General features: G+C 40.2%; 2 protein-coding genes across 3 annotated transcripts; one reads left to right on the top strand and one right to left on the bottom strand.

The window, feature by feature from the left end:
* The first annotated feature begins 35,860 nt into the window (after window positions 1-35,860).
* LOC107794220 (poly(ADP-ribose) glycohydrolase 1-like) lies at window positions 35,861-41,284 on the top strand. Of its 2 annotated transcripts, none has more exons than XM_016616695.2 (11): window positions 35,861-36,171; window positions 37,154-37,342; window positions 37,432-37,535; window positions 37,999-38,200; window positions 38,284-38,388; window positions 38,609-38,727; window positions 38,855-38,998; window positions 39,495-39,639; window positions 39,788-39,985; window positions 40,358-40,420; window positions 41,056-41,284. In XM_016616695.2, the coding sequence occupies exons 1-11, from the start codon at window positions 35,923-35,925 to the stop codon at window positions 41,197-41,199; spliced, it is 1,662 nt and encodes a 553-aa protein (XP_016472181.1). In that variant the 5' UTR covers window positions 35,861-35,922; the 3' UTR covers window positions 41,200-41,284. The 2 variants fall into 2 exon arrangements, with proteins under 2 accessions (XP_016472181.1, XP_016472180.1); XM_016616694.2 differs by having other exon boundaries at window positions 41,029-41,284.
* A 3,454-nt stretch (window positions 41,285-44,738) lies between these two features.
* LOC142174442 (uncharacterized) lies at window positions 44,739-49,816 on the bottom strand. The gene is made up of 5 exons (XM_075240235.1): window positions 48,644-49,816; window positions 48,463-48,514; window positions 47,259-47,524; window positions 46,779-47,108; window positions 44,739-44,969 (listed from the first exon to the last, which is right to left on the bottom strand). The coding sequence occupies exons 1-5, from the start codon at window positions 49,814-49,816 to the stop codon at window positions 44,739-44,741; spliced, it is 2,052 nt and encodes a 683-aa protein (XP_075096336.1).
* Window positions 49,817-72,089: the final 22,273 nt, after the last annotated feature.

Below are 72,089 nucleotides of genomic sequence, written 5' to 3'. Positions count from 1 at the left end.
CGCACCCATTACATGCAACAATTAGAGAAGGATTATGAAAAGACCATTGCTAGTCTGAAAAGAAAAGTGGTCACCCTTGAGGATAAAGCAGCTAAGCAAGCTAAAGCTTTTGAGACCGAAAGTGGACACTGCTATGATTTACTAGCCCCAATGGAAGTAGAAATACAGCAACTGCAGGATCAGCATCTTCAGGATTCTCATGTGTTGGAGGCTCGCAATAATCAAGTAAGGTGATTGCTTATAGAAAAGGGTCAAACAAGAGACAGGATTGAGACCATTGCCCACGGCATCCTTAGGAGATGTCGGATATGTGAAGACATGACCCGCACTACCTTCTTCTCGGCAGTGATGATTTATGTCAAGCGAACCATGTATGAGCTGGAGCAACTTGAAAGAGATTTGGCACCTAAGCCCGCGGCGAGGCCGAACGATGCCCCGCGGGCACCCACTTTTGAAGCACTAATGTATTCATAGATCGAGTCTGTATTTTCCATTTTAGAGTTTGTTGTTTGTCAGTCTGTTTTCTTTTTGCGTCCAAGTATGCTAATATGTTCGGAGTCTGTATTTGAGTTTAGTTGGAGTCTGTTATTTTCCATTTCAAAATGTTTAGTTTGTAATAGAATGTTGTGGTAATGAAAAACTTGAAAATTCCCAAAAATTGTTCCTTTATTTTGGCACTTATTTTCACGAACTACGCCTGGTCTGATTCGTGCGGGGTCACGATACGTAGGCAATCTCCATAGGATTCGATTGTAACCGAGTAAAGAAAAGAAAACAAAGAAAGGGAAAGAAGAAAGGAAAAAGCGTAAAGACAAGAAAAAAAATGAATAAAAATAAGAGAATAGAGAAAAGAAAAGAGAAGAGCGGAAAAACAAGAAAGGAATAGAATAAAGGAAGAAGGAAGGGAAAAATGAAAAAAAGAGGAGAAAAGAAAAGAGAAAAGAAAACAAAAAGAAAAGAGAAAGCTTACAGTTGGAACTAAAAAAATGCCGGGATGACGCATGCGGTCGAGCAAATGCATAATAGAAATGGTTAACTGTATAGGTGCATTCATGCCCAATGTGCGGTTATCCAATCTGTTAAAGACTAATCGCTAACGGAATTGTTGTCTAAATATGTGAGTCCAGACAGGTGGTTAGTTGTTTGGCATTCTGGCAACTCATCCATACAACACCCGGTCTAAAGATAAAGTGAACATGACTGGCCCGGAATCTGATACGAGTATCGCTGACCCATCGAAACAAGTAGAAGAAATGGACGTTCATGCAATGAGGGAGGAAATGTATAAGCTGAAGCAACAGATGGTTGAAATGTACCAAGCCTGGGCGAAGGGGTATCCACCGCCAGTTTATCCCGCTAACCCCGCTTATATCCCACCATTGGCTCAGCCTCAGGAGCCACCCACTGTGAATTCATCTCCAGCATTTCCCCTCTACCAACAATGCCAAGGCACCACTTCTCATACATCACAGGCTCCTCCATCCAAACAAGTCTCATACCCTCATCCACCAATCACTCCCGTTTTTGTGGCACCTCTGTCTGCTACCCTACATCGATCCCCCAGTGAGCCTCTGTTCTAGACGCATGACAACCAGTATTAACCCCCTGAGCCTACCTTCAAAGTTCCAGAACCCTACTGTTATACCCCTCATCTTGATCTCACGGCAGGCACCGAGAAGCCGCCCAAAAACCCTGAGCAGGAGGAGATGATCAGAAAGGTCAAAATCCTGGAGCAATCATTCCGAGACATGAGGGGGTTAGGGGTGTAAGTAAGTGTGGCCTATAAAGATTTATGTATGTTCCCAGATGCTCAGTTACCGGCAGGGTTCAAGATGCCTAAGTTTGATTTGTACGACGGGCATGGCGACCCAGTAGCACATTTAAGGGGATTCTATAGCAAGATGAGAGGAGCAGGAGGGAGAGATGAATTGCTGATGGCATATTTCAGCCAAAGTTTGAGCGGATCGGTGTTGGAATGGTACACTAGACAAGACCATAGCAGGTGGTACACCTGGGACGACTTGGCCCAAGCCTTCGCCTGTCAGTTTCAATACAATCTTGAAATCATCCCAGATCGACTGTCATTGACAAAGATCGAGAAGAAGTCCGGTGAGAGCTTTTGAGAATATGGGTTCCGTTGGAGAGAGCAAGCGGTGAGGGTTGACCCCCCGATGAAAGAGAGTGAAATGGTTGATTATTTCTTGCAGGCTTTGGAGCCCACCTATTTTGGTCATTTGGTGTCAGCAGTGGGCAAGTCCTTTAATGAAGTCGTGAAAATGGGAGGCATGGTTGAGGAGGGACTCAAATCCAATAAGATCATGAGTTATTCAGCAATCAAAGCAACCACCCAAGCCATTCAAAACGGCACTGGGGGTGTGCTTGGGAAGAAGAAGAAAGAAGAGGTTGCAACTGTCGAATCCGGAGCATGGTCCAGGTCTAGAAGCCCTTCACCCTATTACAACTAAACCAGACCCCACTACCCAAATTATCTGTATACCCCATATGGCCCTCCTCAACGCTATTATCCACCACCAGATCCACACTTTTCCGTCCATCATGCCCAAACTTATAACCAGCCTCCGGCTCACGCGCAATGGCGTGCGCCAGCTACCCAAAACACATACGCAGCTCCACAAAATACATATCCACACCCGAGGGCTTATAGGCCAGGATCCGGCTTCCGCCCAAACCAAGCTTTCAGAAATGAGAGAATGCAGAAACAGAAAATATTCACTCCGCTGGGAGAATCCTATACCACTCTTTTCCACAAATTGAGACAGTTAGGCTTGTTGAACCCGGTTGAGGCCAAAATGCCAAATCCCCTTCCTAGAAATCTGGACCATTCAGTGAACTGTGAGTATTGTTCAGGGGCTCCCAGACATGATACTGAGAAATGTTGGAGATTGAAAACTGTTGTGCAAGAGCTTATTGACACAAACAGGATCGAGGTTCAGGCCCCGAAGGCACCCAATATCAACCAGAACCCGTTGCCAGTGCATCATGAGGCCAACATGATTGAACTGATACATAAGGGAGCAGAGTTTAAGAAGCCCTCACAGACAGTCATGATGATCCGTTCTAGTGAAGCCAAAGTCAATGAAAAGTCATCTAGTGTGAAACCAGCGGTTCAGTTGAAAAGAATAGACAACAAGCCAGTTGTGGTGATGGGGAAAGGATCGTCCATTGTTGCGAAGAAACCAAAGCCGATCAAGGTAGTGGTTCGGGGAGTATTAAGCACACCTGCGGCAGTCGTGAAGGGGCCTCACATAGAACCAGTTGTTATAAAGCTAGTAACCCAGTTACCAGTAATTGATAGTAAAGTCGTTCCGTGGAAGTATGAACAGGTAGTTGTGACCTACAAGGGGAAGGAAATCAAAGAGGAAATCTGTGAAACACAAGGTTTAACTCGCTCGGGGTGTTGTTTTTCCCCCGAAGAGTTGAGAAAGGCCAGGGCTCCCAAGGAAAATTCGGTGCCAGTTAAGAAAGCTATTACGGAGGAAGAGGCAGAAGAGTTTTTGAAAAAGATGAAAGTGCAAGATTATTCTATTGTTGAGCAGCTAAGGAAAACGCCAGCCCAAATCTCGTTACTTTCATTGCTTATCCACTCGGATGACCATCGCCGGGCTCTGATGAAGATATTGAACGAAGCTCATGTCCCAGATAAAATTTCAGTGAACCATTTGTAGTAAATCGCGAACAAAATCTTTGAGGTAAACAAAGTGACATTTTTTGATGATGAATTGCCCGTGGAGGATACAGAACATAATAGAGCTCTTTATTTGACCGTGAAATGTGAATATTTGATAGTCACTTGAGTACTGATTGACAATGGGTCCAGTGCCAATATCTGTCCTTTGTCTACATTGAACAAGTTGAAGGTTGATGATGACAGAATTCATAAGAATAGCATCTGCGTTCGGGGGTTTGATGGTGGTGGCATAGACACAGTGGGTGACATCATACTTGAATTGACAATTGGTCCGGTCGAGTTCACCATGGAGTTTCAGGTGTTAGACATGGCGGTGTCTTATAATCTTCTGTTGGGGCGACCATGGATCCATGCTGCCAAAGCGGTGCCTTCTACACTACATCAGATGGTCAAATTCGAGTGGGATAGACAAGAGATCGTAGTACATGGGGAAGACAACATGAGCATTGTAAGTGATGCCATCGTACCCTTCATAGAGACTGATGATGATAAGGGGTCATGGGTTTACCAGGTTTTCAATACAGTCTCGGTAGAAAAGGTTCCTGAAGGGAAAAGCGTCTCGGTCCCCAGAATAACAGTTGCAACTGTCATGGTAGCCTCTGAAATGTTGAAAAACGGGTTTGTACCAGGCAAAGGGTTGGGTGCTGATTTGCAAGGTATTGTTCAGCCAGTTTATTTGCCCAAGAATCTGGATACCTTTGGGCTGGGGTTCAAGCCTACGGCAACGGATGTGAGACGAGCACGCAAGATGAAGAAAAGAGTATGGGTTCTTCCCAAACCAATTCCACGTCTGTCCAGGTCCTTCGTCAGGCCAAGTATCGGGAAGCAATTATTGGCAAAGGTGTCTGGTCCACTGATTGGTGTGGATGGGGACTTGGAGAAAGGGCTTGAAAGGGTATTTGCTGGGGTGAACATGGTTAAGGCCGGGGAAGGGTCGAGCAAAGCAGATATACAGTACATCGGGCCACGTGCTAATGTCAACAACTGGGAAGCCACTCCTCTTCCATCTCGGAGGGAGTCGCGGTAGTGGGTTTTATTTTCCTTTTGTTCACCTGGATTATTCCAGGGTTTGTAATTCAGTTACTATGTTCCGTCCGCTTGGATGAGTTAAAACCCTGTTATCTTTACATTCAATGAAATTCAATTCCTTTTCTTTCTTAATTCCTAATTTTGTTTCCATTTTTTCTTTTCTTTTTTGTACAGTTCTTTTTATGATGATATCAATGACATGACATGCATGAGGAATCTTCGGCCCAGTTTTAAAAGCCAATCTAACTCAGAAATAATAGTACAAGAAATCGAGTGTGATGATGAGGTGGAATATGATGATGACGAGGCCTATGAGGAAGTTAGTAAAGAATTAAGTCACTTTGAAGAAAAACCCAAACCTAACCTAAATGACACAGAAGCAGTTAATCTAGGGGACCAAGACAATGTCCGTGAAACTAAAATAAGTGTTCATTTGGAGCCACAGCTCAAGGAGGAGATAATCAAAGCATTGATTGAGTACAAGTATATTTTTTCATGGTCGTATGATGATATGCCGGGGCTAAGTACTGATTTAGTGGTTCACAAATTGCCCACTGACCCGGCATTCCCCCCTATCGAGCAGAAGCTGAGAAAGTTCAAAATGGACATAAGTGTAAAGATCAAAGAAGAGATCACCAAGTAGTTCGATGCGAAGGTCATTCGGGTTACACGGTATCCCACCTGGTTAGCTAATGGTGTGCCTGTGCCGAAGAAAGATGGCAAGACCAGGGCGTATGTTGATTATCGGGATCTTAACAAGGCAAGTCCAAAAGACAATTTTTCGCTGCCGAACATCCACATATTGATTGATAATTGTGCCATACATGTGATTGGTTCATTTGTGGATTGTTATGCGGGTTATCATCAGATTTTAATGGACGAGGAAGATGCAGAAAAGACGGCATTCATCACGCCATGGGGAATATACTGTTATCGGGTCATGCCATTTGGTTTGAAAAATGTTGGGGCAACTTATATGAGGGAAATGACAACAATATTCCATGATATGATACACAAGGAAATCGAGGTGTATGTGGACGATGTGATTGTGAAGTCCAAACAGTAATCTGACCATATCAGGAATCTGAGAAAGTTCTTCCAAAGGCTTCGCAGGTACAATCTCAAGCTTAATCCTGCAAAATGCGCGTTCGGGGTGCCATCTAGAAAGTTGTTAGGGTTCGTAGTCATCCGCCGGGGTATTGAACTGGATCCATCAAAAGTTAAAGCCATCCATGAATTGCCACCTCCGAGGAACAAGACCGAGGTGATGAGTTTGTTGTGAAGATTGAATTATATCAGCAGGTTCATCGCCCAGCTCACGAGAACTTGTGAGCCTATCTTTAAGCTGTTAAAGAAAGACGTTGCGGTCAAGTGGACAAATGAATGTCAGGAGGCATTTGATAAGATAAAGGGGTATTTGTCAAATCCACCCGTGTTGGTTTCGCCAGACCAGGGCGACCTTTGATTCTATATTTAACGGTATTGGACAATTCGTTCGGTTGTGTCTTGGGTCAACATGATATCACTGGAAGGAAGGAGCAGGCCATCTATTACCTCAGCAAGAAGTTCACACCTTACGAGGTTAAGTATACTCATCTTGAAAGGACGTGTTGCGCCCTAACTTGGGTGGCACAGAAGTTGAAACACTATTTATCATCTTATACTACTTACCTCATATCTCGTTTGGATCCGTTAAAGTATATATTTCAGAAGCCTATGCCAATAGGGAGGCTTGCAAAGTGGCAGATCCTGCTCACAGAGTTTGACATTGTCTATGTGACTCGGACTGCGATGAAAGCACAGGCCTTGGCGGACCATCTGGCCGAGAATCCGGTTGATGAAGATTATGAACCTTTGAAGACTTATTTCCCTGATGAAGAGGTGATGCATGTTGAAGAGTTGGAACAAGTTGAGAAACCAGGATGGAAACTTTTCTTTGATGGGGCTGCAAACATGAAAGGCGTGGGAATAGGAGCGGTACTTATTTCTGAAACAGGGCAACATTACCCTGTTACAGCTCAGCTTCGTTTCTATTATACGAACAACATGGCAAAATATGAGGCATGTATCTTGGGGTTGAGATTAGCTGTAGATATGGGTGTCTAGGAAGTCTTGGTCATGGGTGACTCAGACCTACTAGTACATCAAATTCAAGGAAAATGGGAAACACAGGACTTAAAGCTTATACCATACCAATAATATTTGCATGAGCTTTGTCATCGGTTTCAGTCAATAGAGTTCAAGCACATTCCAAGGATTCATAATGAAGTGGACGATGCGTTGGCTACTCTAGCGTCGATGTTACACCATCCGGATAAGGCTTACGTGGACCCTTTGCAGATTCAGGTTCACGATCAACACGCTTATTATAATGTGGTGGAAGAGGAACTTGACGTTGAGCCATGGTTTCATGACATCAAGGAATATATCAGGATGGGTGTGTATCCGGTACAGGCCACAGGTGATCAGAAACGAACAATTCGACGGCTGGCAAGCGGGTTTTTCCTTAGTGGAGGAGTGTTGTACAAAAGAACTCCAGACCTCGGGTTGTTGAGATGCATTGATGCGAGACAGGCCACATCTATCATGATTGAGGTACATGCCGAAGTTTATGGACCGCATATGACTGGGTACGTTCTAGCAAAGAAGATTCTCAGAGCAGGTTATTACTGGCTCCCTATGGAGTGGGATTGCATCAGTTTTGTGCGTAAATATCATCAGTGCCAAGTGCATGGAGATTTGATTCATTCTCCACCATCCGAATTACATACAATGTCTGCACCATGGCCTTTTGTTGCTTGGGGCATGGATGTCATTGGGCCAATTGAGCCAGCAGCATCAAACGGACACAGGTTTATTCTGGTGGCCATTGATTATTTCACCAAGTGGGTTGAAGCGAAAACTTTCAAATCCGTGACCAAGAAAGTAGTGGTTGATTTTGTGCACTCAAATATCATCTGTCGGTTTGGGATTCCAAAGGTAGTCATCACGGACAATGGCGCTAATCTCAATAGTCATCTGATGAAGAAGACATGTGAGCAGTTCAAGATTACTCATCGTCATTCTACTCCATACCGCCCTAAGGCAAATGGTACGGTTGAGGCAGCCAATAAGAATATAAAGAAAATACTCCGGAAAATGGTGGAAGGGTCTAGACAGTGGCATGAGAAGTTGCCTTTTGCATTGTTAGGGTACCGCACCACCGTTCGTACCTCGGTGGGGGCGACTCCTTATTCATTAGTGTATGGCACCGAGGCAGTAATACCTGCAGAGGTGGAAATCCCGTTTCTGCGAATCATCGCGGAGGCTAAGATCGATGATGATGAATGGGTGAAAAGCCGCCTTGAGCAGTTGAGTTTGATTGACGAGAAGAGATTGGCATCAGTGTGTCATGGTCAACTGTACCAGCAAAGAATGGCAAGAGCGTACAACAAGAAAGTGCGTCCGAGGAAGTTTGAAGTCGGACAGTTAGTGCTGAGACGTATTTTGCCTCATTGGGCTGAAGCAAAAGGAAAGTTCGCCCCAAACTGGCAGGGGCCATTTGTTGTAACCAGAGTGTTGTCTAATGGTGCACTATATTTGACAGACATAGAAAGAAAATGTGTAGAAATGGCCATCAATTCCGATGCGGTCAAGAGATACTATGTATGATTCTTTATTCTGAATGTACTTGTTTGTATTTGGCACCTTTTAAAGATTGAAATGACGAAGGCGTTTTGTTCTGCTATCCAAACACTTTTTCCCTTGTTATCCCCTTTCAGCCTTAATTATTTTCGTTCATACCCCTCTTTCGAAATCAACGGCACAATCAAGAAATGCAGGTGTCGGACATAAAAAAAAGAAAAGAAAAGAAAAAGAAGAAAAGAAAAGAAAAGAAAAGGAAAATGAAAAGAAAGAAAAGAAAAGAAAGTAAAAGAAAAGAAAAAAAAGAATCACGATGAAAGTAATCACGATAACGTGAACTACGTTTGACTTGATCTCGAAAGGGTACGTAGACAGCCTCTCTGAGGTTCAGTCATACCAAAATAAAATCCAAAAGTCCCCAAGCAAGAAACTGGGCAAAAGGCATGGTTGTTGTAAGAAATCTGATTTCGAAAGTTGTAATTTTAACCCATTTTGAAATTATTTTGAGCCTTTCATACCCTTTCTTTCTAACCCCGTCTAAAGCCCACATTACGGTCCAAAGAAAGACCTTCTGATCAATCTTTGAGAAATGCCAAGTCAAGCAGGTAAAGGTAATTCATGTCTAGGGCAACACTCTGGTTCAAGCAAGAAAAACAGAAAGATAAAAATGAGAGAGTCTTATTGGTGAAAACCTGCACAGGCACCGTAAGGCGACGGGATTTGAGAGAAAGAATAAAATGAGAGAGTCTTATTGGTGAAAACTCTCGCAGGCACTTTGAGGCGAAAGTGAGTTGAGAAATGGTTAATGGAGAAAGGTCTGTTGGTGAAAAACTGTTTCGAGGCATTGCAGGTTAAACAAGATTAAGGTTTGGGTGAAGTAATCAAGTGATGGAAATTCTGAGGCAATAAAGTATGGCAACTGACTGGTTAGTTGGACCGATTGGGCCGGTTAGTTCGAAATGCATGTCATGATCATTGGTGCCAGTTGTTCCGGTCAGATAAGTTTCTCTTATTTTTCCTTTTAACAGTCATTCGGTTTTGGATTCTTCTTATCCTTAATTCATAAAATCATTGCGTTTCATTTTCTTTTGGGGGTTTTGTCTATCTAAAATGTTCCAATGTCAGTTTTTGTTCAAAGCAAAAGGGAAAGGATTTCAAAGCTCACTACCAGCTTCCGAAAATGGTAAAGCATAATGTGGTCAGAGCATGTCAACAACAACATGATGTAAAGTGGAATAGGGGAGGTCGCCGGGAGTTTCATCGGTGGAATAATTGGAAAATATTGTGGGAAATGTAAAGGTTCAGACAAAAGGGTCTAAGGTATGAAACAACAGCACGGGTACACGACAGTCGGGTTGTCAGAGGTTAGGGAATTTGAAAGTCAGTCAGAAAGTCAAGCGGTTCAGGGTCAGTTCGAGGAATTCGGTCAACACAGAGCAAGGAAGTGGAAGGATTTTTTAGCAAGAATGCCATCAACTAACCACCATTTTAAACTAACGAAATTTGCTTTGATTGAAATAGGGGCAGAAAAGTTGTTTGTTCAAGAGGAATTCTCCATGAGGTAAAAGCAAGAAGCAATCAGGTTTGACTGCAAGTGAGGTATGGTTAAAACACAAGATAATGAGGAGTAACATAGGAAAATGTAGGGTAGTCTCAAAGTTTGCATGTTTAGGACAAAATTTTAAGTTTTGAAGTGGGGAGCCAGCCCCTATAACAAGGGAATACATTTCAGTTTTTAAATTTTGAGTTTTGAAGTGGGGTGCCCGCCCCTATAACAAGGGAATACATTTCAGCTTTTAAATTTTGAGTTTTGAAGTGGGGAGTCCGCCCCTATAACAAGGGAATACATTTCGGTTTTTAAATTTTAAGTTTTGAAGTGAGGAGTCCGCCCCTATAACAAGGGAATACATTTCAGTTTTTAAATTTTAAGTTTTGAAGTGGGGAGACCGCCCCTATAACAAGGGAATACATTTCAGCCTTTAAATTTTAAGTTTTGAAGTGGGGAGCCCGCCCCTATAACAAGGGAATACATTTCAGTCTTTAAACTTTTAAAGTTACACTTCAGTTTTTGACTCTTATTAGTATGTGGTAACAAGCCCTAGTTTTCCAAACTGGGGCAGAAAGTTTTCTTTGTTTGTCTATTTTTGTGAAGTTGGGAGCCCGCCCAGATAACAGAGGAATACATTCAAGTTCAAGTTTATTCAAGTTCAGCAAGTTGAAGAGAAGGAACAACATCTTAGTTAGCAATCTGGAGTAAGAACAATGAATTTCATCAGAGGAACGCAAGACAACAAGGAAGTACAAGAACAAGTTTGAAGATTTTAGATAGGATCTTGTAATTCATAGTTCATAGCTTAGTCTAGCTTCTTTTCTTTCACCATGGGGTAATAAGGAAGGTCAGCGAGCAGTAGCAGCAACAATCGCAGTAAAATCACAGCTCCTGGTAGTCCCAGCTACCAGACACTCCCGAACTACATTGACCTGATTCCTGTTTAGCCCAGGATATGTAGGCAACCTCTGAAGCAGGGTGAGGTCAAACTTTTTAAAAAATGCTTCACACGGAGTATTCACACAGGCAAAAATCACTCGTATTTGTTCACTTATCTTTGCCCGAAAACTTTTCACGTTTCCGAGCAAAGAGGGGTAGCTGTGAGCACGTGATATTTGTCCTATATATGAATTATTCCCACAAAATTCAAACAAAAATAACTTTTCCTTACTTTTACAATTTTTGTGAATTTTGGTGTTATTTTATGTTAATTGTTTGAATTTTTACTTGTGCCTGATAATTCATATAAAAATACAAAAATATGCATTTGCATTTAGGATTTAATTTCATACTTTAGTATTAATTAGGGGTTAAATTGTTTTGGAATAAAATAAGAAGAAAATAACAAAAATAGTTCACTTTTGCATTTTTATTGCTTTAATTGTGAAATCGTTACGAAATAATTTTTAAAACAATTTTAGGCACTAATTAGTTGTAGTTTAATTTTTATTTTTATTTTTTGCATCTTTATAAAATTCAGAAAAAATAATACAAAATTATAAAATGGAAGAAAAGAAAACAAAGGGAAATAACTAAAAAAGGGGGTGCTTTGTTATATACCCGAAATTGGGACAATTTTATGATCTTAGCCTAGCCCAATCCCCGAATCTCACCCAAACTGACCCAAGCCCAATCCCCTACCCGGTCCGACCTTTCTCTTTGGTCAAACGGCGTCGTTCCCCTTCCCCTTGTGATCTGAGCCGTCCGTTCATCATAATCCAACGGTCCACAAGCCTCATGTGTATAATTATAAAATGGTCGGGTAAATTAATTAAATCAAAAGACCAACCTGTTTTCCTCATACCCCCTGTTACCTCGCTGGAACCCCACCGCCGGCGAACACCACTTATGCCATCGACCACCAGATTAACACCACAAACCCACCTTGCTCTCCTCTTCCCATTCCCACCCTTAGTTTCCTTCGAATCTCACCGGAAACCTTCAAATATCTCGTGGAAGATTTTCCGGCCATGACGCCGGTTACGCCAAATGCCCCAAATTAACACCCCAATATCCTCTCTTCCTCCTCTACCCAACCCCCATGGTCTGTTGTCTCGAATGTAGCCGGACAGGCTCGAATATTAGTTTTACTTCTCCGGCCAAAACCCTAAAACGACCAAAGCACATGCAATTGACATCAAAAGATCCCTGGGCCTTCCTCGTGATGATTTGAGTGTCATTAGAGCCAAGCGTCATCAGAATTGGCCGAGGTATGGGAAATGTCAACTGGCCGAAGTTTTCTTTTCATCAGTGAGTTGTATTTCTTTTGTTTCATCTTTTCTTGTGGTAACATCTTAGTTTTACTTTGCTAGCAATAATTAGTAATATGAAAATCAATAAACTCTTTTAATTCTGTTTTCAGTCGTCCCATATCTGCTTTTGGTTTAGCTTTAATTTGTTGATTAGTTTAAGTTCGCCAATTAGTTTAGTAATTTTGTTTGAATGAAGCTAGGAACTCAGTTAGTTTAATTTTTTTTATTTTGCATGTTGTTTGATTTTGTGCTTTGATAGTTTAAGTTTGTTAATCCTGATTTGGTAATATAGTTTGGTCAGTTAAATGTGGTCAGATAATCGCTTAATCACAGGGGCAATTAGGGTATTATCAGGGTAAGGCTTCTTTGGCATGTGATCTAGTACCCCCTAGAAGCTTCTAGGTTGGGGTCATAGTGGAATATCAATAAACATGTGTGTTAGCTTGCTGAGTAAGTAAAAGAACTAAGGGACTAGGGTGAAATTACATAAGGGACTAAAAGGAAAATAAGGAGCTGTTTGTTTGCCTATAAATAGGGTCACATTTGCCTTGTGAAAGGGTCCGCTCTTCACCCAAAATTTCCCCCAAAAGCCTTCTCTACAGATCTGAGCCTATAGTTGAATTTCAAATTAGTAAAAGTTCAAAAAACTTCCTTTTAGATCTTAGATTTCTCTTGAAAATCAGAAAACAATTGTGAAACCAAAAAAAAAACGGTTTCATTATTTTTCCCTGGGTTATTTTCCAATTTCAGCTTTTTTATTCCACTAGTTAATTCATTTAGGATGATAAGTAACACGGATTTCTCTGGTTCTGTCCTGTACCTGAGTGTTTAGGGCATCTGAAGGTGTTTGAAACTATTTCGAGTGATTGCTGGTTATTTCTCGATTGTTGAAGAAGTGTTGTAGTTTCTGATAAAATTGCAATTGCATTTGGGTGTAGTAACTTGTGGTTGATTGCCTGGGTGTTATTTGGTTCCAACTCTTCGTGGCTATTGAATTAAGTTACTGGCTGATTGATTTCTAGTCGTGGCTGTTATTGTTGTTGATCGTCTTCCTCTTCTTATTGTATTTCACATCTCCAGGTACTCACCATGAAACTCAGTACTATGTAGATCACTTGCTGGAAAATAAAATGAAAAGTAGAGCTTCGGTTATAGATATGTCGTTTGTGAATCTCATTATATTTTAACAGTTTTATGTGATTTGGTTGTTGTACGATACAATCAATTTGAATGTATAACTGAACTGGCAGAACTGTGTTATTTAGATTGTTGGACTGTTGATTTGTAGTTACTTAGATTTAGCTTGTTTAGCTTAACAATTTTCTGTTTAAAATTCAAAATCATAAACAGTTCAAGTTTGCGGTGAAGCTGGAACTGGTGTGTTGTCACGTTGAGTTCTATTCTAATGCTGAACATGCGTCCTAAATAATTTCGTAATGCAGTAGCTTTGACAATTATGAGTCAGCAGTAGGAGTTAATAGTTCACTTTAGTCTTAGTTGTTTTCTCATCAGCTGGTTCATAAATTGGTTTAAAAGCATAACAAATTAGGATGTATAACATTTGTCTTGTAATTGCATGCGTGAGTAAATTTATTAGTACGTTTGTTCATTTTTAAAATCAGGACGACATAATTACTCTCTTGAACGATTTGAGGGTCAGTATCTAATTGATTTAGGTAAGTGCATATTCATTTCCTTTTGTTAGAAGAGTGGAGCCCATTCACGAGAGTATGGGGTAAAGTTAGTGAGCAGACATTTAAACAATTCGTTGGATTGCACTCTAGGGATTCGACCAGCTGCTCCCTAGACGGTTCGATTTGGTTTGATTGATTTGGGCTAACTTCAGGCCCAATGTCTGTGGCTGTGGGAAATTTCGGTTGGTGTAACACTTTCAAATGCTGGTTTATTAATACTAATAATTGATTCGGACCTTTTCTTGATTAATAGAGACAAATAAAAAATAGAAAATTCTAATAGCTCTAGGGTCTGCCTTTTTAAAATAAAATGAGACGAGCCTCGCTGAACAAAACACATAAATTGCGGGGCCCTCAATAATTAGTTATAATGAAATACTTAGAATTCGGGCTGGCCGTTTAGCGAATTTCACGGCCTTCCCTAAAGATGATAGCGCGTTAGACACCTTGGTTGCTTTTAATAATTCACCTTCCTAAACTCGGGTGCGCATTTATGTGACCCAAATCCGAATCTCAACGAAGTCGAAATATGTCAACAACCACGGGTGCATTGATGTGACGTGGTTCGAGACGTATTTTCACGACGTTGCAATTCTCGTTAAAATAATAATAATAAAAGCGGTTTAAAATTAAAAAGCACATAAGCTAGAACATGTAATAAAATCAGATAAATAAGCTAAACACGACAGTTGAGCGACCGTGCTAGAACCACGAAACCCGGGAATGCCTAACACCTTCTCCCGGGTTAACAGAATTCCTTACTCGGATTTTTGGTTCGCGGACTGTTAACAGAGTCATATCTTTCCTCGGTTCGGGATTAAATCGATGAATTGGGACACCATTAAATCATTGCATCCTCCATCATCAGCGTAAGTGATTTATAGTTTTGCTAACAACTCACAAATCTTCCTAGTGCAAACTGGGGCAGAAAAATTTCTTTTGTTTTGTCTGTTTTGTTGTAGAATCAGGCGCCCACCTGGAGAACAAAGGAAAATAGTTCAAGTTTCGAGGAAAAACAGTGTAAGTTTCAAAGGAAAGACAGTTCAAGTTTCAAGGAAAAGCAGTTTCGAAGGAAGACAGTTCAAGCTTCAAGGGAAAACAGTTCGAGTTTCAAGGGAAAGCAGTTCAAGTTTCAACGGAAGTCAGTTCAAGTTTTAGCAATCAAGCGCCCACCTGGAGAACAAGGGAAGTTATTTCAGAATTCAATTCAAGTCAGAATTAGCAGAAGCTCGTGGCAAGAATGCGAGTTAACAATCCGAGATGATCAACAGAAGTTAGTCACAATCCAAAAAAAAAAGAAAAAAAAAGAAAGATAAGAAGTGAATCCAAATGCAGAAGTTAATGATGCTCAAGACATGGCTGAGGTCACAAGCTCTGCATGTGCCGTCTTGATTTGAAAAAGCTGAAGAAGATTGAACCAACACCTGCGGCTATCAAGCATCAAGATTCAGATCAGGGTCCGCATGAAGAATCAACCAAGACTCAAGATCAAGCTTCAGAAGACTCATAGATAGGAGTCATGTAACTCGTAGCTGATAGTCTTAGTTAGTCTTTTCATTTTTGATTTTGATGTAATAACGGGACCGCGGACCGGAACCTCGGCAGAATGACACCTCGACTGGCTCTCCGCCTCGGCATACTCCATCATCTCACTCACCTCTGAACTACACGTGGCATGATTCCTTTATAGCCAAGGATATGTAGGCAGATCAGATACCAGGGCTCGGTCACATTCCCCTTTTCTCTTAGTTTTGGTCTCCTTAAATAAGGGTCGGGTCAAAAAACCTATCTAGTCGTTCTTTTTCCAAAAACTCTTTGCGTTTCCAGTCAAAGAGGGGCAGCTATAGACATGTGATTTTTGACCCTCCCCAAGATTTTTCATATTTTAGCACGTAAATATTTAATTTGGGCCTAATATAGCTATTTCAACTTATTTTTTACTCTTTTACTTTATTTTATTACAAGAAAAATGAAAATAGTTCTATTAATGTTTTATAGTCATTTTTAATCTTGAAAAATACCCAAAAAAATAGTTTATTTTAACGGCCAGTCTTATTTTAATAGTTATTTTATTTAAGTAAAATTAATTAATAAATAAATTAGTATTTTAGTCTTGTTCACCGAGAAAAAAATAAAACATGGGCTCGAGCTACCCATTTTTAGGCCTAATTTTGGACCTAACCCAGAATTCTTAGTCTCATACCCCTAACCTAATCCCTACCCCTATATAATAGAACCTCACACCTAAATATAGAAGGAGTCCTAGATTGAAATCCGTCGTTTACTCTGAAGAAAAGCAAAAGAACACAAAAAATATAGAAGACCAAAAGCTGACAATCAGCCGCAAAAAGGGACCCCCCATCGATTGTCTCTTCTTCTTCTTCAAAAACCTGAAGAAAAGCTTGAGACTTTTCTGAGCTTCAGGAGCCATTAACCACCCATAAAGATTTCACTCATCCCTTCCATTCTTAGCTTCCAAAAACCAGCTCCAAAAGCCATAAAAATAAGTCCTAAACCCAGCTACAACTCCGTGAAAATCAACCCCAAAAACAACATCGGCTTCACCTAAATCCTGCTGCAATAAGCAGTCCCAAAACATGACAAAAATGGAATCACAAAATGCAGCAATAGCCAGCCTTTTCCAGCCCCAAAAAAGCTCCAAATTTAGCTGAAAAGCAGCTCGAAAACACCCCCTTTCCTCACAAAATAACATTATTTTTGGTCAGGTTCGAGTCGAATTCTTCAACGAGCTTTCCCGGTGAGTTTCGAGGTTCCGACGTGGTTTTCTATTAGCAGGTCTGTTCGATGTTAGCTTCTTCAGCATGCCTTTCTTTTGGATAAATTGAAAGCTATAAAAGGTCCATTTTCTTTCACTTGCAAGTTTATCTTTGTCTTCTCAACTTTGCTAGTTGGAGTAATGTTTTAGATCTATTTTATTTTCTTTGGTGTTCATATAACTTGTTGCTTATGTCCTTGATATTTAATTATCCATTTGTGTGGTTCTATATTGATGTGCAAGACTATTGGGTAAAGACGTGCAATGATAAAGTAAAAAGAAATGTAAATGGGTTTCAATTCTATTAGTCTTTGTTATTACATCTGTTGGATTCTACTTTAACGCTACATGTCTAATCATTGATATTTTATGCTATATTTAGTTTTAAAAAAGAATTGATGTTGTTTATAATAATTTCTTTATATTCATTAGACTCTTAAATTAATTATTTGGAGTAATGACAAAATTTGCTGACTTGAGCATTCTTGACTCTTCAAATGGCGAACCATCTGATTGTAAAGGAAAATATTTGGGGCCTTAAGAATCGAGGTGTGCCATTAGTTGAATTTTCCATGGCCCTCGCAAACTTTATTAAGTGCATAGTTGCTTTAGGCGCGCAATTTAAATTAATTTCCTTAAACTCGGGTGTGCATTTCATGTGACCCAACTCCAATTCTCAACAACGTTAAATAAAATGTGTCATGGACCGCGGGTGCATTTCATGTGGCGTGGTTCAATGCTTGTTTTAAATAACGTTGAATCTTTCTAAAATTAATTAAAAGCGGCTAATAAGTTAAAATGTACCATAGGCTAAAACATGTAATAAAATCATATAATATGCCAATTATAATAGTTTAAAGCGACCGTGCTAGAACCACGGAATCCGGGGGTGCCTAACACCTTCCCCAGGGTTAACAGAATTCCGTATTCAGAATTTCTAGTTCGCAGACTTCAAAAGGAAAGTCGAATTTTCCTCGATTTGGGATTTAAAATAAACCGGTGAATTGGGACACCATAAATTATTCCAAGTGGCGACTCTGAAAAATAAATAAATAATCCCATTTCGATTTATGTCACTTTAATTTGAAAAACTCCCTTATTGTGGTAAAAGGAGGTGTGACACTCTTATGTATTCGCGAAGGATTGGCCCCCTGACCTTCGCGTTCGCGGGCCTGTGCACGCATTTGCATAGAAGAACGATCATTTCTCCATACCACCCCCCCCCCCCCCATTTACACAACGCGTTCGCGGGAAATGGGTCGCGTTCGCGTAGAGCAACCCCTAGTGCTCCACGTTCGCATCCCTTACCTCGCGTTCGCATAGAACAATTTCACCCTGACCCAACTTTCCCTTTCGTGATCGTGTGATAGGCTTCGCGATCGCGAAGCACAGAGGGCATGTGCATCAGAAAAAGCAGTTCTGCAATTTTTCTTAAGTTCAAAAACCTTCTGAGACCTATCCGAAACTTACCCGAGCCCTCGGGGCTCCAAACCAAACATGTACACTACCTCAAAAATACCCTACGGACTTGTTCGTGCAATCAAATTGCCAAATAACATCAACAACTATGAATTTAGCATCAAAATCATAAAATCACCTAAGAACTTCAAAATTTTCCAATTTTCTCATATACGGTCCGATTCACATTGTTTTAAGCTCGTTTCATACCAAATTTCACAGACTCATCTTAAATCACATATAAGACCTGTACCGAGATCCGGAACTAAAATACGGGCCCGATACCATCATATTTTAAACATATTTCATTTCCAAAAACTCATAAATATTTCAGAAAATAATTTTCTTCAAAAATTCATTTCTCGGACTTGGGACCTCGAAATTCAATTCCGAGCATATGCCCAAATCCCATATTTTCCTACGGAACCTCCGGGACCGTCAAATCATGGGTCCGGGTCTGTTTACCCAAAACATTGACCGAAGTCAACTTAAATTTATTTTAAAGTCAAAATTCATCATTTTCCACAGATTTTCACATAATGGCTTTCCGGCTACGTGTACGAACTGTGCACGCAATTCGAGGTGATGTTGTAAGAGGTTTTTAAGGCCTCGAAATGCAGAATTTATTTCTAAAATAAGTGATGACCTTTTGGGTCATCACAGAGCCGGTTCGGGTAAGTTCCTTGGCTTCATGGTGTCAAATCGGGGTATCGAGATTAACCTCAATAAGATCAAAGCCATCGAGGATATCAATGTCGTGGATAGCGTGGAAGTAGTTCAAAGGTTAACAGGCCAAATAGCTGTTTTGGGTTGGTTCATTTCGAGGTCGTCAGATCGAAGTCATCGTTTCTTTTCCTTTCTCAAAACGAAAAAGGATTTTGCATGGACCTTAGAATGCCAGCGAGCCCTGGAAGAACTAAAGCGATACCTATCGAGCCCACCTTTTCTTCATACCCCGAAGATCGACGAAAAGCTTTACCTATATTTGGTTGTTTCAGAGATAAAGGTAAGTGGGGTACTAATTCGAGAAGAGCAAGGTACGCAATTTTCTGTTTATTATGTGAGCCGAACTTTAGGGGATGCTGAAACTAGGTACCCTCACTTGAAAAAATTAGCACTCGCATTAATAAGCGCATCTCAAAAGCTAAAACCATATTTTCAATGTCATCTTATATGTGTATAAACCATTTACCCCTTCAAAATATTTTGCATAAGCCTGAGCTATTGGGCCGATTGGCCAAATGGGCTGTCGAACTTAATGGGTACGATATCGAGTATCAACCCTGAACGGCCATCAAGTCTCAGATCCTAACTGACTTTGTGGTTGATTTTACGTCGACCCTCATACCCGAAGTGGAGAAGGAACTCCTGCTAAGTTCGGGTACATCATCAGGGGTATGGACCCTTTTCACAAATGGTGCCTCGAATGTGAAGGGGTCCGGGCTTGGCATTGTTTTGAAGCCACCCACGGGTGATACCATTAGACAATCTATTAAAACTTCTAGATTGACTAACAATGAGGCCTAGTATGAGGCCATGATTGCAGGTCTCGAGCTAGCTAAAAGCTTGGGAGCAGAAGTCATCGAAGCTAAGTGCGACTCTCTATTGGTGGTAAACCAAGTAAACAAAAGTTTCGAAATTCGAGAGGATAGAATGCAACGGTACTTGAACAAACTACAGGTAACTTTGCACTGCTCCAAAGAGTGGACACTGGAACATGTGCCTCGAGAACAAAACAGCGAGGCCGATGCACTCGCCAATCTAGGATCCTCAATTGAGGAAGATGACATCGTCCTCGGGACTGTCGTTCAATTATTGAAATCAGTGATTGAAGAGGGTCATGCCAAGATAAATTCAACAAGTTTGACATGGCACTAGATGAATAAGTATATTGACTATTTGAAGAATGAAAAACTCCCATCGGAACATAAATAATCGAGGGCCCTATGAACCAAAGCTGTTAGGTTTGCATTAGATAAAGATAGAACATTATATCGGAGAACATTCGATGGGCCACTGGCGGTATGTTTGGGGCCGGGGGATACTGATTATAGTCTACGAGAAATTTACGAAGGTACTTATGGGAATCACTCCGGCGCCGAGTCCTTGATTCGCAAAATCATTAGGGCAGGGTATTACTGGGATAGCATGGAAAAAGATACTAAGGAATTTGTCAAAAAATGTGATAAATGTCAACGATTTGTGCCGATGATCCATCAGCTCGGAGAATAACTCCATTAGGTCTTATCCCCGTGGCCTTTCATGAAGTGGGGAATGGATATAGTCGGCCCTCTACCAAGCCCCCAGGTAAAGCTAGGTTTATTTTATTAGACTGATTATTTTTCCAAGTGGGTGGAAGCACAGGCCTTCGAGAAGGTCAGAGAAAAAAAAGTTATTGACTTTATTTGGGACCACATCATATGCCGGTTTGGGATACCTGTCGAGATTGTATGTGACAATGGAAAACATTCATCGGCAACAAGGTGACGAATTTCCTCAAGGCCCACAAAATAAAGAGGATTTTATCGACACCATACCATCCGACTGGAAATGGACAGGCCGAGTCCACAAACAAAACCATAATTCAAAACCTAAAGAAGAGGTTGGACAATGCGAAGGAAAATTGAGAGAAGTTCTACCTGAGGTCCTATGGGCATATCGAACAACATCAAAGTCTAGCACGGGTGCTACTCTGTTCTCTTTAGTTTATGGCTCCGAGGCCCTCATCCATGTCGAATTCGGAGAGCCCAGTGCCAGGTTTCGACATGTATCGGAAGAGTCAAATCATGAGGCCATGAATGCTAGCCTCGAGCTACTAGATGAAAAATAAGAAGTAACACTTGTTCGAATGGCCGCGAAAAAGCAAAGGATCGAAAGATACTAAATAGAAGGACCAATCTCTGACACTTCAGAATCAGGGACTTAGTTCTACTGAAAGTTACCCTCAATACTCGAGACCCGAATGAAGGGAAGCTAAGCCCGAATTGGTAAGGACTGTACAGAGTCCTTGAGGTTGTCGTCAAGGAATCTTACAAACTTAGCACGATGGAAGGCGAACAACTACCAAATAATTGGAACGTATCATTACTTAAATGATACTACTGCTAAGGTATGGCTTTATCCTTTTTTCCATTAGAGTTTAAAACTAACTCATTGCAGATCATCGATCGAAGCTACCAAAGAGACCCTTTCTGCACGAAGGCCTTAGGTTTTAAAGCATGCGTTGCACTCTTTTTCCGTTAGATAGGGTTTTGCCCAAATGGATTTTACCGGCAAAGTTTGTAACGAGGCAACAACTATATGATACCTTAGGGGGACTCAACAGTATCCAAGGCTTCTTTGCAATCAACCTTGAATACTGGGGGGGCATCACCCTCAGAGGTCATATTTTCGAGGAAAATACTTCACGCCTAAGAGGGCCTCAATAGGAAAATTTTGTAATGGGCCAAATGATCAAATGAACCGTGTCCATATAGAATAGCCGAGCACCGACGGTGAAAACATGTATGCATGTATCAATTATTTGAAGAAGCATTATGTTTATATATCAAAAACACTTTGTGCCTCAAGAAAGTTTACTATTATACAAGCTCTACACTTATAATCCTATAGGAAACGGCTCAAGGACTGAAACATGAATGTAACCCCAAGATACTCGGGGACTGTTATCGACATTCAACATATCTGAGCCATCAAAAACTCGGACTCTTAAGACCTTAAAGAGGCATCTTCCCGAAACGAAGTCCAAGGCCAATATACTCAGGGACTAACTTTTCGAACAAACTCGAAAGGTTATCGGGAAACAAGTCCAAGAGAAACACCCGAAGTCTACGGCTAAATTAAAGGCTACAACCATATGAAAAGGCTACGGCCCTACTAAAGACTACGGTCATATAAAAAGCTACGGCCTAAATAATGTGGCCCGGAGACGTCTGACTTCTGACATAAATTAAAGGCCTTCAAACACTTTGAAAAAACCGGTTAAATCAGAATACCTCGGCAAAAGCAAAAGGGCTTCGATAAATTCAGCCCTCAAATAACTTAAAGGCTTCGATAACATCAGCCTTCAAAAAAACCCAGGAGGTATTCGATCATCATTACATGAATAAATTATTAATAAGGTTCATCAAACCTTTGAATACCCCAATGGGTACAAAAAAACACATGCTAAGGCATAATTAAATTTTCACTAAGTCTTTTAGCCGAAAAGAGGGAAAAATTATATAGCCGTTCTAGAGGCCGAATTGGCCCAACTTAAAGAGCCTAAGAGCCAATATATAAGAGCCTAAGGGCCAACTTAAAGAGCCTAAGGGCCGATCTAAAAGAGCCTAAGGGCCGAAATATATAGAGTTCTAGACCTCATTCTCACTCAACTAGGACTCAAGAGTCCCACTATTCTGAGATCGCATCAAATTGATTTAAGCTTAGCTCGAGGATTAACTAAAACCTTAAGAGGTGAAGACAAAATAAAATTCAACACGAGTAAAAAATGAGATAAAAAGGTCCTTCTATATTTCCAAAAAATTATTACAAAAGATATTTACACAAGGGATACTTGCACAAAAAACACGAAAACAAAATAAGGAAACCTAAATCTACTTCGAGGCCGCATCTTCGGCAGCTGCATCTTCAGGAGCCACATCTTCGAGAGCCTCACCCTCAGGGACTTCATCTTCGTCTCCTCCAATCTCGGAGCCACTGGCTGAATCATCCTCATCAGAAAGCAAAGCGGCGACCTCTTCTTCCAAAGTCTTCGCCCTTTCAATATCGGGTGAGAGATTGAAGCCGTGAGCATGTACCTCCTTGAATGTTTCCCTCTGGGACTGTCGTCTAGCATGGCCAAATGTACTTGATAACCTAACTTTGGCTGCGGAAGAGATCTCCTTTGCCCGGGCATTAGCCACTTCAATGTCGGCTCTATACGAAGATATAATTGCCTCAGCGTCAGATTTGGCCTTGTCCAGCTCAGCACCAGACTTAGACTTAAGCTCCTCAAGTCCGCGGCCTCGATCCAGACTCTCATCCTTTACATTTTTAAGCTGACATTCGAGTCAAGCCAGCTACTCCTGAAGAGTTTCTTTCTTGGAGGCATGACTGTCCATTCCTCGCCTCTACCCTAGGGTCTCGGCCTCCTTCAGCTTGAGCTCCTCTCAAAGCTACTCCACCAGCTCGCCCTTTTATTGAAATTGCAAAGTAAAAATGTTAGAAGACCGAGCGGGCAAATCCATAATAAAACTTCAGAGGGAATATTACCATTTCGAGGGTTTTAAGACTGTCTATCTCTTCTGAGACCTTCTTAAGCTTGACTTCACATCGAGCAAGATCAGCTCGAGACTTGGAAATGCCCTTTTATGGAGAACCACATCCTTCAAAAAAGGGAAAAGTTTAACTCAGAACAACAAGGACAAAACATAGGCGTAATTCTAAAGGACAGAAAACTCACTTGTTTGAAGAGCCGACAAGCCTCATCGAAGATGAAAGAAGCATCTGGGTTGGGTCCATCTTTAATGCATGTGAGGCATTCTTGAAAGATGTCATGCCCTTCGTGGCTCGCCCCCACTTCAGAAGATCTCATGTTCTGAGCATCTCGAATTTTCCCCTTGGAGAACTCGGGACCAGGCGGAGAGTCATCCACAATGATTACCCCAAGTGATCCACTCGGGGCATTCTCTTCTATTTGAAAGGGGATTGGGACCAGGCCCCTCTGTCTCACCCTCCAAATGACCTCAAAGACGAGGTGCACTCTTGCTGCCCGATGGCTCGGGGACTTAGCTCGAACTCCTCTCAGAAATCTCTTCGGCTCTAGAATGAACCGCATCAACCACCACCGGTTCGATAAACTTCGAAGCACCAGTGTTTCCTCTTTTACGAGCTACCAATAGGCAGTCTTCATCCTCTTCTTCCTCCTGATCTCGAAGGCGTTGGGCCTTTCCGGAGATAAGACCATCGTATCAACCTTGGACTTTCGAGCCGCACTTTTCTTGGGCTTCAAGCGATTTGCAGGTGACCCTCTTTTTGTTTTCTTTTCTTTAGAAGGCTTCGAGATTTCTTCTTCACCAGCCGAGGTCGGCTGCATAGCAACTGTGTCTCCGAGACCTGCATAAAGACAAAGTAAGTATTCCACTAAAGAAATGCAAGTAAACAAACAAGAGAACTCACCATGATTTTTAGCCTCCCATCGGCCCTTGGCCAAATCTCGGAAGCAACGCTTCGCGTACGAGGAAGTGGAAGCCAGTTTTCAGACCCAACCTTCGAGGTCAGGGACCGTTCCAGGAAACCAAGTAGTAGCTGCATCATCGAAAAGGGGTTAGACCAAGGGAAAAGACAATGTCGAGAAAAAAAGAGAAAGCAGGATATAAAGTTACTATATACTTACGTTTCATGTTCCACTCCTTAGGGAATGGCATCCACTCAGCAGGAATCAAGTCAGAGGTCTTAACTCGGACAAACCGACTCATCCATCCTCGATCTTTGTCCTCATCTATGTTGGAGAAGAGAGATTTTGAGGATCAACGTTGTAATTTTATCAAGCCACCTTGCTAAAGCCGAGGACTATACAGCCTGATCAGATGGTCGAGGGTGAAAGGCATATCCTCGATCTGGTTTGAGAAGAATCTTATCAAATGAATGATTCGCCAAAATGAAAGGCAGATTTGGCCAAGTGTCACTTGGTATTGTTGGCAAAAGTCAAGAATAACTGGATCTGTGGGACCCAGAGTGGGATTTGCAGGGCCCAGTGTGAATGGGTAAGTATACACGCTTAAGTACCTTGCTTTATATGTAGTGATATCCTCCTCGGGGGAAGGGATCACTACGTCTTTGTTCTCCTACTTGCAGTTCTTCTTTACTTGCTCGAGCTCGTCCTCAGTTATCAAACAGACATATTGAGACATGGACTCGCATCGGCCTGGTGTTGATACAGGTTTCTCGATCTTGAAATCGGATGTTATTTCACACGGTAGAGGAATGCACTCCTCAGTACGAGGAGGCACTACCGCTTTACTCTTGGTCAGTTGAGAAGATAAAGAAGCTTTTTATTTTTGGGGAACCGATTTGGATGTCTTAGCCATTGTAATGCAAAAATTCAAAAAAATAGAGAAGGTTGATGATGAAGTAAGAGTAAATAGAAGAGAAAGGAGAATTCAGGGAAGTTGAAAGAGCTAATAAGATTTTGAGAGCAACGTGAGAATAAAGTTTGTAAGATTGTGAAGTTGATCTATTTATAGAGGTAATTTAAGCATACTGGGGAAGATAAAAAGCCGACCGCCAGTTGCTTTCAATTAATGACTTTGAAATCGTACGAAAAGCAACCTCTCAGTCACTTCAGCAACTGACATCACGAGATTGGAATCAGGATCGAGGTGTCGAAGATCAATACATTTCTTATCAACCTACTCTAAGAAATGCGGGGACTATCTGTATACGGTTAAAATCAGAGGCCTCCAATTTATAGGCTCGAAGGTCCATCCTAGGCCCAAGTCCGGGCAAGGTCGATTCGAACCCGGTGGACTAGATTCGAGCTCAAAGACAGAGTGCAATGCTCGAGAGATAGGAGTACAAGGAGTACCAAGGCTTAGTATGCTCGACCCCGAAATAGTACCGTTATGGATTTACAACAGAATGAACTAGATTCCTGCCACGTTCCTAAAATCATGGCGCAAAACTCGAAATAGGATCATACAATTCTGTACTAGGCAGTTAGACAGTTGTACGAAGAATATTCCTTACTGTAAATAGAAATATACCTTATTTAGGGTTCCCCTATTATATAAATGGGACCCCAATCATTTATAAGACCATCTAATCATTAAAGCAAAGATATACTCTCTACTTTTTGCCTACTGTTCATTAGAATTGTCCTTTAGCTTTGCTGCTCTTACTTTACTTTTCTTGCTTAACTATTCTTATTGTTCTAAACCCACCTTGAGGTCACTAAGTTCGAGGTCACTGCTACTGAATTATATTGGTTTGATTCACTTATTTCTTTCATTTCTACTTCATATTTCTTGATTATTAATTGGTATTGAATCTAATCACGTATCTTTAAAACCACAAAACAAATTTAATTGTTACTCATATTTTCGAGGTAAACATAGCCATTGGGCTTGCTTTGCAAATCAGTGTCGTAGCACACAACCACCAATCAAAGAAACAACCAAATTAGACATATATTTGTCACTGCTAATGTCACTTCAAATAAAAACTATTAATTTAAAGAATAGCACGCTAACATCAAGTGATGAACTACCAACAAGCATTCAGCAGTTTGAGTTTTTATCTAACTATACAGTCATACCACAAATTAACAGAAAAAGAATTCCAAGCAACTTTGAAACCTAAAATATGTTGAACCAATACAACTAAATATGAGCAAAACATAACATATTAGCTTTCACTTTAAATCTAAATCATGCATAATCTATAGAGCCAAACACAAACAAATCATAACAGCTCAGTTTTTATTTTAACTCTAACAGAGAATTACAGTTTTGGACAATTACATACCTAAAGGCGGCAACAATCTAATATAACCAAATAAAGGCTCTGAGATGAATCAGTTAAGGAAGAAAAAATGAAGAAGAGATGATGTCAAGTTCAGCGAGCAGAGGCAACAGATTTCAACCCAGCAAAAACAGCAATCCTAACAGCTTGAAAGTCCTTTGAGATCCCACAAAATATCAATCAAATATGCTAGAATTTGAAAACAACTTTGTATCTCCTTTTTTGTTTTGTTTTTTTGTTTTTTTTGAAGTTGAATACTAAGAACTTTTCTTTTAAATTTCAGTTTCTATCAATGTTCTTTTGAGTGAGTGAATATGTAGAAAATAATGTGTCTGGTGAAATAAGAGTTGGAGTCCTTTTATAGAATGTGAGAATGTGTTATGTGTGAGGGAGAGGGGGTGTGGGAATATTCTGCCAACTTCCCTAAAATTCAGGGAATTGGCATCTTTTGCAACTGAAATGGACAGCTGTCCAATTTCAAAAATTCCTTCCTATTCTTCTACTCCCTTAACTTCTCAAATTGACCCCTTTTAACCCAAATTTAACCTAACTTCCTCATCTTATTGCATTTTGGTCCCGTATCTCTATTCTAGAATTCTCCCGTTGTTAAAAGAAAAAGATTCTACTCAATTCTAATTCCCAAATGCCCCCTTAAACTTTGGTAAACACAAGGGAACCCTAGCTAGGAACATACGGATCAGAACAAAGCAAAAGTGCAAAATAACTTATTTTAACATCTAATTTACTCACAATTGATTAAACTAACAGCTCATGCAATTAAACTAATTAACAATAACTGAACTATTAGATAGACATACAAAACACATACTAATCGACTAGATTTTTTAAGTATTAGAATCTGCTATATAAAATAAATAAATAAAAATTAATGCAAAGCAACTCAAACATCTAATTCCTAAACAGAAATAAGAAAAAAAAAGAATAACTAAAATCAAAATAAAAGAAGAAGAGGGAGATGAATATGAAGAAACAAATTGAAACTAAAAAGGAACAAAGAGGAGAGGTATACCTATTGCGTCAAAATCTAGCAAATCAAGAGATCAAATGCAGAACCCCAGCGAGCCAAAGAAATTGTCACACGAACACTAGCCAATTCTCCATGTAAGTCAGTGTTGTGTGTGACAATATATCCTGCTGGCCGGAAAAGGGAGAGCAAGGCGAGATGAGAGTAAACGGTGATGTTGACTGGGTTCCAGGCCTTGAGATAAAGTGAAGCTACCACGAAATGTCAATGGTCAACGTTATGGACTTTTTGTGTAACATTAACCTTTAAACGGGTAAATATTAAAGAGAAAAAGGCGATTTTGGATTTTCCTTGAATTTCTGATCCAAAAATCATGAATTTTGGATGGGTTTTGGAAGAAATGGTCAGTGGATTAGGGATGAGGGAATGGTGATGACTATCTAGTGAGAATTCAGGGCGATTTGGAGCTAAACCACCGGCAGAGACGATTTTCGGTGATGGCTCGGCGGCTAAAGTTGAGAGGGGTTTGAGAGAGATGAGTTTTTGGGAAGTCTCTAGGGTTTGGGGGGGGGGGATTTTGGACACTCTTAAGGGATTTGGGGATCAGTTCCCAATCGTCTGATCTTGAACAACAAGCGGCCACGATTGAACGTGACAAAACACTGCTGTTTCGCTTAGAGATGGTGCTGGACCAGATTTTCTTTTGGGCTGGGATGGGTATTTGGCAATTGGGTCGTTCAAATGTTGGCGCAGTCTAGTTTGAGGAACTCTAATTGAATTAATTAAGATCCTAAATAAAATTCTAAATTATATTCTTAAATTATTTTGTAAAATTAGCCTTAAAACTAATTAATTTAAAACTAAAAACTAAAATGTAAACATAACCCATGTATTTTAAGATTTTAATTGATAATGCACTTAATTAACATAATTAAATCCTAGATGCAATTAAAATCTACATGCTATGCGATGAAGAATTAAATATTTTTTGGTATTTTCATGACTTTAAAATATTAAAAATGCACAAAAATGCAACTAAATGCAAACAAACAATTAAAAAGGAATTCCTAAAATTCAATAACATTAAAAACTATTAGAAAGATTTATTTTTGTGGATTTTGTAAGAGTATTTTCATTGGGTATAAATCACGTGCTCACAATGTGTATCCCCAAAATTCAATTTTCACCACAGAAAATAAAGTATCCTCCTAATTTGTGTGAAAATAATTGCATGTGCACTTGTGTACTCCTATGACAATAAATAAAACATATAGCCAGATACTTTTAAATGTTGGACTACATTTGATGCAACATATTTTATTACATTGATATTATATATTATGTTTTAAAGAAGAATATCAATATCAATATCAACAACAAGAGTTCTAATCATAACAAAGCAGCAAGTATCATAAGGGAACAAACTCAAATGCTACCATATATAAAGAAGTATTAGGTAAAATATGATTACATTTCTTATTTATATATTATAAGTACATATATCAAAAGTACGTTTAGGCGATGATATCTAATCATTTTAAATTAAGTATTAAATATATGTAATAACATTAAAAAACATCAACAGTTGCGTTCACATAGATAAATATTTTAGGTAAATTAAATGGAAAAGGGCCAGAAATGGCCCTCTACTATCTAAAATAAGTCATATTTGGCCCCTGTTATACTATTTAATTAAAAAAGTCCTTACCGTTTGGGACCAGAAATTAAAATGTCCCTCCACCATCTACTCTGCCAATTAAAATTAAAATATCCACTTGGCAGTTTTTGATTAACCCACGACCCGGTTCATTTTATCCGACCCACCCGTAAATCACTTAATGAACACCCAAAACAGATCGGTCCGCTCATTCAAGAACAAAAGCTAGGGTTCTTCAAGAAAGCTTGTAGAGGTCTACTCCAATTTCTTTCATTATCAGTTATTTGATCCAAACCACGCTGTAAATATTGTCCAAAAAGTTGGTTTGGCATGTCGGAAAATAGTTCTTCATCCAAAAGGAAGTGCCACTGTGGGGAATTTGCTAACCACTTCACTTCGACTACTCTTTTTAACCCTGGACAGAGATTCTACAAGTGTCTAAAACTACAAGTAAGTGATTATTAAATTTTGTCATGTTTGAAATTTTTTATAGTTTAACGAATTGTTTCCCTATTTGTTTGAATTGTATTTTGATGTTATAAGATACTTCATGTGGTTGTTGGGAATGTTCAGATGATCCTAATCCCGATAGAGCGCTTGTTGTAATCAACAATTTAAGGTCTCAGTTGGATGCGACAAATGTTAAAATCAATACTTTGAAGCCGTCGTTGGACAATGTTAACATTGAAAGGGATAAATTGAAGGAGAAATTGATCGCTGTGAAGGAAAGAAACCATGTTCAAGTGACTAAATTAGAAGAGAAAATCCTCAAGATGAAGATTTTCACTACTATTTTATGTACCCTTTTTGTTAGAATTGTAGCCGCTAGAGTAATGAATTAAATTTTAGTTGCTAGTGTATTGTTGGAATTTTGTTGGAATTATGTAGGCTCATATATCATATGAGTTCACTTTTGTTTAGACTACTTCAAGTATTGTAACATTGATGTTTTAAGTTGATGTTTAAGTTCCAATGTTAATTGCTTAGTTTTGTTGGTTCGCCTGTAGATTTAAGTTTAAGTTTAAGTTACTCCCTGTTTAAGTTCCATTTTGAAATTGGTCTTGATGTTAACTTGAAGTTTAAGATGCTATATATTAGTTGGTTGTTCAATATTAACACAAAACTGCCCAGTGAATATAGTGAACACAAAACTGCAAACTGCAAATTCAATATTAACAGAAAACTGCCCAGTGAACATAGTAAACACAAAACTGCAAAATGCAAATTCAATATTAACACAAAACTGCCCATGAGCACACAGTAAACATACTGAACATTAAATATTAACACAAAACTGCAAATTCAACACAGTGAACATACTGAACATTAACTGCAAAATTGCAGATTCAAAACTGTAGATTCAACATAGTAACTGCATATTTCATTACACAAAATAAATCCAGATTTGTGGAGGCATGGGTGCCATATTATACCCCCTAAATACTGTCACAAACATGGTGATAATATGACATTCAACCCCAACATTCAGCAAGAAGTCTTAAAAGACTACACAAAATAGGAAATGTACTGTCATATGGCAGTAATTACAACCCAACAAACTACACAAAAACAGCATATTTAGTTCTATTACAATAGACTTCAGTTGTTTCCCCTTTTTGGCTTCAGCTTATCCACTTTCTTTCTGCTTTGCATCTCCAGCTGAATTCCAGTTACAACATTTTTTCCTTTCCATTTGAGTCCTGCTCGTTTGAAAGGAAGTGATGATGGAAGATTAACACCATTTGATTTGCCAGTGAATGAAATTACCCTTACACTTGAAGTTTGAGGTGGTTTTTGCCTTTGCAGAAGTCTTGTTTTAGATTCCGACACAGTTGTTGGCCTTGTAACTACATATGGATCAAGTTCAGGTTGCTCACACTCAGTGAATGGACTGTTTGATTGACTGTGCACTGATGGTGTAGGCATGAACACAAAATTTGAGCCTTGAACACTCGACTGACTTGCTCGACTAGATTGGGGTACTGTTAGGTGTATCTCTTCTTCTGATTGTTGCCCTACACTTTCATCTTCATCAACTAGATGTCTAGCATTTTGCCTTTCCCTTTTTGCCATTGGTGTCTATTGTTAACAAATAAAAACAGTTAGATAAAGTAGATGTTAGTATTGTTAACAAGTAAAATAAGTTAGATATGGTGAGAGGTGTTACCTTCTCACAACCCCTTGCATTATGATTTGGCTCTCCACAATTGGTGCAAGTCATTACTCTCCCTTTTCTTGAAGCTGCCCATTCACCTTGCCTTTTGATTGCCTCATCTTTTTGTCTTGTTCTCTTGATTTTAGGCCTCCCAGCCATCTTGACGAACTCGGGTGGTTCCATTGCTTGTAATGGATCTACCTTCCAGAATTTTTCACCCCTAACTGGCTGCAACTTGTACTTGTAGGTAAGAAGATATGCTTCTTTGTTGTACCACCAATTGATTTCATTCATAGGCTCCAACCTTTTTAATTGCAGGGATTTAATTGCATGTGGGCATGGGATTCCAGTAAGATCACATCCCTTACATGTGCATTTTTTCAAAACCATATTTACAGTGTACTTATCTGTCCCGTCCCTGACTTCATAGCCATTGTCACCATTGTTGTCCACATAGCAAGAAATGTTAGCTATCTTGAAGTATTCATTGTAAAGCTTCAAACTATGTGGACTGAAATCATTTGCCCATGACCTCACAGCTTCCTCCCTTTCCCTCAATTGGTTCATCAACTTTATCCTTATCTCCTCAAGCATTTTAATTATTGACTTTTGCCTTGCTTCAACCAGCCATGCATTCACTGACTCAGTGAAGTTATTCTTAACTTTTTGGTTCTTGCACATAGTATCAAAATAGGCTCTACACCAAGCCTGTGGAGGATACTTTAACAATGATTCAGCAGCTTCCTTACTTAGTTTCCCAATACTCTTCAACTGATCCTTGAAATCTTCCTCATAAGAGCTCTAGGCACTCCACCATAGCAACTTCTTGAACTCATCTGTCCTCCATCTCTTGCACCAGTTTACCTCTATGTGCTTCACACAAAATCTATGGTGTGACTCAGGTAGAACATTCTGGACTGCCTCAATTAATCCCTACAAAATGAAAGTGAATATTAGCAAACATGCAGTACTGTAGGTAATTAACAACAAATTGAAATGAAAGAAATAAAGACATCTGGACAGAATTCATACCTTCTACATATCTGACATAAAGGTAATTCTCTCACCATCTTTGAGATCCAATGACCTTTGAAGCAATTCCAAGAACCAGGTCCAAGTCCTTTTGGTTTCTTTATCAACAACTGCCCATGCTACTGGATAAGACCGATTATTGGCATCTAGAGCTACAACAAGTAATAGATGACCTTTTGCTTTTCCTTTCAAAAAAGTACCATCTAAGCCAATAAATGGTCTCAGCCCTTCTCTAAACCCATCTTCAATGCTTGGAAGCAAGTATACATTCTCAAGAATTTTCTTTTACCTTGTTCAAGGGCATCCTTTGACAAATTAATGATTATATCACTGCCCGGATTACTTACTCTAAGCTCATTGGCATATGCCTCAAGTTTATTGTAATCATCTGTGAAGCTACCATCCAGTTTCTCTAAAATCAGCCTCTTAGCCCTCTTGCACTTTCCATAACTAACATTAACATTGAATATGTTTTTCAGTTCTACTCTCATCTCTTTTATCTTAAACTTTGGGTTATCTTGCACCTTCTTCTTGAAGTAATTTGCTATTGTATAATAATCAACCCTAGAATTCTCAAATGCTTCATCACATGTATGTTTTGCTTTTAAGGTCTTTACCCTAACCCCAGGAAGGTCCCCATCTGGAGTAATATGAACAATAAAGGGGCAGTCAAATACACATCCATATCTTAGCCTTTTTGGAGAACTTTTCAACAACTTTAGTTCCTTTTTGTTTGCTAAGGCATAGAAGTTAAGATATTTTCTTGCTTCACGGATATCCTTGAAGCTCATACCCTTATACAGTTCCTTATAATTATCCAAACCAGGCATAATCTCTCGTTTCTTTTGATTAACAAATATTTGTAATTCATCACTATCATACTCGACCTCTCCACAATTAGAATCAGATTCACTTTCAACATCACTACAATCAGTACCAACTTCAGTATAAGACTCAGAATGATGGACTATGTTAGTCACACTAATAGACTGCTCACACTCATCTACAGTATATAAATGAAGAGTTTTGAATTCATCAGAGATTAGAAACAACATATGTCTTATACCATCATCATCCTCAATCTCATAATAATTACCAGATGGATCATTCACAATTAGTTGTTGAACACCTACATTTCCTAACTCATTAATGTATAAATCCACTAGATATTTGTACGATAGAAGTTCAGAATCATAACCTCTCTTGATATGGGACAACTTCTTTGAATACAAGACATGTGGGCTTGTGATCCAGTCCCCACCATAATACAAGATTAGGTCCACCAATGGCATCCTTGCTATTCTGTAAAGGTAACAATAAAAAGTACCTAAACAATTTAAAAATACTAATAAAGAATACGGGGAAAACAACAACAACAACAACAATAACGACCCAGTATAATCCCACAAGTGGGGTCTGGGGAGGGTAATATGTATGCAGACCTTACCCCTACCCCAAAGGGTAGAGAGGCTGTTTCCAGGAGACCCTCGGCTCAAAAAAAGCAACAGGAGCCGATATATTAGTACCATAAAAATGCATAAAAAATAACAGCAATATAAGAGATATGAAATACAGAATACGAAATACGAAATAGATGGCTGGTATAGTAAAACTAGCAGGTAAAGCCCTGCATCAATAGACGACCAATGACATTCTTAGTCTAACTCCTAACTTGCTAGTCTCACTCTATTGTGCTGTAGAAATATTCACAAGTTTCCCCTAACCTACAACCTTAATGCTCGACCTCCATAATTCCCTATCAAGGGCCATGTCCTCAGTAATCCTAAGTCGCGCCATGTCTTTTCTGATCACCTCTCCCCAATACTTCTTAGGGCGTCCTCTACCTCTCCGCGTGCCCACTACAGCCAGTCGCTCACACCTCCTCACCGGTGCATCAGTGCTCCTCCTCTGAATGTGCCCGAACCATCTGAGTCTTACTTCCCGCATCTTGTCCTCCATGGGGGCCACGCCCACCTTCTCTCGAATATCTTCATTCCTAATCTTATCCATCCTTGTATACCCGCACATCCACATCAACATCCTCATCTCTGCTACTTTCATCTTCTAGATGTGTGAGTTCTTTATCGGCCAACCTTCAGTTCCATATAACATGGCAGGCCTAACCACTGCTCTATAAAACTTACCTTTTAGTAACGGTGGCACTTTCTTGTCACACAAGACTCCCGACGCTAACCTCCACTTCATCCACCCCACCCTTATACGGTGTGTGACATCCTCGTCAATCTCCCCGATCCCCTGAATAACCGATCCAAGGTACTTGAAACTACCTCAACAAAAATATAAATAACATAAACAATACTAATAAAGAACAATAACTAAGCAATTAAACAAAACAGAATTATAAATCATGTATGGATTTAGGGGAACACAAATAACATGTAACAACTAGGGGACCACAAATAATTCAAGTAGTAAAGACCCACTAGTACTAAAATATTCACAGATTTTAGTTGTGAGGGAACAACATTCAACACACCCAACACAGACATATGCCAGACAAGAGAATGACTAAAAGGAACAAATGAAACCCCACATTATCATATCTCACCAACTTTAATGCTTACAAAATTCATAAAAGACTAAAACAAAACACATGCAATGACATTCCACACAAGAAAATAAGACAAAAAGGTCAGAAAATAACATCTTAAACCAAGACATAAGAAAACAAAACATATTAAAGCCCCAAAACGATTTGAGCATAAAACCCTAATAATAAACTAAGATAAATACAGATAGAGGAGAGATAAATAAGTAATATTACGCGGATTAAACATACCTTTTCAGAAAATTGATTCTTTAATCGGCAGCATCGACTAAGAGAAGGCTTTGTTGAAGAACTCTAACATTTGGTCTCGTGCTTTTGTTCTTGAATGAGAGGACCGATATGTTTTGGGTGTTCTTTAAGTGATTTACGGGTGGGTCGGATAAAATGAACCGGGTCGTGGGTTAATTAAAAAATAGGGATGGGTTTCAATCGTCCAATCAAAGACTGCCAAGTGGATATTTTAATTTTATTTAGCGGAGTAGACGGTGGAGGGACATTTTAATTTCTGGTCCCAAACGGTAAGGACTTTTTTAATTAAATAGTATAACGGGGGCCATATATGACTTATTTTAGATAGTAGAGGGCCCTTTTCCGTAAATTAAATTTTTGGTTCCTTAATTTTAATAAATACTTGATTGAGCATCTATGTAAAAAGTATGAATATCAATTTCTATAAAATAATTTTTCGTCAAAATAATTGACTAAATATAAACGTGCTAGTATCGATAAAATTGTGAATATATTATTTTCCGGTTTGAGCGACCGTTTGAAACAAAAAAAAAGAGAAGTTATATTTTGATAAAAAATAGTAATTTCCAATAATTCAATGAGTATTTAAGCAAGTGTTAAAAAGTAAAAGGAATAGGAAATGAAAGCGTGTTTGCATTGGGCGAACTGTCTAGGAGGAGCAGAGGAAAAAGGTTTTCTTCTAATGGAGAAGAGAGAAGACTTGAAGTCAATCCTCCCCTTTTTGCCACTTAAACTCCGATCATCTTCACTTGTTTGGCCACCTTCAGTAGTTGAAGCCCTCAATTCCCTCTCACAAGGCCCTCTTCACAGCAATGTTGACTCAGGCGAAGTCCTTTTCATCGCCATTTCCGATATTCGAAGCTCTCTCTCCCTCCCCAATTCTTCCATTGCTTATTCTGCTTCTCACGGTTTTGCCCTCTTCCTTGACGATGTAAACTTCTTTTCGCTTCCCTCTCCATTCACATAATACTATAAATTATGAGTTTAAGTTATATACATCATACCAGTCACCCTTTACCTTTACCTGTTGTTCTTATATTCAAGATTACAATTCTCACATTTTTAGGGAGGCTTTGTTGTAGATATCCATTAGGTGGCCTCATAGTGCAAAATATTGTTTAGATCCAACAGTGCATATAACTTAAAATTATCGTCTTTAATGAAAAAGGGGAAATTTGCATTTTTAGTCTCTAAAAAAATTGACAAAATTTAAAACTTGGTTCTTGTAATATTTGGATAAACACATTTAACTTCAATTTTGAAATAAACAATTTTGATAATCTTCACAAATTTAATGAATTACATACCATTAACTACCCATGCATTTGTGCCTACGATTGTGTCCTAGTGGTCAGTGAAGCGAGTCGAGAACCATGAGGTCTTAGGTTCAAATCCTAGAGGCGAAAATACTAGGTGATTTTTTCTCATCTGTACAAGCCTTGTTAGACATTGGTAGACAGAGTTATCTAGTACCTGAGCTCGTGGGAGGTAGCACGTACCCTGTGGAGTCGAGGTGCACACAAGCGGGCCTGGACACCATGATTTTAAAAAAAGAAAATTACTCATGTATTATATTAAGTTTATACTGTTACTCTATATTTAAGGATAATATAGTTCATGATTTTAAAAAAGAAAATTACTCATGAGTTACGTTGTTACTCCGTATTTGAGGATAATATACTTCCAAAAATAATCTAAATTTAGCATATTACTTATATAAAGGGATAAAAATGCGTATTTTAATTAATTGAAGGTTAAATGTACTTAGTCATATATCACAATGGCAAAAGATAAAATTTACTAATAACTGAGGGACCAAAAGTGTTGTTATCTCGGTAAAAATATATTGGAGAATTATCTGATGTTATTGTAACTGATTTAGTTGTCTTCAAAATGCTGGATTGTTTATGCAGTTGCTTCCGAGGGCTGCAGCTGCAAAATGGTTCCGAGTGGTGGTTCCGTACTTGGCTACTTTGCTTTTGAAATTGCCTTCATTATTAGAAACTCACTATGAGAGTGCTGATGGTGGAGTTTTGAGAGGAGTGAAAACCGGTCTTCGGTTGTTGGAATCACAAGAGTCTGGCATTATCTTCCTTAGTCAGGTTGTGGTTTCTGCAGTAGAATTTGATTATTCAATGTTGTGACAATTATATGTAGTTTGGATGATCATGATTTTGAATGTATTTTCCAGGAATTAATTGGCGCTCTCCTTGCATGCGCGTTGTTTTGTCTATTTCCTACCAACAATAGAGGTGCCAAACGTCTCCCAATGATCAACTTTGATCACTTATTTGCGTATGTTTCATCAACTGTCTCTTATTATTGTTGCATCTATGCCCAGTTGTATCTTAACTGATTAAAAGAATCGTTGATTGTAATCAGTGTAAAAGTTGTAGGTGCTCCGCGCTAGATTAATTATCATGAACTCCTCTATTTGTTATTTTCTTTGGTCATCTTCATGAATTGTTTCTTATTTTATCTGCAAGTCCCTCTGATGTTAAAATCTAAATATCTTGTAGACAATAGTTTTAGCTGAAACAATCTACTCTCAACTTCCAAATATCTCAATATGAGGAGTTGTAATCTGAAAATGAATCACTTCTCCAACTAAGGTCTAATCAATCCTTCACTTCTAATGGATGTAGTACACCTAGATCTATTATTTTGTGCTCTTTCATAGTTAAACTATCTTCTTCAAATATCTCAGATTCTCTTTTCGAATTTACGGAGTTCATGTGCTGGCGTACATGTTTTTCAGGTGTCTACATGATCATTATGAAGAAGTTGAAAATAAATTGAAGTGCATTGTTCACTATTTTGGGAGGATATGTTCATCTATGCCCCTGGGCTATGTGTCTTTTGAGCGCAAAGTGCTTTCTCTTGAATGTACTCCATCTTGTATTCCCTATCCAAAAGAAAAAAATTGGAGCCAGTCCAACATTTCCCTTTGCCATATTGTGGTAAGAAGTGAAACCATATTCTCGTCCGGTGATTATAAGTTTCACTTTTTTCACACTTCTGATATCTTTCTGTTTCTTTCTAGATTACCGTTTCAGGCTTAATTGAAGATCAATCACGTGAAGCTATTGAAGTTGATTTTGCTAACATGTATTTAGGAGGTGGCGCTCTCGTTAGGGGCTGTGTGCAGGTTCTTTCCTGGACATTTTTTTTTCTTTTTCATATTTCTGTATCCAACGGTAAACCATTATTATCCAATATTAATAATTTTCCAAAAGTAATTCATCAAACGAGTTGCTTTTGTCCCTCATTTGTCACAATGCATCACACCTTTTGCCTTTGAAGTTGGAGATTTTCGTCTAGTTCCTATAGGTGAACTCACCATATCTAATAGGTAGTTTTCTGTTTAGGAAGAAATTCGGTTTATGATCAATCCGGAGTTGATCGCTGGCATGCTTTTCCTGCCGTGCATGACAGACAATGAAGCAGTAGAAATTGTTGGTACGGAAAGGTTTTCAAGTTATACCGGGTAAGTTTAGATAGACAATCAATTGCGTACTTGGAAGGTTTTCAAGTTATAGCTGGCAATCTTTTGCTGTCATTTTGGACGTTTAACTGTAATTCCACTAATTATTTCACATCTTTAATTGGTGAAGGTATGCCTCTTCATTCCGGTTTAATGGTGACTATGTGGACAAAAAAGATATGGATGTTCTTGGAAGGCGTAAGACTAGGATAGTTGCAATAGATGCACTCTGCAGCCCGGGAAAGAGCCAGTACAGACCTGAATGCCTTCTAAGGTACAGAAATTTTCCTTATTCTTTGGAGATGCGTATATGGAGTATAATTCTTTTATGATGTCTGTTGGGTCCTTAAACATATGACACGGAACCCTGTAAGTATTAGGTTATCCTTTAGGTACAATTAGGTTCTAATTTGTCTGTTAAGGAATTTGTTTAGAGGTTGGCATGATCAAATAGGAGAGCGAAACATAAGTCGATGAGCTTATGTTCGAAGTTGATGTACACTGGCTGATTATAACAATGCGGACATTCAGGAAGTGTGTAGAAGAGAAGAAGTAAAATTAGATACTCTGAGAATAGAATTGCTTGATTATTCCCTAAGCATGTTGGGGTTTAAATAGGATTTAAAAAGGGTTTACAAGCTATCCAAAAAAGAAAAAGAAGGTAATTCCTACTCCTAATTAAAGGGAATCTAAACCTTTCCCATATTTACAAAGGATTAGTATTTAGTTGTTGTATGCTTGATTGATGATAAGTTGAATGTATTGTGCAGGGAGATTAACAAAGCATTTTGCGGCTTCATGGATCAATTCAAGTGTCATCAGTATCAACAGTTTCTCAAAGATGATGGCCTCCTGGGACTTCAACATGATCAAAATGTTAAAGACTCCGGTGGAAGGTCCATTGTTAATCTTCTGGTGGGATATCCAGTTTGTCAAGTTGTTAAATCTCCCTCCTTTTATTATTTCCTTTTCTCCCCTTTCCTATATCTCTATAGGTATCTCAATTAGCTTTTCTTTATTTGACGTGCTCTTTTTTTTCTCTTCATGATCTTGTCTCCAATAGTCTCTTGGTCATACTTCAACTTCATCTCAAGAAACTGAGGAAACATCGGAAAACCAGTTAATCAGACGTGAGGGACACAGTCATCAACCTTTAGACAATCAGCATGAAATTGGGGTTGTGACTGGTAATTGGGGTTGCGGTGCTTTTGGGGGAGATCCTCAACTTAAAGCTATGCTTCAATGGATTGCTGCATCTCAGGTTGTTCTTTCTCCTTGGACATTTGTCTGCATTTTTATATGGGAATTATTGGCTTATGGGATGAATGTATCTGGTGCTTTCTTTTCAATGTTTGGGCGCATTCTCTTTCTCTCCCCCTTTTAGTATGCATCGTAGTTGTTAACTGGAGTTGAATAATCTTTGGATTCTTGATACTTGTAATGGTCTATGTTTTATTGTTTTCGGAGGTGGTAAGATGTTAAAATTCAAATAATCTTCTTTTGGATATGATATGCAATTTTCCCCTTTAAAACTGCTTTCTCTTGTTCTTTTCACTTTGAGCATCTTCTTTTCTCTGTCTTATCTTCCTTTTTCATAAAAAGAAATAAAATTGTCTCCTTGCATCTCTTACAGGCATTGAGACCTTTCATCTTGTATTGCACATTTGGTCTGGAAGCATTGCAGATGCTGGACCAGGTACTGTCATCTGTTAATTATTCTGCAAGATCCTTATATTTGTTAGTGTGTCTGAAAGTAAATGTATTTGGTTTGCTCTTGAGGATTAAAGCAGAATGTTTATTATCTAAGAAATCTGAAAGCTTGCTGACATGAATCACTAAAAGGGAAAAGAGAAAAGAGGGTGCCACTTTTCGTTGCTACGTTAACTTGGGTACTTTTGAATTTCTCCTAGAGCTTTTTGATCAACTCATGTATTCTTTCCCTTTATTTTTTGTCACCGTTTTCATGCTTTCACCTTTCCCTACTGACCTTTTTATAATCATTTTTGGTTGTGAGGGGAAATTTTGGCATTAACGACATTTCTGAAGGGTAAAAATTCACTCTGTTGAACGGAATTGGTAAATGCATGGATTGTTGTTAAAATTTACCATTAATTAACTTCAGTTTGGTTTCCATGAAAAGCTATCTTATCCTGGCTTCAGGACTCTAGTTTATTATTACAGAGCGGAAACATCTCCTGCTCATGCATAGAATCCATTTGCATTTATCCAAAACATACAACTCAAACCTGCAAGTCTTGGAAGCTTATATCCGTGTGACATTTCTTCGTCGAAAACCTGGTCTAGGTGACTCAATGGATTGTTTCACATCAGTGGACTGTAGGGGAGCTTTGGAATGTGTTGGTGGAATACTCATCTCAGAGATCGAGGGGAGAAACTAGAGTAGGCTTCTTCAATTGGATCCTTCCATCATTGTGTTCTCGTGATGCCATGCTCAACAATTCCTATGATGATTGAACTTTCCCGGGCATTTTATGTTAAATAATGTAACACGGTCCTTGTATTAGCCACTTCTTTGTATTGTATTAGAGGGTGAGAGGTGTCATCATGGTTCTATCTTTGTGCTATTTCCTGCTTTATTCAAAGATGACCATGTGATCACGCCCAACTCTAGTCCTAAAAAGGATAAGCGGTCGCTGCAAATATAATCCAGTTTACAAGTCCGGAGTTGAATTCCCAGGGAACTAACTTATCTATTACAATTCTTAGTGATGCTAGTAAAAGCTCAAACAATTCCCGGATGCAAGATTTTTATCAATAAATATTGGGATTTGTTTAACTAAAGGAAAATGATATTAAAACTAACAATATTCCAAATTAAAGATAATTCAATGGTAGAAAAGATCTAGGGTATTGATTTCCCCAATTGCTAGATTAATTCTTAACTCTTTTGCTAGTCTCGCCGTAATATTCTATGAGGATTATGAGCTATGGGTTATAGTAATTATCTCTCGATCAACTTCGATAATTTACTAGAGCATTCTCTCAAACTACTATAGCTGATAATTTATGCAGCTCTAAATTATCCCGCCAAAGTTTCGTTATTTCTAATCCCACTTTTAAATTCAAGCAATGAATCTCTTCAATTACCCAAAAGTGGTGTTGTTCAACAACAATCTAACATAGTATTCTTTCTCAAGCAACACAAGGCGATTAGACACGATTAATCAAGGGCCCATTCAATTAATCACCATACAAAACATAGTTGAACAATCATATAATAAACCCGGCTCGATTATAACAAAACTGAGTCAAAACTTCATCTAACAATTGGTTCCATCAACCCTAGATTAGGAATTTAGCTACTCATACTCATAGTAACAATTTCCCAAATAATTTGCATAATTAAATTACAAAGAAAAGATGAAGGAATGAAGAATTCGATGCTAATCTCCTCCGGAAATTGCTCCAAACATTTTCTCCCTTCCGAAATAGTCTCCCCATGTCTAAGATATGTCAAAAGCCCTCAAAATAATGTTTTTATATGTATTTATACCAAGTAGGGTCGGGCCCAAACGAAACACCCTTTCCTGCGCGAAATAGGACTTGGCTCTGTAAAAAATGTAGATGAAATGTCTATATCACATCCAAGACTGAACAAAACTACTATTTCGCTTTGCAAACACACGGGGCAAGTTCTGGGCATCAAATGCCACACACAGAATAACACAAAATCTTAAACACACATGGCACATAACTCACTCAGGATTGGACTAATCAAGACATTCTAGTCAAAGCAGTTAAGCATAGTTTTAATCACACAATTTAGGGCACTTATTTAAAAGTCAAGAATTGAGCCTAGGTGTCACAACTAAGGCCCTTACCACTCTCAAGGCATATGCAATCAAGGGAAATTGATCCTTAAACTTAGCTTCCTAACTAAAGATTCTTAATTCCTAAAAAAATAAAAAGAATTAACTACACCCGGTTCAAGCAAAACCCTTGAAAAAGAACCGTGGCACAAAGAAAAATCAAGGGAAAATTGTTACACTACCTAAACAAAAACTAAAATAAAAGATATATTTTTTTGGATTTTCACATATATGAATTTTTTTTTCTTTCTTTCGACTCATTTCCCTCAAGAAACCAGTCGACGAAATCCATCGTCGGGAAGAGTCGAACTACATACTTAATTACTAACTATTACAGGCCCGATAGATTTCAGAATTATAGTTTACAGACCAATTGTCTAAGAAAGCAAGAAACAAATCAAACAAAACCAACTAGCAAATGAAAAAAAAAGTACAAATACAATCAAATAAGAGCACCCCACCCCACACTTAAGATGTCCTCAATGCAAAATAGTAAAATCAAGAGTGAAAAGGTGACTCCCTAAGGCCTAAGGCCTAATCATCAGCACCCTCGAAGGTGCGCAAATACTCCTCATAATCGGAGGGAATGGAGTTCACATCCTCATCCGGTGGCAGTTGTCCTCCTCTTGCGAACCCCAACCACTGCTGAGTGATAGTAGAAAGGGGGTAATCTTGCTGTAACTCCTCCAAGTCGGCCTCCCCTCAAGTAGCACAAAGGTGCAAGTCAGCAAACAGTAGCTGTAGTGTTTCCTCAACGCGGACCATCCGCTAGTCCGAATTAACAGCAGTAGCAGGGGGTCTATCACCGACGTAACATCATAGGCCCTAATAGGGCAAGACACTGGAATAGTCTTGTCATAGTGGTACTCCTCCTCTACAAGGTGTGCTCGCAACAATCAAGTGATCATACTCGGGTAATGTAGACGGTGAGCCCCAAGTGGTCGCACTTTAGCCATATGCTCAAGCATGATTTTACCAAGATTGAATCGCATATGAGTCAATAGGGCATAGATCAAACACACTTTCAGTCGGGAGACATCAATGTCACTTTGAGTTGGCGTGATCTTGGCGTTAATCATCCGCAAAACAACCCTGGCTGGCCACTAGAATGTTGTCTTCTTCATGTCCTTGTGGAATTCATTCGCATCCCGTTTCCATGTGGCAGAAGAGTCAGCGCACATAACAGTCGGTGGATAGCCGGATAGTCTGGCTGACAGAGAAACCTCTGAAAGAGCGTGTGGGAATGCTCTGTGAATCCCATAATCCGATTGATCACCCGGGAGGAGAATGAAATCACTTTACCCCTTAGCTGCACTTCGTAAACTACATCCAGGCTGGCTTCAGGTTGCTAGTTAGCATAAAACTCTTTGTCTAGGTTCACATTCACCGGACGGAACAAACTGTCGAAACCCAATGCCCGAATGTTGTTGTAAATTTCACCATATTTGCGGGCCAACTTCAATCGTCAATAACAACCTCAGGGTCCGGGTTCACCGATGGGACAAATGTCTGAAACCAGTGTCGAGCATGGGCAGGGACAACCCGTATACCATATTTGCATGATGGCACCTCATCTGCATCAGGGTCAATGCGCTCCTCTCCTCCTCTACTGGGGTGGGGGGAGGTGGTGCCTGTTTCCCACCACGATGGCTACTAGAAGCAACCTCAGAAGAACTAGTGTTAGAGTGTTTGCTCAGGTGGCGAGACATTATACCTTGAGGATGAATGGAAGGGATGGGAGGTGTGTGTGGGAAGGGAATTTGAGAAGAAAAAAAGATTGAGGGAATTTGGGGGAAGGGCTGGACGTTTGTTCTTAGAGAGAAAAGAGAAAAAAGGGTGGGGGGGGGGGGTTGCTGAACGGGTGAGTAGAATTTAATTTTTTTTATAAAGGCGAAATGGCCTTCTGGCCACTTAAACTTGCTCTCATTTGTAAAGCCGACACACAAACTTAAACCGTTCTCATTTGAACACTCAAACTCACGTATTTGGTAACTAATAAACCTATTTGACCGTTGACCATGCACATGTGGCAGTGGCAAAGGTGATGTGGACAAAGAGTGTGCAAGTCACGTAAATTAGACGCGTGAATACAATTATTTTGATTTTAAAAAATCTAAAATATAAAAAAATAATTACAAATGAAAAAGAAAGAAAATAAGCCCTCACCCCAAATCAGTAATACCATTATTCCCCTAACCTCTTCCTGCTTCTTTTCCCCTTTCCCATTGTCGTCTGCACTACATCTTCCCCTTCTTTTCTTTCTCCCCCACTCCAATCTTTCTCCGCCTCTTCCTTTTTTTGTTTCAAACCCAGCGTAGTGAAAAACAAAAAAAAGCAATGAATTTTGTCAAAAAAAAATCTGTCAATCCTTTCTCCCACATTAACTCCATCTCTCTTTTTTGTATCCATCTCAGACTAGAAGATAGATAGAGAAAAGAGAAAGACCATTGGAAAATTGTCGAGTTTTAGCCGGAAAATCCCACTTACGGAGTACGACTTCTTCTCTCTTTCTGATTTCACCATTAATGTCCTTTTTGGACATAGCCTCGCCGGCTCTCTTGATGCCTTGACAGAATTTTAACAGGTGCATCATCGGCTCTATGACTTGGGGTATGAATTCTATGGATTTTATTAAAAGTGAAAGATGGAATTGATTTTATGGAAGTTCATGGGTGATTGAGGCATGTGGTCAGGTTATGGCTGAGATTTTTATCTCGGACTGCAGCGCTAAAAGTTGTAGAAGAAACAGTGAAAGAAGTAAAATAAGCAAGAATTTTTGATTAATTAGTTTAAGGAAAAGGGACCCACAAATGACACATGTAAAATAATAAATAGTCTTAAAATTTGACGTGTTATTCCTGTCAGGCAATTGAGCTACACGCTCTGACGAAGGGGTTTATTTATACTCAATTGGTTGAGTTGAGGTGCTAAAATGGGAAAATCAAAAGTTTATATATCGGCTTTAAAATCCAATACAAGTTTAAGTGACCATGAAGCCATTTCGCCTTTTATAAATTATACACTGCCGCGTCGCAGGGTGCGGCACCCTATGCGGCGCGGTAGTGTGAATTACCATAGACCTTGCACTTTTGTTTGTCAGACTCGTTTGGCCTGGCTTGGCGCGGCTCCCCATGCAGCGCGTTAGGCCATTTTTCATAAAGTTCACTTTATTTTCGACATTTAACTTACGGGTTGCACCCCGACTCTATTCTGTACTTATTTTATGTCCAATTCATGCTTGTACCTGCCCAATTAAGTCTCACAACTCCTAAATTTTAATAATCCTAAACTACAATTATGGGTTAGTGAGGTTAAAAATTGGGTTGCCTCCTAACAAGCGCCTGATTTAATGTCGCGGCACGGCGTATTACAACAATTCAATGGGTTGCCTCCCATACAGCGCCTGATTTAACGTCGCGGCACGATGCAGGCTCATGTCATCACTCCTCATTTGTGTATTGGGGCTCCTCCAACGTTATCACCACGCTGTCCCCTTTTTCTTCAGTCATTCTAAGGTAATATTTCAACCTCTGCCCATTCACTGTGAATTTGTTCGTCCCATCTTCAGATTCGATCTCCACAGCTCCACTTGGGAACATTTGCACCGCTCTGAACCTTCCTGACCATTGGGACTTCAACTTACCCCGGAACAACCTCAATCTTGAATTATATAGCAACACTAATTCTCCGAGTTTGAAGTTCTGATTCAAGATGTGCTTGTCATGCATCAGTTTCATCCTTTATTTATATAGTCTAGCACTCTTGAATGCCTGGAACCGGAATTCCTCAAGCTTATGCAACCCATTAACTCTGTTGGTGCCCGCTGTCTCCATGTTTAAGTTCAGCTGCCGCAATGCCCACAGTACTTTGTGTTCGAGCTCAACCAGAAGGTGGCATGCCTTTCCAAATACCAACTTGTATGGTGATATACCAATTGAAGTTTTGAAGGCTGTGCGGTATGCCCACAATGCATCATCCAGCTTCTTTGCCCAATCAGTTCTTGTTGCATTCACTGTTTTTGAGAGGACACTTTTGATTTTCCTATTGGACACTTCCACATGCCCGCTTGTTTGTGGGTGTTATGGTAAGGCTACCTCGTGGCGAACTCCATACTTCTCCAATAGGCGTGCAAACGCTCTATTACAAAAATAAGAGCCACCATCACTGATTATGGCTCGGGGTGCCAAAATGTGTGAATATGTTTTTCTTTAGGAAACTGGTTACCCCTTTCTCATCATTAGTTGGGAGAGCAACTGCTTCGACCCACTTAGAGACATAGTCAACGACGACCAGTATATACTTGTTATCGTATGAGCTGACGAAAGGCCCAATGAAGTCGATCCCCCACATGTCAAACACTTCCACCTCTTGGATTGTGGTCATTGGCATCTCATGACGACGGGATATGTTGCCCGTCCTTTCAGATTCATCACATCTTTTGACCCAAGCATGGGCATCCTTGAACATTGTAGGCCAATACAGGCCCAATTCCAGTACCTTTGCTGCTGTCCGAATTCCTCCAAAGTGTCCACCATATGGCGAAGCATGGCAAGCCTACAAAACAGAGGGTTGATGTTGTTCGGGGATACATCGTCGGATCATGTTATCAACACATATTTTGAACAATAAAGATTCATCCTAGTAATACTCCCGACAATCACGGAAAACTTTTGTCTTTTGAATTGAGGAGAGATAATGAGGTACAATAGCACATGCTAAGTAATTAGCAATATCAGCATACCATGGTGCCTCCTCCATTGTCACAGCAAATAATTGTTCATCCGGGAATGTCTTAATGATATCTTCAACCTCCGTTCTCTTTTCTGCCCCTTCCAACCTCGAGAGGTGGTCTGCTACTTGGTTGTCTATCCCCTTTCGGTCACAAATATCTAGGTCAAATTCTTGTAGCAACAGAACGCAGCGAATCAAGCGAGGCTTTGACTCCTTTTTTGCTATCAAGTACCTAATGGCTGCATGGTCAGTATAAACAATAACTTTTGAGCCAATCAGGTATGACCTGAATTTGTCGAAGGCAAACACTACAGCGAGCATTTCCTTTTTCGTGATCGTGTAGTTCAGTTGTGCACCACTAAGCATCTTGCTTGCATAGTAAATTAGGTGCATAATTTTCTCCTTGCGCTTCCTCAAAACCGCTCTTATAGCGTAATCACTGGCATCACACATCAGCTCGAATGGTTACTCCCAGTTGGGTGCAACAATGATGGGTGCAGTCACGAATCTCTTCTTCAGCTTCTCAAATGCTAACCTTCAATCATCAGAAAACATAAAGTGCTGGTCTTTTTCAAGAAGCTTAGAATCCAGCGTGCCCAAGGAAACTTCTCACTACTTTCACTGAAGTGGGTGCTGGGAGCTTCTCAATCATAAAGGGTTAGCAATTTTTGAAAAATTCTTGATGAACCGCCTGTAGAATCCAGCGTGCCTAAGGAAACTTCTCACTACTTTCACTGAAGTGGGTGCTGGGAGCTTCTCAATCACATCAACTTTTGCATGGTCTACTTTAATCCCTTTTTTGGACACTCTATGCCCCAACACTATGCCTTCTTGTACCATAAAATGACACTTCTCCCAATTCAGCACCAAATTTGTCTCCACACATCGTTTGAGCACTCTTTTAAGGTCGTGAAGACAATCTTCGAATGAATCCCTTACCACGGAGAAATTATCCATAAACACCTCCATAATGTCTTCGACCATGTCAGTGAAAATGGCTAACATACACCGCTGGAATGTGGCCGATGCATTGAAAAGTCCAAAGGGCATTCTCCGAAAGGCAAAGATGCCATACAAACAGGTGAATGATGTTTTCTCTATATTTTCCAGGGCTATTGAGATCTGATTGTACCCCGAGTATCCGTCCAAGAAACAAAAATGGGATCGCCCAGCTAACCTGTCCAACATCTGGTCAATGAAGGGCAAGGGGAAATGGTCCTTTCAGGTGGCTGCGTTTAATTTCCTGTAATCCATGCAAATCCGCCACCCTGTGACTGTACGAGTTGAGATTAACTCGTTCTTCTCATTTTGTACAACTATTATTACACCCTTTTTGGTACACACGGGATGAGGCTTACCCAATTGCTGTCAGAGATGGGAAAGATGATGTTCGCGTCCAACCAGTTGATTACCTCCTTTTTCACTATCTCTTTCATATTCGGGTTCAGCCTTCGTTGATGTTCCCTGGAAGTTTTGTGCTCTTCTTCCAGACGAATCTTTTGCATGCAAAAGGTCGGGCTGATACCCTTTATGTCTGCCATGGTCCAACCAATGGCAGTTTTGCATTCTTGCAACACCTGCAGTAATTGTTTTACCTGCACAGCTAGCAAACCAGATGATATAATAACAGGTAAAGTAGAATTGGGACCCAAGAAAGCATATCTGAGGTGAGCTGGAAGCGGTTTCAGCTCCAGTTGGGGTGGTTCCTCTATTGATGGTTTTGCAGGTGGTTTAGCTCTCTTTTCTAAATCAAGGAGATCAAACTGATGTTCCCTCTTCCAGAATCCTTGGCCTTCGAGTGCCATGACCCACTCTGCCAACCCTTCACCATTCATCTCCTCTAAATTTGTCAAACAAGCTCCCAATGGATCTTTAGCATTCAGGGTCTCATCATCTTCATGCAGGATCACATCCACAACTTCCACTAGTGAGCAATTTGCATATTCACTGGGTCTCCTCATGGATTGTTGAACGTTGAATATTACTTCTTCATCGTTAAACCTCATTTTTAATTCCCCAATTTCACAATTAATCAATGCTCTTCCAGTGGCTAAGAATGGCATCCCCAGAATGATGGGCATCTCCTCATCTACCTGACAGTCCAGAATAACAAAGTCTGCAGGGAATACAAACTTTCCCACTTGTACGAGCACATCATCAAGAATCCCGGTCGGCCTTTTAACCGTGCGGTCAGCCAGTTGCAACAACATCGAAGTCGGTCTAGCTCTGCCAATGCCTAGTTTTATATATATTGCCAAAGGCATCAAGTTTATGCTGGATCCTAAGTCACACAATGCTTTTGCAAAAGCATAACTCCTAATAGTACACGGAATAGTGAAGCTACCTGGATCAGACAACTTTTGAGCCATGTGTCTTGTCACTACCGCGCTGCATGTCTGTGTCAAAGTTACCGTGGACAGGTCCTGAAAGTCAAACTTCCGTGACATTAGGTCCTTCATCATCTTTGCATAGCCTGGCATTTCCCTCAAAGCATCCATCAGAGGGATATTCAATTGAATCTGACGAAGCATCTCCATGAATTTCCTGTATTGATCTTCTTTCTTTTGTTTTGCTAGTCTCTGAGGGAATAGTGTATGCATCACTCTTTGTCCACTGCTTGCTGGCTGTTCTTTGTTGGAATTTTGTGGCACAAGAGGTACCACCTGTTATGCAACTTGTTCACTTTCTTTAGCCTTACCCTTATCAACCTGAGCCTGTTCAACCACCACTTCAGTGAGTTCTGCTGACTCATCTATCTCTAATGGAACTGGAGTGACTAGTGTAGTCTCTTTTCTAGATTGAGCAACTTCTTGCTCCCTGTCTAAATCTCTCCCATTTTAGAGACTTACTGCCATTAGCTGATTCGGGTTTTTCTCCTTGGGGTTAATGTTCGTGTCGGTTGGCAATATTCCCTAGGGGCGGTTATTTAAAGCCATGGACAACTGCCCCAGTTGAGTTTCAATACCCTTAATTGTGATAACTTTTCCTGTATCTTACCATTTGTTGCAATGAATTGTTGCAGCATACCCCTAATTTCTACCATGTTGCCGTCCTATTGCTGATGAGGTGGTTGATATGTCAACTATTGCTGGTGTTGCTGTTGATAGCCCTGTTGTCTCTGATATGGCACCATTTGGCCTTAGGGCCGTAACCTCCAGGTTGTGGCATGTTCGGTCTGTACTGCTGGTTGGGTGTTGTCCCCATTGTTGTGCTCCTTGCCTATGACCCCCAAAATTGGTGACATAATTCATATCCTCTCTTAACCCTTGGTTGTCACCTTCTCCACTTCATGAACACACATAAGACTGATTAATGCAAGGTGTACACAGTCCTTCAACGATATGCACTTGCTTTGTACCCATCTCATCAATCTTCTTCATCAGTATACTCATCTGAGTCATGAGTGTGGCTATGTTCTCTACATGTGAATTATTTGGGTCAAGAGGAACTGAATGCACTATTGGTGTCAGGGTCGTACCTCTCGTCATCCACCCCGAATTTTGGGACATCTTATCAAGAAGGATTTTACACTCTGTGAATGTCTTGCTCAAAAATGCACCCCCAGCTGAAACATCTACATTGACTTTAAAATTGTCTGCTAACCCCATGTAGAATCTCTGGACGAGCATCTGGTTTGGAATACCATGGTGGGGACACTTCACTAGCATCCCTTTGAATCTTTCCCAAATTTCCTGCAAGGTCTCAGTGGGCTGCTACTTGTACTACAATATCTCATCAATCTGTCATGCAGTCTTGTTGGGCGGGTAAAAATTGTTCAGGAATTGCTTGACTAATTCCTCCCAAGTGGCAATGGAATTTATTGGGAGCGAATTCAGCCAAGTCTGAGCTTTCCCAGTCACAGAGAACGAGAACAGTAACAACTTGATGGCTTCTGGGATCACATTTGCTGCCTTTGGGTCACACAAATTGACAGAAAATTTTTCAGGTGTTGTTGAGGGTATTCAATGTGTGACCCGGAGAACAATCCCTTATTTTGCAGAAGATGCAGCATGTTGTTGGTGATCTGGAATGTCTCCGCTTGTATTTGGGGAACAACAATGGCGGTGGCCAGGTTGTCAGCTATTGGTTGTGCCCAATCATAAAATGCAGCTTCTGGCACAAGAGGTGCCACCACTCTGACGTTTGGGTCATCTTGATCAATCCTGATGTTCCCGTTGACGTTATCTACATCACGCATTTCAATTTCAATTTGTTCATTTTGTTTCAGCTGTTTGCTCTTCTTGTTAGCCTAGTGCAATGTCCGGAATGCTTTCTCGGGATCTGAGAGTCCTTGAAAGAGTTCACCAGTTCTCGAAGAGCTTCTAGGCATGCACCTGAGTTACAAAAGAGTTCAACCGCGAGACTTTCAATGGGAATATTTTACACCACGGAAATTTTATCAAAACTAATAATCCTAGCAATTCTTCAAAGTTGCAATAAATAACATCGTTTGTTCCCCGGCAACGACGCCAAAATTTGATCACGCCCAACTCTAGTCCTAAAACGAATAAGCGGTCGCTGTAAATATAACGGTGTAAAAGTCCGGAGTCGAATCCTTAGGGAACTAACCTATCTATTACAACTCTTAGTGATGCTAGTACAAGCTCAAACAATTCCCGGATGCAAGATTTTTATCAATAAATATTGGGATTTGTTTAACTAAAGTAAAATGATATTAAAACTAACAATATTCCAAATTAAAGATAATTCAATGGTAAAAAATATCTAGGGTATCGATTTCCCCAATTGCTAGATTAATTCTTAACTCTTTTGCTATAATCTCGCCGTAATACTCTATGAGGATTATGAGCTATGGGTTACCGCAATTATCTCTCGGTCAACTACAATAATTTACTAGAGCATTCTCTCGAACTACTCTAGCTGATAATTTATGCAGCTCTAAATTATCCCACCAAAGTTTTGTTATTTCTAATCCCACTTTTAAAGTCAAGCAATGAATCTCTTCAATTACCCAAAAGTGGTGGTGTTCAACAACAATCTAACCTAGTATTCTTTCTCAAGCAACACAAGGCGATTAGACACGATTAATCAAGGGCTCATTCAATTAATCACCATACAAAACATAGTTGAACAATTATATAATAAACCTAGCTCGATTATAACAAAACTGAGTCAAAACTTCATCTAACAATTGGTTCCATTAACCCTAGATTAGCTACTCATAATTATCGTAACAATTTCCCAAATAATTTGCATAATTAAATTACAAAGTAAAGATGAAGGAATGAAGAATTCGATGCTAATCTCTTCCGGAAATTGCTCCAAACGTTTTCTCCCTTCCGAAATAGTCTCCCTAGGTCTAAGATATGTCAAAAGTCCTCAAAATAGCGTTTTTATATGTATTTATACCAAGTAGGGTCGAGCCCAGACGAAACACCCTTTCCTGCGCGAAATAGGACTTGGCTCTGTAAAAAATGTACAGCTGCGCCGCACCATGCAGTGCGTTAGTGGACTTTGTCTGCAGCCTCCACTTTTCTTGTTAGGCCAACTTTTGTACTGCTGTGGCGCGGCAGTGCAATTTCCTCAGAGTGAAATTTTTTCGTCCTCTTTTAACATCCAGACTTGGTACACGACCTCCGAATACGATCCTGGCTTAATATCTTGGGCTTTTACTCAGGCTTCAAAGCTCCATATTGATCAATTTAGCTCCAAATTAACTTTTGAGCTCAGGGTCACTTCCTGCAAGGCATAAAACACGTACTAAGTGCAATTCACTATCATTTGATCTCAAACACACGTAAAACAATAGTAATTAAATTATAATACTACGGCTAAAATACGGGTTTCTAGCCTACATCACCCTGCGAAGCTCACATAGGCGAAATTGTTGGTTAGATGAAGTTTTACTTATTATTACTTATAGTCAAGTTAGATGCTTGGGAACAAGTGAGATTTAGAGAATCCCTACAGAAAAATGATTTAGTGTTGGATTGGAATGAATGAATCTGTATAAAGCCAGGCAAGAGTAATTCCACGTATTATCTTGGAATTCGATGCTAGCCTACCTTCTTTCTCTTCTCTCTTTCTCTCTCATATCAATAAATCGAAAATGTGGTACTTTGATTAATATAATAGCTTTCATCGCATAATAACTAAAAGGATATCAGAGGTTCAAACCTTTTTGGAGGAGAATAGAAGGGCATATCCGTACTTCCTGGAGTTTCGAAATTGTACTTCAACTGAAGTCGGGCCAAAATCCTACCAGGGTTTTTTTCGATATGAGAAACATTCTGATCGATCCGATTGGCTTTTGTTTTGGTTTGGTGAAAAGCAATAAAGTTGGAGCAAATATTATGTATTGATTTATATTTAACGGAAAAATATATGAAGTGCACTAGAATTGTTCTATATAGTGTTCCTTAACATTATCTTTTCAGAAGTTGATTGTTTTCCAAAAACTAGTTGCATCTGTTATTGACCTGCGCCTAAAGTACGCCTAAAGATCCCTATCTTAGCTACATATAAGTTTTTGGTGTTGGGATGGAATTTCACTGAGCCAAGATTACCCAAACTGTGCTTCCAAGTTCCCTAGGATGTACACTTCAAGAAGCATATGGTAATTTTATTTGGTTAGAAATTACAAGCTCGGTTTTTTATATAACTGGTGATGTTTGGGTCAGTTTTCGCATACTTGTTGTTGCTTGAATGTGAACCGTGTTTTCTGTTACGCAGCGCTTTCCTGAGATTCCTTTGAAAGGCGACGTAAGTTTAAGCAACTGATGTAAGTGCAGTTACTATCCGACAACTGAGGTCCCCTCCGTACGCTAGACGAGATTGTCAGTGCCGTATGGGAAAACCAAAATCAAGAGCAATTGAGAGAACATAAATGAAAATTGAGAATGAAAGAAAGCTTGATTGCATTAATGAAAACTATTACAGAAAAGCACCACAGTGTCGAGGGGGAGAGACACCGGTACAGAGAATTGTTTGCTTGCTAGAAAGTTTGATTACTTGATCCCCCTAATAGTGCTTAAAAAAATAAACCAAAGTTATAAGACTTGACCTAACTAAGCTAGAGAAACATAATGGAAGTACATGAAATAAAATTACTCTGTATTTACAATGAAAAAAGACTTAGTTTTCTACAAGGTAGAAATAGGTACGTTGTTAGAAACCTTGTCTTTGGCATCACGGTCAGCGCGCGCGGTGCTGTTGGCATTTGCCTGCGGCTAGGTGCTGGCGAGGGCTATCAGTGGGGCGACAGAGGAAATGTGCGCTTGTCACTTTCGCAGCCAAGCCCACGGGGCTGTCCATGACGCTAGGCGTTGGGAGGCTTGCTAGGGTGACATAGGGCGCGTCCAAGGGGTCATGGGATATGGCTAGAAAGCCGCCCATGACATTCTCCCCCACCTGAGTTGGCGACGTCCTCGGTACCTTACTTGCAAGATAATCATCAATTAGGCTCTTGTAGGCTTTCAGGTTTGTTCCCCTCTCCCAAGTATTCTCCTCTGCATCACAGCCCTGCCATTTCACCAAGAACTTATGGTGATCTTTCCTTGAGGCATGAATCACTCGATCATCAAGAATAGCTTTAGCACGCCTTTTCCCGGTTGAGTTGGGGCCTTGAATACTGGGTATTGTGAGTTGGCTCCGTGAAGGATCCTCCATGTCTTCCCGAAAAAGTTTCAGACGACTAACTTGGAAGACAGGATGTATTTTCCACCAAGCTGTGGTATCCACCCGGTATGCAACTTTCCCAATACTCCTTTCAATGGACAAGGGTCCAATGTATTTTTGCAATATGCAAGGGTCATGGACCCCTGCAAACAAGTACCGTTTTGGAATTTTGACCATCACTTTGTCCTCTACTTGGTATTCAACAAAGTGACGAGTTTGATTAGCATGCCTTTTCATCCGCTTTTGGGCTTTGACAAGATAGCTCCGCAATATCTCCAAATTTTGATTCCATTCTTTTGAGAAGTAGAAGCTCGAGGAGATTTTGACATGTTTGGTGCATTAACAGTGGGAGTAACGGTTGCTATCCGGTAATAATTTCAAAAGAACTTTTGTTTGTACTAGAGCTCTTTTGTGAATTGAAACACAGTTGAGCAACATCGAGAAGCTTCACCCAGTTCTTCTGCGATCCGATTACAAAGTGGCGGAGATATTCCTCCAGTATACCATTGAACCGCTGCGTCTGGCCATCAGATTGCGGATGAAAACTTGAGATGTGACTCAATTTTGACCCGAGGCACTTAAAGAGTTGGGTCCAAAAGTTGCTAGTAAAGCGTGAGTCGTGATTTCTAACGATGTCTTTAGGCAGGCCCTAATATTTGACGACATGAGAGAAGAAGAGTCGAGTTGTATCTTCTGCTGATATGTATTATGGGGATGCTATAAAGGTAGCATACTTGGAAAACCGATCCACCACCACCAAGATAGTTATGAGATCTTCGACCTTGGGCAATCCAGTGATAAAATCTAGGGAAACGCTTTCCTATGTTCTCTTTGGGACAGCTAGTAGTTCCAAGAGTCTCGCTTGTGTCAAGCGGTCCGACTTGTCCTTCTGGCATACTAGACAAGTCTTCACATACTGAGCGACGTCATCGGCCATTTGAGGCATATAATATACACGTCGAAGTAATGCCATGGTGCGGTCTTTACCGGGATGGCCGACCCACAAAGTATCGTGATATTTCGCCAGCAGAGTCCTTCGCAGATCTCTTCCTTTAGGAACATAAAGTCGGTTCCCTTTCACTTTCAGGAAACCATCTTCCATGTAGAACTGGCGAGTCTTGCCATGTCCTACCAAATCAACCAACTACTGTGCAGCAGGGTCCTTGATGAGTAGATCCTGTATCTGGTCTTTTGTGGTGGTGGCTACTTCGCTCCCCTTAGGGTGGCGAGTTGGAACACAGATGCTAGATCAACTCTCCGATTGAGCACATCAGCAACCTGATTAGTCTTCCCACTTCGGTACTCGAGGTTGAAGTGAAATTCCTCTAGGGGTTACTGCTACCTAGCCTGTGGACCGTTCAACTTCGACTGGGTCATGAAATGGCTAACAATTGTGTTGTCTGTCTTGACCACAAACTGGGTTCCCAGCAGATAGTGCCTCCAAAGGAATAAGTAATGAATGACAACCAATAATTCTTTCTCGTGGGTGGCATAGCTCCGGTCTGCATCCTTCAGCTTCTGGCTATGGTACGCTAAAGGATGCCCATCTTGTAGCAAGACTTCGCCAAGCGCATAGTCGGAGGCATCCGTTTGTACCTCGAATAGCTTGGCCAAATCAAGGAGGTCCAACACGGGGCTACTAGACATAGCCGCTTTCAATGCGTTGAAGGCCTCCCCTCTCCTAGGTCTCTAATCCCAAGGCATGACCTTCTTGAGGAGTTCTATCAATGGCACTGTGATGATGGAGTAATTTTTCACAAATCGCCGATAGAAGTTGCATAGGCCAAGGAATGCCCTCAAGGTGTGGATAGCCTTGAATCTTCTGTTGGTCCATCTTGATTCCGCCCCTTCCTCGATGACATGTCAGAGGAAGTCAATCTATTTTTGAGCAAAGACGCACTTGGATAGCTTAGCATATATTTTGTGCTCCTGCAATCGGGCTAGGACCTTCCGCAAGTGCTCCATATTTTCGTCCAGTGTTTGGCTATATACCACAATGTCATCCAAGTAGACCACCACGAATTTGTCAATGTACTCTCGAAAGACTTGGTTCATCATGGTACAAAATGTGGCTGGAGCGTTAGTCAAGCCGAATGGCATAACCACGAAGTCGTACGACACATATCTTGTCACACACAGGTCGTCTTGTGTTTATCACTCTTTGCAATCTGAACTTGACAATAACCTATCTTCAAGTCTATTTTGGAGAACACCGTCACACCATCCAGTCTATCGAACAAGTCTGCCATTAGCGGGATAGGGTACTTGTTCTTTACGGTGATTTTGTTTAGAGCCCAATAATCGACACAGAGTCGTAGGCTGCTATCATTATTCTTTTGGAATAGCACAGAGGACTCGTATGGCGACTTGGAGGGCACAATGATACCTGTGTCTAGCATTTTCGTCAATTGTCTCCGAAGCTCGGTGAGTTCGGGTTATGACATTATGTAAGGCGCCTAGGCAGGTGGCTTCGCACCCGGCACCAACTCAATCTCATGGTCCACAGTGTTCATATGTGGGAGTCGCTTTGGTATGTCCTGTGGTATGACGTCTTCAAACTCCAGTAGCAGCTTCTTCATAGGTGTAGGAATGGGACCCGAGGAGCGTTCTATATCTTCAATGCAGAGGGTAGCCAAAAACGTAGGTTCATGTCTTTTGACCCCCTTCTTCAACTGCAAGGCCAAGATGTTCTCAGCGGCCATCTTCATGGGCATGCACGGGATAATGCAGGCTTGGCCCCGTTTGTTCCCATCATCTGTAGCATGTCTGCATACGGTATGGGCATGTTGTTGGTTTGCCTCAAGAATTCCAACCCAACTATCAACTCGAAGTCATCTATGATCACCACGCGCAGGTTGAATTTTCCTTCATAAGGACCTATCTTCACTGTTACTTCATTGGCTATTCCACCGACTGGCTTAGGAGGTAAGTTGATAGCCTTGACACGACCTCTGCCCTTTCCTACAACTAGACCAAGGTGCTCCACCCGAGTCGAGGCTAAATAATTGTGGGTAGCACCCGTGTCTATCATCGCCCGAATGGGCTTGCCATTTACCTTCACCTCGACAAACTTTAAAGTCCTCTCTTGTTTAAGAAGAGTCATCTCATCCGACTTCTTTTTCCCTTTCTTGGTGATTGGGCATGGGTCCTTCTTCTTACGGATGCCAGCACTGGTTCCCGCTAAGGCCTCAGAAATAGATCCAACAATTGCATCAAAGGCACCTACTGGTTTGGTCTGATCTGCATCGTCTGCGTCGTCATCCATCCCATCATCAAAAGCTTGATGGGCATTCATCTGTGCACGTAGGCATTCATTATTCCAATGTGGTCCGCCGCAATGACACCATCCTAAAGGGGGTTTTCTCCTCCTCCCCCCCTCGATCATTGTTATTTGACGCAACATTATTGCTGCCTGAGGAAGGAGCCTTAGATTTGGTTGCACTTCGATCTCCCCTACTTCTGCTAGGGCCACCATTGTTAGGTTGTCCTCCTTTGTATCCCGCTCGGATAGGCGGTTGAGGCCTATCCTTCTAAGCTTCCACTTGATAGTCCCCAAGGCATTCCGCTGCTTGGATTGCCTTGGGTAGGGTATCTACCATTTGTCTTTGCAGCTCCATATGGGCATAAGGTTTCAGCCCTTCCAGGAATGTGAAGAGTTTTTCTTTGTCCCCAACGTCACGTATGTTCAGCATGATCGCGAAGAATTATCGCATGTAATCCCGCACTGATTTGGTCTGGCGGAGCTCCTGTAGCTTTCTCCTTGCGTTGTACTCAACATTTTCGGGGAAAAAATGTAGGCGTATGGCTGCCTTCAGTTCTGCCCATGTCTCGAGAGCATCTTCACTGGCCCTGATGGCTTCGTATTTCATCCGCCACCAGAATTTAGCATCACCCTGAAGATACATGGCAGCAGTTGCTACCTTCTTAGCTTCTTCTAGGCCCCTCACGACATTGAAGTATTGCTCGATGTCGAAGATGAAGTTTTCCACTTCTTTGGCATTCCGAGCTCCACTGTATTGCTTTGTCTATAGTTTGTTGCATGGCAGTCACCCTATTTGCCTCTTGTGCCTTGTACGTTAAATCCTCGGCACGCTCATCTTGGAGGCACTCGAATTTACCAAAAATTTCGGCTGCCTTTGTGGCTGCCATTTGCCGGTCTCCTTCAGAGTCGCGACTGATGTTTTCTATGTCAACTTCGGCCTGGAGCATTCTGCGGTCCAGGTCGTCCAACCTTTGCACTAGGCTGGTTCTTAGTTCACGCACCGTATCCATGATGGGTTGTAATCCGTCAACCATCTCTTCAAGGGATGCGATGCGCTCTCCATAATTCACCATGGTCAAAAATAGTGGTGATAGCAAATGTGTTCCCTCATCCGATGTCGAGCCAAGGCTCTGATACCAACTGTTACGCGGCGCCTTCCTGAGATTCCTTGGAAGGGAGACGTAAGGCTAAGCAACTAATGTCAGTGCAGTTACTATCTGCCAACTGAGGTCCCCTCCATACGTTAGAAGTGATTGTCAGTGTCGTACGGGAAAACCAATCTCAAGAGCAATTGAGAGAATATAAATAAAAACTGAGAATGAAAGAAAGCTTGATTGCATTAATGAAAGTTATTATAGAAAAGCAACACGGTGTCGAGGGAGAGAGACACAAGTACAGAGAATTATTTGATTGCTTGATCCCGCCTAATAGTGCTTAAAAAAACCAAAATTACAAGACTTAACCAAACTAAGCTAGAGAAACATAATGGAAGTACATAAAATAAAACTACTCTATATTTATAATGAAAAGGACTTAGTTTTCTACAAGGTAGAAACAGGTCCATTGTCAGCAACCTTATCGTTGGCATCACGGTCTACACACGCAGTGTCGTCTGCGCGCGCGGCGCTGTTGGCATCTGCCTGCGGCTGAGCGCTGGCGAGGGATATCAGTGGGGCGACAAAGACACATGTGCGCTTGTCACTTGGCACAACCAAGACCACGGGACCTTCCATGGTGCTAGGCGTTGGGAGGCTTGCTAGGATGCCATGGGGCGCGTCCAAGGGGTCATGGGGATGGTTGGAAAGCCGCCCATGACATTTCTCATGATTTTCACTAACTTAATCTACCGCTAGGACAAGTCCTTCGGGGCTACAAGTTCAAATTATCTCCCTCCCTTTCTTTAATGATGACTATGAAAACAACACTCAAAATTCACATCCACCAACCAGTAAGCGAACTCCAAAATTTATAGACGACAAGTAAGGTATATTCCCAAAGGATATGCTTCTCATGGAATATGGATATTCTGAGAATATATTATATCAGCCTTACATGTTATTGTGAACTGCCTTGCTATCTTCTTTGTTCCTTACTGTTATTCAAGTCCTTGTGTTGGTGTTCTGAAATTTTTGCAGTTATGAATTTGTTTGTTGATGGTCATCTATTCATCATTCTGCATAGTTTTTGCACCCATTATCCTATGGTTAGATGAACATCAACAAACATCTTCATCACTTCACATTAATGCCTAGCTCGATTATCTGTTCATTACCATTAGTGCTCGATATTTATTACTATAAAATGCCTTTTCAGTACTTGTTTATATTCTAATCCTATATTTTTCTGCTTTTTAATACTATATCTTATTATCCTTTTTTCCAATTTTTGTCGTATATCTCAGTAAAAAGGTACTGATTCTGCTAATATAATATCCTGCAGTTTAATTGAAGCCCCCTGTAATCTTAGTACCAAGTAGGGGTAAAGCTGCTCATCTTTTACTAACTAATTTTCTTCTCTTCTAAAAAAGATTATTATTTGGTTTGGCCAAATTTCTCATGCCTTAAACAATCTTAGCTCAATGCTCTGTAAGGAATTTGAGATATATATTCTTTTTATATGGATAAAGTTCATCATTTTCGGAATCTTACTAACTAGAAATGAATAGATTTATAGTTAAAACAGTGGTGTTATCAGATCTACTACATTTTGACTCCATCATGTACAATTCTCATCTTCTTAATTTTGGATTTGCTTCTACTCGAAAAATTCAACTCGTTTCTAGCTACTTGTTGATTCTTTTATACATCTTCAACGAAAAATTCTCATCTTATTATATGTGAAAATTCACTTAAGACGAATTCTAACTTTCCAGATTATTAATTGTATGTTATATTTGGTGATCCAAGGACTTAAATAGGTTATAGTTGTCGCTAATCGAATGTATACATTTGATTCTGGTCGAATTTTTGTGTTATTGTTTTTCATATTGATGAAAATAAATATTGGATACGAATTATATAAGCCCAACTCTCTACAAAACTTAACTCAATTAATGATATATTAAAACAAGAATAATCTGTAATTCATTGAGATTTACAATACCTTCGGCGAAAATAAATTAATACCCATATATAATTGAGAAATATTCGTTCAAGTTCATTGAAAATTTATATATACCTATAATCATGCTTATTTTATGTTTGGGAGACTGAAGGTATGGAGGCAGGCCCTGGAGTCTAAAGGTTTCAAGTTGAGTAGGATTAAGACGGAATAAGTGGAATTTAAGTTCAGCGACGTGACGGGGGAAGCGGATGTGGAAGTCAGGCTTGACTCACAGGTCATCCTCAAGAGAGAAAGTTTTAAGTACTTAGGGTCAATTATCCAGGGAGATGAGGAGATCGACGGGGATGTTACACATCATATTGGGTGGGGTGGATGAAATGGAGGTTAGCGTCTGGAGTCCTGTGTGACAAGAATGTGTCACCGAAACTCAAAGGTAAGTTCTATAGAGTGGTGGTTAGACCGGCCATGTTGTATAAAGCTGAGTGTTGTCCAATCAAGAATTCACATATCCAGAAGATGAAAGTAGTAGAAATGAGGATGTTGAGATGGATGTGTGGGCACACTAGGCTGGATAAGATTCAGAATGAAGATATTCGGGAGAGGGTGGGCGTGGCTCCCGTGGACGACAAGATGCAGGAAATGCAACTTAGATGATTCTGGCACGTGCGGAGGAGAAGCCTAGATGCACTGGTTAGAAGGTGTGAGCGGTTGACTTTGGCAGGTACGAGAAGAGGCAGAGGGCGGACTAAGAAGTATTGGGACGAGGTGATCAGGCAGGAAATGGCGCGGCTTCAGATTTCGGAGGACATGGCTCTTGATAGGAACATGTGGAGGTCGAGCATTAGGGTGGTAGGCTAGGGGATAGTCAAGAGTTCTTCCCTCATTTGTACCGGGTAGTCTGATAGAGTTTCGTGTAGGTTTGTTAGCGGTCTATGTTGTGTTCACATTGTTATTTTTGCATAGTTTTGTGTTATTGTCCTTTCACTTATTCATTGTTGTTATTTTCTATCTAGCATCTTGAGTTGTTACATACCATTTCTCTTGTTTTTTTTCCAGATATTATTGTCTTCCTTGTTGAGCCGAGAGTCTCCCGAAAATATCCTCTCTATCCTTTTCGGGGTAGAGGTAAAGTCTGCATACACTCTACTCTCTCTAGACCCCACTAGTAGAATTTTACTGGGTATGTTGTTGTTGCTGTAACTTTAAATTGTGTTGTGCTTGTGCACTGATCACGCCCAACTATGCCATATAAAAAGGACTAAGCGGTCATTGCAAATATAATCCGGTTTACAAGTCCGAAGTCGAATCCCACAGAGAATTAACGTACTAATCACAACTGCTAGTTTCGCAAGAATTCAAGTAATCAACTTCCAAAAATATTGAATAATGAGTTGAGTGTTTACTAACTAACAACAAGATAATTAAAAAGCTGTAATTTATTACTAACAAAGCAAATGCTGTAGACAAGATTGGAAAGGTCTAGTGTTACGATTTACCCTCTTATCGAAATCCTCTCTGTTACGTCTCCTATAAATTCGCCTAGATACTTTCTACCGATCGTGAGCACTTTAGGTGTCGTAATTCTCTTCCGAGCAAATACAACAATTTACTAAACGTATTTTCCGAAGTACGCTAGCTAGCACTCGTTTACAGCTCATTAAGATCGCATCAAGGTTTCGTTATTCCTAATCCCACCTTTAAACCCTCCATATTGATCCCTCATATACGTTAAGAGTGATGTTGTTCAACAACTACCTAAATATGTACCATTTTCCAAGTAATACATACTAAATAGGCATAGCCGATTGAGGGCCCTTTAATCGACCACAATAATCACGTAGTTGAACAAGTAGAGAAAAACCAATGGCAAAATTGTATTAAACGCAATAAAAATTCATCCTCCAAGAGGTTCCATCAAACTCTAGAATAAGGAGTTTAGCTTCATAATTATTTTCACAACCACAATATAAGAATTCATCACCACTAATAGAAAAAAGGGAAGAAGAAAAATAAAACTCGTTTCCAAATCTTCCGTCTTGCTCTTTACATGTTCTTGACTTCAAAGTTCTCCTAAAACCAAGATACACTCTTTTTGGACGAGCTGGGCTTCATAGGTCAAGGGAAGTCTCCTCCGAAATTACAATTTTAGCCCTGGAATATTTTTGCTCGGAAGGACGTGCGCGACCGCGCACTTGAGCAGGTGACAGCGCATCTGGCCGCACACTTTGGCTAGTTTCTACTTGACTTGTGTGGCCTAATGCACAGTCAGTGCGCGGCCGCGCACCTGAGCAATTTCCTGCACTCTTCTTCATTCTTCTTTTTAAGTGCGCTAACCTCCTTTAATCCTTGAACGAATTTCCAATTTATTCCATAAGCTTTTACTTGGCCTTCAACACTCCATATTAGCTCAAAAATTCTCCTAAGCTCATTGTCGCCCGGAATTGCTCCTGTAAAGCATAAACTACTCAGTCAGAGCAATTTACTACCATTTAACGCTCAAACATCAGTAAAGTGTAACAATTTGGAGTGAAAATAGTTGCCAAAATACATAGTTATAATCTATCGTCAACACCCTACACTTAAATCATTGCTCGTCCTCGAGAAACCAAACCATAGTTTGTATAGACGCAACCTCACCAAGCGACTTTCCTAACTCATCACACCAAGAATAGTTAGAATAGACTAAGCACAGTAGTGTAACATCTTCACCTCAAGAATTGACTTAAAAGCACCACGCATTATTCACAACTTACTCACTTACTCTAACACAGAGGTCAAGAATTACCTTTCCTTCATGAATCAAGTGCCCTCCCATAACAAAAGAGAATAGTTCCACAATCAATCAAATTCAAGAACAATTAGGAACTCAAGATAGACAGAATTCATTCACTCTCAGAAATGACATTCATGTGCCATAAAAGATGCACCATAGGCTTGCTCGTAGTGTACTACTCTACTAATTGAGTTCATTCAGTCAAGGATCAAGTAGGACTTTTACCTGATTGTAATGTAGGTTGCGGGACGAGTAGGATACATTTAGATATAAGAGTGACTATATCTCCCTAAGCACTTTAATACATACACTTTAGCAGTTGAGACCCCACACTTATGTCAAACCATAACTCCACATTCATATCAATATACATTAACTCCCAATTATTGAAGCACCTTTTCATCAAGAGTCACCACTATTTTCACAACGATACAACTCTTTTTTATCCAATGTAGGTGACTCTTACTTTTTCCCCCACAATATTGCATCATTTTCCTTATTTCACTAGTTTAACTAAAAAGCCAAACCAACCACCTCACACTTCAACTTTTACAAAGTTCATAATAATTTGAAGTGCTCGTGGGAGGTAAATGGTTCAAATAGATAGTCAATTTAAACAAAAAGGGTAAGGCTTGTAATCTGGTTGCCAACAAAACAGGATTACATGCTCAAAGGGATTAACTAAGATACATAACAATTAGGTGGTAAAAGCATATCACTAGCTTAACAAAGAAATGCATGTGTCACTTTCTAGACTGAAAAAAACTACTATTTCACTTTGCAAACACATGGGGCAAGTTCTAGACATTAAATGCAATGCACAGAATACAACAAACCTCACACGCACATGGCACATGACTCACTCAAGATTGGATTATCATAATACTCTAGTCAAAGCAGTTAAGCCAAGTTAAGAACATACAATTTAAGGCACGTATACAAGAGTAAAAAAATTGAGCCTAAGCGTCACACTAAAGCACTCACTATTCTCAAGGCATAAGGAAGTTAAGAGACCTTATTTTTATTTTAACCCATAGCCCAAGGGTTCCTACTTCTAAAAAAACTAACTACACCCGGTTCAAAAGAAATCCTTGGAAAATAACCGCGACCTAAAGAAAAATCAAGGGGAAATTGATACACTACCAACAAAAGAAAATATTTTTTATCTTTTTCTTTCAACTTTAATCCCTCAAGAAACCCGTCGAATGATATCCATCATCGGGAAAAGTAGAAAATTTTAAGTTTTCATATTTTTTCACTACTCAAACTAACCAAAGAAACTAAAACTAATATACATTACTATATATATACTATATAAATACAACATATTTTCCTCCCTACACTTTAGGTGGTGGCATGTCCCCATATCACACAAATAAAAATATAAGGTAAAGAAAACTTTCCTGATAGAGTCAGTCCTGGTCGGAGACAATGCCAAGGTCTAGATGGCAAGCCCTGCCAAGCACACGTAGCCATGCCATGACCTTTCTCTCAGACTTGGCATTTTGGGTAGTAAGGGAGTCCACTCGAGCTCCCAAGTCTGTGATAGAATTTTGCATCCCCGCCATTTCCTGATCTAAGGCCGTCATTCTTGTGTCCCATCTGACAACTGAGGTTCCCTCAACAACCTGCTCGTGCGGGGGTGAAGCAGCCACAGCCTCAGCTTGCACTTCATTACCCTCTTCTGGAGCATTAGACTCATCGCTATTTGCCTCAACAGGTCCAATAGGGTCCTTCCTAATGACCACTTTATCAGCCCGGAACTTCTGTTCTTTTTTTACTTTCCCATCTAAGTCCTTGTATTCGGGTACACGTGCCGCACGGCATAACCGAGTGATTAAGTATGGAAAGAAGAACCCATACCTTTGCACATGACATCGAATGAACATTTCGTCGTGAATAACCTTAGCCATATCAAAATCATGACCATTGATAAAACACCAGATCAGTGCAGCCCGGGGACCATTCACCTTAGAGGTATTGGAGGAAGGAAACAGGCCGCTATTTATGACGTAGAGCCAATACTTCCCTTCAAAGGTAAGCGATGCCGAATGAAACTTCTGCCCCGACGTAATCCACACTACATCCTTGTTGGGCACACATATTATTCTAAAGAACAAATTCCACGAGGTTGGTTCTCTGCTATAGGTGTCATAATAGTCCTCTTCTTCAAGATTTATCCCAAACACTGGCAACTGGTAAACCCTCCCAATGGCCTCGATGGATGCATCCATACTCTTCTATCGTACCGTGCAGACATGGTTCACATGTTCCGGGTAGTTCGCATAAAACTTCTGAACAATCATTAAATTGGTTTCATCAGGTTCTTCAAACAATGTACCCATCCCTCGCCGGACCAATTCACGATACATATTGGGGCAGTCATTTTGGAGGGATCCCATAACAATTCCCTCTCCGGTATGGGTTTCATGGATGTCTTATTACAGAAGCGTTCCTGGGCTGCACTGGATACGAACTTGTTATTATCAAACTGACGAGCATTGGCAGAAGATCGCGGCCGGGATGAGCCAGCGTGACCACTAGAGGAGGCACATGTGGTTCTTCGTTTCTTGGATGGTGTCATGATACCTGAAAAAATACCAATATCAACTAAAGGCACGATGTGTGAACCACGAGCAACTGCTCAGACTTCACCAGCACACTTGGTCACAAAATTACATTCTCGAACTCATTGTGGTATTTATACAAACACCTGATGTGCACAGTTCACCCGTATCCCCAAACAACAATTTTATAACCCCAATTCAATGAAAGATATACCAATATCACACCTAACCCATCATGGTAAAATTCGACTATTACCCACACACACGGATGAATACAACTAGAGAGAAAGAATGAACAAAAATATACTACAATTCAAGAAAAGATAAGAAAATAAGCCAAATTAAGAAAGGGAAAAAATATGTCAGTTACTTGAGGGAAACTTGTGAGGATTTGGGTTGGGGGGACAAGGAAGGAAAGCAAAAGAGAAAAGATGGGAGAAGAGGGATTTATGGAAGAAAAGAGATGAGAGAAGGGGGTAGGGATGGATTTTTGTATTAAAAGAGAAAAAAAGAAAATAAATAAATAAATAACATATAAACAGGGTGACCAGTGCGCGATCGATACGGAGACTCGCACGTGTGGAAGCGAGGGTCTAAATATGTGCGGCCAGGTGCACGGCCGTGCACATTATTTTTCATATTTCTTCACCCCGAGTATTCCAATCTGCACAATTTCATCCCTTCAATATTGATAAACATGTCAATACTTCCATAATTCAAAATCAAACACGAAGAAGAACACAAAGCTCTGAAGGCACTTGGTTTAACAGGTCCAATAGGGTCCTTCCTAATGACCACTTTATCAGCCCGGAACTTCTGTTCTTTTTTTACTTTCCCATCTAAGTCCTTGTATTCGGGTACACGTGTCGCACGACATAACCGAGTGATTAAGGATGGAAAGAAGAACCCATACCTTTGCACATGACATCGAATGAACATTTCGTCGTGAATAACCTTAGCCACATCAAAATCATGACCATTGATAAAACACCAGATCAGTGCAGCCCGGGGACCATTCACCTTAGAGGTATTGGAGGAAGGCAACAGGCCGCTATTTATGACGTAGAGCCAATACTTCCCTTCAAAGGTAAGCGATGCCAAATGAAACTTCCGCCCCGACGTAACCCACACTACCTCAGTGCGAGACCTGTACCCGCACTAAGTTCCCCAACGTCACTGAGTTAAAGAAGAACACAAAAATTGGGCTAACTCCGAAAAAGCACTTGGTTTAACGTCGCGGCACGACGAATTACAACAAAATCATGGGTTGCCTCTCAAGAAGTACCTGATTTAATGGCATGGCACGACTGGGGCTATCCTTTATCGAGGATCTTTCAAGTACAAGATCGAGATCACTTTATCTTCCTCAACCATGCTCTGATAATGTTTTAGTATTTGCCCATTAACTTTGAACTTGTGGGAGCCATCTTTCGATGTAATCTCGATGGCTCCAGTTGAATGCATCTCTACCACACGAAATGGTCCTGACCATCTTGACTTCAACTTGCCTGGAAAAAACCTCAATCTTGAATTGTATAGCATTACCATATCTCTAGGTTTAAAACTCCGCTCAAGAATATTTTTGTCATGCATCATCTTCATTCTCTCCTTGAATAGTCTTGTGCTCTCAAAAGCATGGTAGCGAAACTTATCAAGCTCGTGCAACTCAGTGACTCTACCTGTGCCCTCCTTTTCTATATCGATATTCAACTACCTCAATGCCCCCAAAGCTCTATGCTCCAACTCCATGAGTAAGTGACACGCCTTCCCAAATACCAATTTATACGGCGACATGCCAATCTGAGTTTTGAAAGCGGTACGATAGGCCCAGAGTGCATCATCCAACTTTTTCGCCTAATCCGTTCTTGTAGCATTCAAGGTCTTTGTCAAAATGCTCTTTATCTCTCTGTTCGAAAATTTCACTTGCCCACTCGTTTGTAGGTGATATGGGGTGGCAACCTTGTGGCGCACACCATATTTTTCTAACAACTTTGCAAAGGCTCAATTGCAGAAATGAGTGCTTCCATCACTGATTATTACCTCTGGAGTGCCAAATTGGGTGAATATATTCGTTCTCAAAAAACTAATGAACCCCTTTGCATCATTTGTAGGGAGCGCCGCAACCTCCACCCATTTTGACACATAGTCCACAGCTACGAGTATATACTTGTTGCTATATGAGCTGACAAAAGGCTCATGAAATTGATTCCCCATACATCAAACACTTTTACCTCCTAAATTAAGTTCATGGGCATCTCATGTCGGCGGAAAATATTGCCGGTTCGTTGGCATTCATCACAACCCTTAACCCATAAGTGTGCATCGTTGAACAATATTGGCCATTAAAAGCTCGACTCCAACACTTTCGCAGATGTCCTCACTCCCCTGAAATGGCCACCATATGGGGATGTGTGACAAGCCTACAAAATAGAAGATTGGTCTATCTCGGGGATACATCTCTGGATCATGTTATCAATATAAATCCTGAACAGATAAGGCTCATCCCAATAATACATGCAACAGTCACGAAAGAACTTTTTCTTTTGGATAGAGTAAAGGTCATAGGGAACAATACTGCTCACCAGGTAGTTTCCAATGTCTTCATACCGCGGCGCGCTCGTGGGAAACAATTATTCATCCGGGAAAGTCTCTATAATCTCTTCCACCTCAACCTTCTTCTTTGCTCCTTCCCACCTAGACAAGTGATCAGCCACTTGGTTCTCCATTCCCTTTCGGTCACGGATTTCTAAGTCAAATTCTTGCAGTAGTAGCACCCATCAAATTAGGCGCGGCTTTGAATCCTTCTTCTCAATTAGGTACCTGAGAGCAGCATGGTTAGTATAAACAATTACCTTTGAGCCTATCAGGTATGACCGAAATTTGTCAAATACAAACACCACTACTAGCATCTCCTTCTCGATCACTGTGTAATTTAACTGGGCACCACTCAAGGTTCTACTTGCATAGTAGATTGGATGTATGACTTTAACTTTTCGTTGTCAAAGAACTGCTCCCACAGCATAGTTGCTTGCATCACACATCAGCTCAAATGGTTGCTCCCAGTCGGGTGCAACTATGATAGGTGCAGACACCAGCCTCTTCTTCAATTCCTCAACAGCTATCCTGCAGTCATCAAAAAATACAAAAGGGTGATATTTTTCAAGCAATTTACACAAACGGTTAGCAATTTTGAAAAATGTCTTTTATATACTGCCTGTAGAAACCGGCGTGGCCAAGGAAACTTCTTATTACCTTGACAAAAGTGGGTGGTAGCAACTTTTCTATTACATCAACCTTTGCGCGATCTACTTTAATGCCCTTACTTGACACTAGGTGCCCTAAGACTATACCTTCATGTACCATGAAATGACACTTTTCCCAGTTTAATACCAGATTAGTCTCCATACACCTGTTCAATACTCTTTTCAAGTTCATAAGACAATCATCGAATGAGTTCCCCGCCACTGAAAAGTCATCCATGAAAACCTCCATTATTTCCTCTACCATATCTATAAAGATGTCCATCATGCACCTTTGGAATGTGGTGGGTGCGTTGCAAAGGCCACACAACATTCTCCGAAAGGCATAGATGCCATATAGATAGGTGAACGACATTTTCTATCTTTCGGGAAAATATATGTAAGGCCCCATGAAATTTTTACTCGAAAACCCGAAATCTCATAGTGCCAAGCTAGGAATATGTATTAGAAATTTTGTTCGGACCTTTTAGGTTGATATGTGCATTAAAACGTTAGAGAATAATGTCTTTTAGAAAAGTGCATTTCTACGGTCCATTATGCGGTCGCATAATAGCTATGCGGACCGCATAGTCGTCGCAGAGTCAGACAGTTTGATGGTTAATTTTGAGGTCAACTATGCGGCCAATTATGCGATCACATAATCAATATGCGAGCCGCATAGTCATCGTACAATCTCCTTGGAATTTTGCGAGGTGCAGTTCTGCGGTGCATTATGCGACCACAGAATTGGTATACGGATCGTATTCTTATCGCATACTCAGGAAGTTTGTTCAGATTTTTGGGGCCATTTTTGCGGTCCCTTTTGCGGGCTGCATGTCCATTATGTGATCGCATATGCAATCGCAAATTGTGTCGGGACTCCTATTTTCTAACTTTTAAAACCCGACCTCATCCCATTAAAAATATCCCATTAGACCCTTTTTATGCTATTTTTACTGCAAATAAAGTGAGAGAGGAAGTTCTAGAGGGAGAGAGTGATCTTCATCAAGTCCCCACTCAATCCTTGCCTAAACCCTTGAAGATTATCAAGTAAAACTGCTAGGCCTTCACCCAAGAGGTAAGAACTTGAGCCCTAACATTCGATTTCGAAATTCACACTAGAATGAGTAATTAGCAAGTGGGTTCATGGGTATAAAAATGGATTTTTTTGCATGCATGTATGATAAAAAGGGCAAGGGGGAGACTATGATCTAAAAATGCAACAACGGGGTGTAGAATGATAACATCTCTCACAAAAAGGTCTAAATGTCACAATACACACTTAGTGCTTGATCATATGCTCAAATGGGATAGAATTTTAATCATGTCACTAATTCTTGGTTCAATTTGTAATCCTCATAAAATAGATCGAGGTTGCTAGGAAGTTCCGGAATTATCGTAAGAATTTTAAGGAAAGCTCTATTGAGGTATGTATGGCTAAAACCCCCTCTTCTTAGAAATTGAGCTCCGTTGGTGTATATGAAAATGTGGTAAAACTGAAATTGGATTGATGAATTGATTGTTATTTCACATGAATTAGTTTTGCAATTATCTATATACTGAAAGGTGTGCCTCAATGTGTTCAATATACTATTCTTGATAATTTGAAGATGTGCGAAGAATATAAACCATGTGTTGAAATGCCTAGACTTCAAGTCAAGATTAAAACTGAGATTGTCATGCAACTATGTGAAATCTTATTTATGCTTACAACTTGAATTGCTCTTGTATGTGCCTATTATCCTAAATTGCAAGGTTAACATTGAAAGTGGAAAGGATGTGATAATTGTGGCCCCAAGTGCCACGAATTGATATATGTGTAATAAGGATTGAGATGATATGATTAATGAAAAAGGAACAACATCTTGGGAAGACGGCCTAGCCGATCGGGCCGTGATCGGACGTCATGCTGCACACATGGTGGTATTGTGCTAATATTGAATTTCGGAAAGTGAGGATGAGATTGTGATTGAGGTACATGTCTCAAAGGAGGAAACCTAGCTGATCGGGTCGTGATCGAACTCTACTCAAGAAAGCGGTGGTATTGTGAATGATGATGAACAGTATTAAAGGCCTCAACCTAAAACTACGGAAATTATGTGAAAGTTATATGGTTCTTTTATTTGATGATGTGGTGTTCATTTAAAGCTTTTGATTGTTCTTTGTGATTTCCTTGTTCCTATATGATAGTTCTTTCTAATGAGATAGTGTTTAGTTATACATACTAGTACTATTCCATGGTACTAACGTCCCTTTTGCCGG

This window comes from Nicotiana tabacum, chromosome 20 (genome assembly GCF_000715075.1).
Source record: "Nicotiana tabacum cultivar K326 chromosome 20, ASM71507v2, whole genome shotgun sequence".
Classification (NCBI taxonomy): Eukaryota; Viridiplantae; Streptophyta; class Magnoliopsida; order Solanales; family Solanaceae; genus Nicotiana; species Nicotiana tabacum.
This window is presented reverse-complemented; position numbering and strand designations above follow the sequence as displayed.

Excerpts from the sequence above, each read along its gene's own strand:
- LOC107794220 (XM_016616694.2), top strand. The coding sequence starts at position 35,923 with ATGGAGAAGAGAGAAGACTTGAAGTCAATCCTCCCCTTTTTGCCACTT. Across the intron at positions 39,640-39,787 it reads GGTCCATTGTTAATCTTCTG|TCTCTTGGTCATACTTCAAC; the intron begins GTGGGATATCCA and ends TGTCTCCAATAG. Across the intron at positions 39,986-40,357 it reads AATGGATTGCTGCATCTCAG|GCATTGAGACCTTTCATCTT; the intron begins GTTGTTCTTTCT and ends CATCTCTTACAG.
- LOC142174442 (XM_075240235.1), bottom strand. The coding sequence starts at position 49,816 with ATGCTTCGTCAGATTCAATTGAATATCCCTCTGATGGATGCTTTGAGG. Across the intron at positions 48,515-48,643 it reads CCATCTCTGACAGCAATTGG|CCACCTGAAAGGACCATTTC; the intron begins GTAAGCCTCATC and ends AATTAAACGCAG. Across the intron at positions 47,525-48,462 it reads ATTGACCAGATGTTGGACAG|CCATTAGGTACTTGATAGCA; the intron begins GTTAGCTGGGCG and ends CTGACCATGCAG.